Raw genomic sequence first — 72,089 nt, forward strand, 5'->3', positions numbered from 1 at the left:
AAAATAAATTGCATAAAATCACCAACATTCAGATATTCTAGCCAAATTACTCAAATATTCCAACCTTGAATAAGGAAACAATACTAATTGTTATTGAGAACATACTCTCACAAGGAATTAAACCAAATAGCCCACACTAGCCAGTACAGTACACTGTTTGAACCAAATACTCTCAAAAAACATGCAGTACAGTTCCTAACCATAAGTAGTCCATACTCTCACAAGGAATTAAACCAAATAGCCCACACTAGGCAAAATTCTTTAACACATAAGTAGCCCACTCTTCTTTAATTTCATTTAGTTGATCCTCATCATAGAAGCCAAATTGACAATCGGAGAAGTACTGCAAAATGATGGTAAAAGTAACAAAATTTAGAGTCACACTTAAAAATATGAAAAATTAAGAATTTAGTCAAAGTTTCATACCGCTTGTGGAATTGTAGATTTTTTGTGCGCAATTATCTCCTTTAGAAAGCTTAGTACATAGTACCCGCAATCTATATCATTTGTTTGAGCAGGGCACTACAAAAAACAAATATAATATATATCAGTGATTTGGTAGATCTAATTGTTTTCAGTTATGTAAATATGTATACCTTTATAGTATTCCATTTGGCTTTGGACCATGTAATCCTCTTGTCATTGCAATTAGCACGGTAGATCATCATTGCACTAACAAATTGAATGAAAAACTCATGATTAAATATTTGAATAGCATGACTAACATAGCAAGTAGATCTATATAAGCTTACTTATCAAACATCTATTTCATGACTTTGCGTTGATTCAAACTACCATGTATAGGATCCAAGTAAAATAAGGTCCCTGTAGTGGCATTAATCACAACCAACACCCAATGTGCCCTACAAGCAAGACATGTTAAATTATAATATTAATAAATCAAGTAGTGGCATTAATCACAACCAACACCCAATATTACTGCATTCCAACACCCAATATTGCTATTTTCATGTCATATTTTGAGTTCTATTTTACTAAAATTTTAAACAAATATAAGCTCAGATCGATGATCAGAACTGATTTTCTTAAGGAAATGAATTTGTATTTCTAGCAAGCAATTAAAAGCAGAAACGACAGAATGGGTGGTACAGGACACTAAATTGATTTTTTAGATTGTGGGTGCTCAAGAATCATGTTGGTCAAAAATAGAAAAGTTTATTAGACTCCCTATTAACCTTTCACAAGTTGTAATTATTCAGATCAGATCTCCAGTATGCATTTTATTGGCAACAAGAAGATTCTGCTCGACAACTTGAATTAATATCATGTTAAATAACAACTCATTCAATCATTTCAAATAACAATGTCTAAGAGGTTCAGGATTATAACTAATAAGGCCTACCAACCCTGAAAAGTGACTCCGCAACCACATATTAAATAGCACATATTTCAAATTCATACAGCGTTGAGACTCATTCAAAAAAATAAATAGAGAAAGAGAACAAAAGTCCTACGCAGAACAAGATGCCCGTAAACATGAGCTGTTATCTCTTTTGCTCACCGGAGCTTAGCTTTTATGGGTACATATGTTGTCATGAGCTCATATAAATGAGATAACCAAACACAAGGTGACACAAATTAAACAATAGACATAGAAGTAAACTACACATGATAAGCCTCCGTTGACCTGACCTCAATTAGTTCTCTATTTCTATTTGTCAACATGTACTGTACACAGTTATCTCTTTTGCTCACATGAACTTAGCTTTTATGTATACATATGCAACTTAAATTCTGAACCATATGTCAAAACTCACTTAATTGATACAAAGCAAGGAAAAACAAATCAAGCTGAAATGAAGGTAAGGCAAGGAAAAACAAAGCAAAGATGTAAAACAAAATACCTTTTTGACAAATTGATACAACAAATCAACCAAGTAACTTTGCCTATGACTATGAGCTCCAGCCGTGGCACTTGCTCCTCTGCAATTTTCCGATTCCCAAGCAGGATACACTGATTGCAATTCTAATCCTTCAAAATAAACAAGAGTAATTAAAATTAGGCAAATATACAAGCAAAAAAGAAAAGAACAAGTGGGAATTTACAATGAAAATAGCAATACAGTTACACACAAAAAATCAGCACTCAAAGAAGGTGCAGGACAACAATTCATAATAAATCATCAAGACCAGGCCAAGCAATTCAGGTCAGATAACATCATAAACTTTTCAAACATGTTCTTTTTTTATGGGTAAGCAAAATTGGATTAATATGGAGTACAAGGGGTACTCCATCCCAAAGAATACAAACCAAAAGACATCCGCTAATCATGTGAAGTGAATCAATTAGGCTAATCATCTGATTATTAAACTAACTAGAACTGACTGTATGTTACTGATTGAGTTGGTGATGCACTAGTGCGGCATCCGCTAACTAAACTAGCTGGATGACCATCTCTCTCTCTCTCACACACACACAAACCCAAAATTCCTTTGTTCCAAGATGAATCACTTACATCATCATCATTGAGTTTATATGTCTCACTGAAGTACTTTGTAAGGCCCAAGTTTTTAAACTTATGCCAAGTAAATAGAATCCTATTCACGATTAGGGTTGATGTATCGTGAAGGGAAACCTGAACTAGAGTTTACCAAATGAAATAAATTTATGAAGGAGAAAGTTCAGGAAAAGTCAAAGGATTGTATCGAAGTCGATAAAAGTTATAGCACGATCGTTACACGCTTAAACCTAGGTCAGAAACCCTAGTATATAGCTAGTTTTCACTTATAGGCACGATGGAAGTTAATTCCAAAAATCTTCAGAGAAATGTTAGAACTTCTCTTTTTCCATATATCACAATCGTTTCAAGGCGAAACTCTAGGATCTACGAACGTCCGATTCCAATCATCGGAAATTTGCCGAAACCAAAACCCTGGTATTTCAAAACCCTAGAATCACCCGACGATGAAGACTTTTTCTATTCAGAGCTTCAAATGAAGATTCTACACGCGTACACCCATTTCTCTTGATGATTTCCATCTTTCTTCAGAAGGAAGTTTTCTATTCCGACATTCGATGCAAAAAGCAACTTATCGGGTAAAATAGTTTTACACCGACTTTGCATTAGTTGCCAAAAATACAAGGAGACCTCATTTTAGTTTTGGAATTCTTTCGCCAAAACCTATCTTAGAATTCACGGAGAATGACGCCGGAAAAATCAGATTCGCGAAACTTTCATTTTCCCGCGTTTTGCCAACCTCTATATATAGCAAGAAAGGAGAAAAAATGGCAAATATCTTACCCATTTTCTCTCCAAACCCGCGAGCTCCATTGAAGAGGAAGGAAGAAGAGCTTTTGTTCAATCCTTACTTGATCGTCGATTAATCAGTTGCTACTTCAAGGTTTCGAGGTATAGTCGCTAATCCTTACCTCTGATCGCTTTTTTCATAGCTTTTCTGTAGACTTTTCTGAGCTGATAGTTTTGAGGTTTTTGCAAAACTATCCTGAATATTTCATTTTTGATTCTAAACATCTTCCTTACGTGCCCAAGATCACTTCTGTCGGATTAGTTTTTCCGTTATGTCGCCGAAATTCCGCCGGAATCAATTTATGCCTCAAATACCCATTTTTGGAGCAAAGCTTCAACCTTTGGGCTGAAAACTATCGCCTTAGCTTAGTGCTAGTAGGATTAGTTGTCATAAACGTCGTTGGTGACATCCCTGTCAAATTTGCTTTTTGGGATTTCAGTTTTGAAATTCTAAGTTAAAAATCATGACCAAAATACCCCTGCGACAGTTTTTGATCCGATAATTTTTACGAGTTTAGAATACCCTTAGTTACGGCTAATGATAGCATAGGAACCAAGTTTGATCGAAGAAAAATCGAACCCTACAATTACCAAAAGTGGCCGAGCACCCTAGGGGAGGAGGAGGAAAATTCCTTTTTCGAAAACTTGTCCTTTCGCGCTAGATTATCGTACCTCGGAGTATGTATTACTTCGGGTAACCTTAGTGAGCATTGATAGCTTAGTTTCCGATAGATTTTGATAGAATTCTGTGATTTTACTTTGAAGGTGCTTTTGAGGATTTCCCTGAGGAACAACGCTTTGACTGTGAGGAAGTGTTAGAGGACCATCCTGGAGAATCTTCAGGTGAGGGCTTCTCACTGAATCTCTAGTTAATGCTTAGGGTCGATACTTTCGACATTGTTTACTGTTTATGCACTTGTTTGTGTTTGATTGGAAAAATGTTTTCTGAGGCTTCGGCTGACAATGTAGATGATTCATCTACTGAATGTTTTTGAGAGTGAATTTCATGTCAAGTGCTAAGTGGGTAATTTAGGATGTGTGATGCATGCCTTATATGCTAAGTGCTACGTGGTTATTGCTTAATATGTTGATATATGACATGTTGATTTATTGTGCTGAGTTAATTATGCTTTTGCAATGAAATCTGAGATTCTGAGTAGTGAGAATAGCGGGCAGGTCATGCCGATTTTATTTTGAGAGTTTTGAGAAAGTTTGATAGGACGAATGAGATTCGGGCCTTGTTAAGGCGTTTCATGGATCGAGACATTCTCTGGTGTCAGTCGGGGATTAGGAGATCCCGATAACTTATAAGATTTTGCGATAAGACTAAAAGGATATTATTTTGAAAAGAAAACTCATAAGACATTAAACAACCTCTAAATCTTCAAATAATGATAACAAACTCGAAAGGAAGCTTAGGATGCAAATCTTAGTTTTTGGAAAACGAGAAGTGTCGTCGGATCCAAGTGTTGAGGAAGTTGAGAAGTATTGAGTATGTTGATGCTCTTGTGCTGTTGGAGCAGCTGTGTTGTTGGACTATCCTGGGGATAAGTCCGGGAAATTGATAGTTTCCGAGTATGTTGATACTCTTGCTCGTTGAGCAGTTGTGACCATCGGATTGAGATGAGTCGGATGATTTGGAGATCATCATGAGTTATGTGTTGTTGTGAAGAAGTGTCTTTTGTCGCAGAATCGACTGTTACCTTAGGGTAAGCTTTTAGAGACTTTAATTTAGCTAGAACACGTGGCGACGTCGAGTGAGATTCGGAGACGTTGTTTGACTAATCATCCTGCATTCATGCAACATTAATGAGGTATTAACACAGGACGTACTCTGGACCTCGTCGGTTTCCAAAATGGTCATAAGACCCGGAATGCCGTGTAAGAGCGTTTGTAGACGTCTCTTGTAGCAGACCGAAATGGCAGACCTACGGGTTTACTGCTGATCTGACTACCGTTGTTGTTGGAGTAAGAGGCACGCGGGCCGAAATGGTCCCACCGTGGCTGGTGTTAGGGCTGATCCATTTGATGTCCATCCCTTTCCGGAATGCATGTGGTTAACTGGGTTAACCGTCATTAGCATATCATGCAACATGCATACTGACTTAGTTGTTGAGTGTGGTTGATAATTGTTAATCTTACCTGATGCATGCTATTTGTTATTGTTGTTGTTTATGTTCACTGTGGAATATGCAACCCTAGGATGTTATCCCTAGTTATAAGCCTAAGTGGCTATCTCTTTGTATCTATTGGTGGTATTAATTACATAATTCTTTGGAGTTGACCCTCGCGTCTTCTGTGTGTGTTTTGGCGGACAACGCCTTTTGTCAGATGTCCATTGCGGACTGGTTCACAATGGTCCACCCTTCAAGGGGGATTAGATACGAGATGATTGACCAGGACGACCCCGGTTCGTGGGTGGTTGACCCCGCTAGCCATCGAGCGACGTACTCGGGGCGGATCATGGAGGATAGGGTAGATAGGGGAGGACTCTTGGTAGAGGGAGTGTTGAGGAGGTGCTCCGTCAGTTTCAACCTGCCGCCCGGCGTGCATTGCGGACCAGGAGCAGGAGGACCACCACCACCACCATTATCTTCAGATGAGGAGGACCCCTCAGAGGAGGAGCCGGTGGGAGTGACTTCATCAGAGTCTAGCTCACCTGCCGTTGCGACCATTGATGATCAGGGTTCGGGCCCTAGGCCCGTGAGTCCAGCACCGGAGCGCATTGCGGTTGCGAGGGGAGGACGGGTAGTGCATATAGACTTAGTCGTTCTGGATTCTGATTCAGACGACGATCATGCTGGCACATAGTTTTTAGTGCTGGCGTGAGCTCCTCGAGATAGGATTAGTGTAGGAGTAGAGTCTTAGCTCTGACAGTTATTGCTTTATTTGTTTTCTTCGGGGACATGGTAGTTTCCCGCCTATAGCTTTTTGTGTGGTTTCTTTACGGGAATCACAGAGAGTTGGTTGGACTTAGGAGGTCTTATTTTCATACCATTGGGTCAGCTTATTCTCAGTTTTGAGGGATGGTGTTGCGGACACTTCACCTTTATATTTGGTTTGTACATATTGCCTACGGGCGTTACATCTTTCTCTTTTCCGTCACTGGAGGTTACTCGTGACGAGGTTGCTACTTACAGCGGGGGCTGTAATATATATTGTGTATTAGTTCTGCTATCTCTCGCATTTGCGTTTATTTAATTCAGTCCTATCTTTATCATTATGTCGAAAAAAAAATATTCACGTTTTTCCGCATTAAGTTTCTTTTGGTTACTATAGTGACGCCACCGAAATCGGGGTGTTACATACTTGCCCATGCAAACACCACAATTGATGCAGCTCTGCTCAACCTGGTAGTAGCAAAAATGAGCACAAGAAAGAATCAGGTTCAAAAGATTCTAAATGATGCAATGATACCACAATACACACCAAGCCACAAATTGGACAAATACTTACCACAAAATCTAGTTTTTTTCTTCTCTTTTTAACTTCAAGCCAACAATTTCTCTAATCTTTATGACCTGCAAAAAGAAAAAGGTTCAGATATTGTTAAGACATACATTGTAAACCATGTTAAACTTCAATTTCTCTAAAGATCCATGTGGTGCTTGGCAAGAGATCAAGAATTGATAAAGCATATGCTGACAACAAACTATAACTATGAAAGTGTTAAGTTCAAACGTGTTACAACGTGTTTCAATCTTATTTTGATCCTAACAATTTTTATAAATACCTTTCTATACTAAAATCTAATTCCAGATGTTAATGACATTTTTCAGGAAATATATAATATAAGGTCGCATGCTTCAACGAATATGTCTAAGCCTTATAAGGAAAAAGAAGTTCACGCAAGATATGACCGCATCGTCCAGTAAACAAGGAAGACACTTATTCTGTATCGTTCTATGCCACGTCATACCTCAGAATTTCAGAAGAAGTCTTTGAGCGGGAAAGTCAAAATTGTATCTCAACTATTTGCCCCATGCTCTAGTCAGAAGGAAACTAATCTGGTCACGTGCAAACTGATTTATCTTTGAAGAGAGAAGTCTCGATGACCAATGAAGAGGAAAAAGGACAACACGTCAACATCACTTTTCCAAAATGTCTCTCTTCTGCAAAGTAGCCCAAAGCTATCACCACCTACTAGCTGACAAAGTACACCTTTTTGGCTAAAGGATAGTTTTGAACAGCAGCATGCATTTAATGAAGCTACCAACCGGAGATTTGAATCAATGGTTAGATGACACTCACAACGGCTACAAACAACGGCCAGATTTTGTGTCTCAACGGCTACACAACTAGCAAGATCATATATAAAGGACATATCTGAAGATTGAAGACAAGAAGAGAAAAATTTATTGCAAGAAAAGAAAGAACTCAGAGCAGTTAATCAAAACATTCTTCAAAGCATTAAAAGCTCACAGCAGATTTCCTAAGAGTCAAATCCGATCTCATACCTCTGCTAAATCAAGAGAGAATACCAAACCTTAAAAGAGTCAAACCTCTTCTCTTACTTCTCTCTTAGATTCTGAACTCTTGTGTATTCCAACGTCCTTTCAGAACCCAAAACACTTGAGAGTTCAAGTGCCATAAATTGTCTACACCAACTCTTTTGAGAAGAGATTTCTTGTAGAGTCAAACAATCTTGTTGATTGTAGGAGGAGTCCTGTACAATACTTGGAGAAGTCCGTGATAATACTAAGAGGAGTCCTGTACAATACTTGGAGAAGTCCGTGATAATACTTGGAGAAGTCCTGTCTAATACTTGTATTGGAGAAGTCCTTGATACTTGCTAGTGAAAATCTTGGTGGTGGCCAAGTACTGGACGTAGCCCAATCGTTTAGGGTGAACCAGTATAAATTCCTGTGTGCTGATCGTTCTGCTTTATTTATTTACTTCCGCTGCACTAAACAGTTTTTGAAAAGTCACCAGAACAATTTTCTTAAGAACTTATCTTCTTTTCATAAACTAGAGTTTTAACAAGTAATTTTTAAGAACACAATTCAAACCCCCCCTTTCTTGTGTTACTTATTTACATATCAATTGGCATCAGAGCTTAGGCTCTAGAACTAACATCTTAACAGGTGTAGAGTAAAGATCCATGGCAGAAGATCAAGCTATCGCTACGGGCTCATCCACCAACAAGCCTCCTTTCTTTGATGGAACCGAATATCCCTACTGGAAGACGCACATGCAACTTTTCATAGAATCCTCAAACTACAAGTTGTGGGATATCATTGAAAATGGCAACATCGTCTATAAAGATGACGCTGGTGAACCCATCAAGAAAGATCAGCTGACAGAAGCTCAACGCAAAGACTATCAACTCAATTCAAAGGCAAAACTATTTCTCTTATGTGCCTTAAGCAAAGCTCAGTTGGACAAAGTTGATGGACTCGCAACTGCCAAAGAAGTATGGGAAGCTCTAGGGCTTGCCTATGAAGGTACATCAAATGTTCGTCAAGCCAAAGTAAGTTTACTAGTGGCTGAATATGAAACCTTCAAAATGAAGGAAAATGAAACCATTGATGAAATGTTCGCAAGATTTCAAACCATTATCAATGGTCTTCGAAATCTCGATCGCACATACGCACACATTTATCAAATCACAAAAATACTGAGGTGCCTTCCTAAAAGATGGAGACCCAAAGTTACTGCTATCCAAGAAGCAAGAGATCTTAGCACACTAAAACTTGAAGATCTCTTGGGATCTCTGAAGGTTCATGAGATTGAACTTTCTCAAGATGAAAGCCTAAAGAAGCAGAAAAGCATCGCCTTCAAAGCTAACATCTCCAAAAACAGTCAGACGAAAGAAATGTCTGATGAAGAAGGTTCCTCAGAAGAACTGTCCGATGATGAGCAAGCACTGTTCAACAGAAAGTTCAAAAAGATGTGGATCAAACAACAAAGAGGAAAAGGCCTGAAGAAGGACAACAAAAGAGAATCAAGTCAGAAAAAGAAATCCTTTCCACGCAAAGGTGAAAGCACCTCAACTGCAGACAAAAGCAACATTACATGTTTCGAATGCAAAATGCCAGGTCACATCAAACCAGACTGTCCTAGACTAGCTAAAAAGCCTGTCAGGAAACCATTCTACAAGAAGAAGAAAGCTCTAATAACTGGCTGGGATGATTCTGAAAACAACTCTGAAGATGACGAGGAAGAAGAAGATGAAGAATCTCTATTCGCTCTCATGGCTTCAGTAGATGGATCAGATGATGATGAAGATGATGAGGTAAGATCTGAAAATCTTGAAGAAGAGTTTAATGAACTACTTGAACATTCTTACACTTTATCTGAAAAATACAAGAACCTGAAGAAACAGTTTTCCAAGTTGCAAAAAGAACATGAGAAAGTTTTAAAAGAAAAAGATTCCATTATTCATGAAAATGAGTTTTTAAAGAAACAAGACTCCACAATGGAAGTGTCTGCTTTAAAGAAAAGAATCAAAGTTTTGATTGATGATTTATCTACTTTCACAATAGGGCATGACAACTTAGTTAAACTATGTGGAAACAGTAGAGACTTATATGATAAAAGTGGTCTGGGTTTTGACAGCAGTGAACCGTCTAATGAAACTATGTCTGATATATCGTTTACTTCTTCTATTGATAGTGAATCTAAATTTGTTGTGAACTGTTCAATAGAAAGGGAAGGAAAGAAAATCTTCTATGAGAAGAAGATTCCTCCCAAGCGTGCAACTAACCCTATAGGACCCAAGAAAATCTGGGTACCTAAGAAATCAATAATTCCTGTTGCAGATTTACTTAACAGAACGAAGGAAACGCCAACAATGGTACCTGGACAGTGGATGCTCGCGTCATATGACGGGAGAAAAGTCTATGTTCCCCAAGATTCAAGTTAGATCTGATGGTGGATTTGTAACCTTTAGTGGAAATCAAAAAGGATTCATTGTTGGAGAAGATACTGTTGGTAAGGAACCTCTTCCAGTAATTAATAATGTCTTATTAGTTGAAGGGTTAAAACATAATCTACTTAGCATAAGTCAATTATGTGATAGTGGGTTCACTGTTTCCTTTAATAAAGTGACGTGTAGTGTTACTGATTCCGATGACAAAATCATCTTTGAAGCTCAGAGACAAGGGAATCTATATAAGACGAACTTGGAAAACCTAGCAAATCAAAATGTAACTTGTCTAGTATCATCAGAAGATAATACATGGCTTTGGCATAGGAAGCTAGGGCATGCATCCTTAAGGACCATTACTAAAATCATAAGTAATGACTTAGTACGTGGTTTGCCAAAACTATCTATTAAATCTGATGCTACATGTTCTGCATGTACTCAAAGCAAACAGCATCGTACCTCCTGTCGTGCTAAAAACTTTGTCAGTACTAGCAAACCTCTGGACCTTTTACATATGGATTTGTTTGGTCCCACTAGGGTAGCTAGTGTTTCTGGAAAAAGATTTTGTTTTGTCATTATCGATGACTACACAAGATTCTGTTGGGTCTACTTCCTAAGAAGCAAGGATGAAACATTCCAAGCATTCAAGATCTTCAGCAAAAGAGTTCAAAATGAAAAGGGCTACTGCATCACAGCCATTCGCAGTGACAGAGGAGGAGAGTTTGTGAATGAAGATTTTGAAAAATTCTGTGCACAAGAAGGTATCAGCCATCAGTTCTCAGCTCCAAGAACACCACAGCAAAACGGTGTAGCTGAACGGAAGAACAGATCACTTCAAGAAATGGCAAGGACAATGCTCAGTGAAACTTCCCTACCAAAGTATTTCTGGGCTGAAGCTATTGAAACTGCATGCTACATTCAGAATAGAATATCTATGCGACCCATGTTGAAAAAGACTCCATATGAACTATGGAAAGATAGAAAGCCAACTGTATCGTACTTTCATCCATTTGGATGCAAGTGTTACATTCTCAACACCAAGGACAACATCGGAAAATTTGACAATAAGTCTGATCAAGGAATTCTCCTTGGATATTCTTCTCACTCCAAAGCCTATAGAGTTTACAACTCCAGAACAAAAGTTGTTGAAGAATCTATCAATGTCAAGTTCGATGACAGTTCAATCAAGGCCGTTGACCGTTTAGAAAGAGATTTTCTCAATCTAGACCTATCAGATCATGATGAAGCAGATGACGACACAACAAGAGCTCAACCATCAGAATCAGTTCATGAAGATCAATCTCCGTCACCTATTGGTACTATTCCTGAACAGTCTGACCAAGTCATGACTTCAAGCGGAATCACACTTCCAAAGGAGTGGAAGTACAGAAGTGATCATCCACCAGAGCAAATCATTGGAAGTGTATCAGAAAGAGTAAAGACCAGATCAGCATTCAGAGAAGAATCAAACAGCGCATTCATCTCAGAGATTGAACCAAAGAACGTTGAAGAGGCTCTACAAGATGAAGGATGGATTCTGGCTATGCAAGAAGAACTAAATCAATTTGAAAGAAGTCAAGTATGGACCCTAGTTCCAAGACCAACTGGAAAATCTATCATTGGTACTAAATGGGTCTTCAGAAACAAGATGGATGAAAATGGGAAAGTCACTAGAAACAAAGCGAGACTAGTAGCACAAGGTTACAACCAACAAGAAGGAATTGACTACACTGAAACGTTCGCACCAGTTGCAAGAATAGAAGCAATAAGGATACTCCTAGCTTTTGCATGTCAACATTCCATCAAGCTATATCAAATGGATGTCAAAAGCGCCTTTCTGAACGGAGTAATTGAAGAGGAAGTCTATGTGAAGCAACCTCCAGGCTTTGAAGAACCATCCACTCCAGACTACGTGTACAGGTTGAAGAAAGCTCTGTACGGTTTAAAACAAGCCCCAAGGGCTTGGTATGATCGTCTAAGCAACTTTCTCATGAAGAATGGTTTTTCAAGAGGAAAGATTGACAACACCCTCTTCAGGAAGCAATTGAAGGACGACTACATCCTTGTACAATTGTATGTTGATGATATCATCTTCGGTGCAACTAGCGATAAACTGTGTAAAGAATTTTCTACTCTCATGCAAAGTGAATTTGAAATGAGTATGATGGGAGAACTGAAATTCTTTCTGGGACTTCAAATCAAGCAAGAGAAAGACAAGATCTTCATACATCAGTCCAAGTACATAAAGGATATGCTCAAGAAATACAACATGCACAAGTCAAATGAGATGAGTACTCCTATGTATCCCAACACTGTTCTGGACAAAAGTGATGAAAGTTCACCAGTTGACCCAACATCGTACAGAGGGATGATTGGTTCACTTCTTTATTTAACGTCCAGCAGACCAGACATAATGTTTAGCGTTTGTCTATGTGCAAGGTTTCAGGTAAACCCACAGCAATCTCATCTTAGTGCTGTTAAGCGAATCTTTAGATATTTAATTGGTACTGCTAATCTTGGTCTATTATATGAGAAAGGTGAAGATTTCAGGTTGAAAGGATTTTGTGATGCGGATTATGCTGGTGATCGAGTTGAACGGAAAAGCACTAGTGGAGGATGTCACTTTCTGGGAAACTGTTTAGTATCCTGGACAAGTAAACGTCAAAGCACTATTTCCTTATCCACTGCTGAAGCTGAATATGTGGCAGCAAGTTCTTGTTGTACACAACTCCTATGGATAAAGCATCAACTTGAGGATTACAACATTCATGAAAACAGGATACCTCTTTTATGTGATAACACAAGTGCCATCAATATTGCCAAGAATCCAATTCAGCATTCAAGAACAAAGCACATTGAGATCAAACATCATTTCATTAGAGACCTTGTGGCAAAGGGAAACATTGATATATCTCATATACACACAGAAGATCAACTTGCTGACATACTCACGAAACCTCTTTTAGAAGGCAGATTCTCAGATCTAAGAACAAGGATAAACATGCACTCTGCTCAATAAAAGGTATGGAAACAAAGGTTTCTATTTTGCAGGTTTCGTTCTTCGAAGGACATCCGCACTGTTCTGTCTCCTCACTGTTCAACCAATAGATCAAATCGTTCAACAACTCTCCGTTCAATGAAGTTGCTCTCAGGAAATCTATATCGTTTGGTTAACAGCTGGCAAAGACATTGTTTAGTTCAATGCATCATTACTCTTGCACGTGCTACAACAGTGAACTTTGAAAGGTCCCATCACATTAAATGCGAAGCAGTTATCTCTCTTACTTTTAACGCGCGTGGTCTCAACTGCTCAATTGTTTAATAGTTTCTCTCTCATGAAAAGAAAACCGCCATCTGCACACCATCCAAAACTGCCATTCCTTATTCCAAATCAAATATATCCAAAAGATTTCCTTCTCTCTCTTTCACCTCACTTCATTTGACACTTACTCTCTCTCTCTTCCAAGTAAAGAAACCCTAAACCTTCTCTGAAACTTCCTCTCATTCCCAAATGGCCGGAGTTCTTGCTACCTCTTCCAAAGCCCCTTCCAAATCTAAGGCCCAATCCAAGAAAGGTGGTAAAACACCTTACTCTGCTGAAGAAATGGAGATCATCCAGAGGAGATCAGAAAGGATCAACCGCCAACGCTCTGTTCAACTCAAGGAGGTTGGAGCCGTGAAAACTGAGAAACTGGGTGACAACTCTCTTGTGTCCCCAAGGTACTTTGATCTGAAGGTGTTTGCCTTCGTGAAGATGGCTGGGCTTGCAGACTTACTTCATCAGGACTGGGAGACCGTGTTCACCATGGCTCAGCGCGAAGTGTATGTGCCTTTGGTAAAGGAATTTTATGACTGTGCCGTTGTGATAAATCACAGACAAGTCATTAAGTCCAAAGTAAATGACAAGATCATCTTAGTGACTCTCAACGACATGGCTGAAGCACTGAATGTGAAGTTGGAAGTTGGTGAAAAATATTCCCCAAATTGGTTTGCAAAAGTTGATGACTGGAAGTGCATTTGGAAGAACCAAGAGGAACCACTGGCTGTGGAAGTGGGCAATCTCATTGATGATGTCAAGTTCAACAATGCTGTGATTAGCAAGGTTGTCTTACCAAAGGATGGTGCAAGAAATTATGTAAATGCGCATGCAAGGTACGCATTGTACAAGATCTTGAAAAGAGTGAAAATTAACCCTGCACACTTGATGTGGAACTACTTGATCAACTATCTGGAGAAAAGCCAAGGATACCTTCCTTTTGGCTCGCTGCTGACAGTTATTCTCGAAAAGAAAGGTGTTATCAAAGAGTTTCTGGAATCAGAGGATCGCTTGAATGAAGATGTGATCTTTCCTTCACCGATCAGACTGGGAGATGTGAGCAAAATGCACATTCCCTTTGATGCCTCTGAAGTTCCTGAAGAATACTTGCCCAGAACGAGGAAAAACACCAGAGGAAAAGAAAAGGTATCTGATGAACAAACTGTCCAGAAAAGGAAGAAAAATCTGACAGAACTGTCCGATGTGTCAAAGAAGGAACCGTCCAAGAGAACTGTTCCTGCATCTCTCCGCATCGCACCGTTCCCTGAGGACGAGGAAGAACAGTCTGTTCGAATCAAGATTGTGAAGAGTGGTGAACCATTGAAGTCTCAATCCAACCCCATCGCTTCAAGAACCAGATCAGGAAAAGGTTCTCCGCCTGTCAAGAAGGCTGAACCCAAAAAGCTAAAGAGATTGAGGAAGCAATTTGAAGAACCTCAAGTTACTGTTGAACCACAACCTGCATATCGGAAAAGGAAGATTCTCTCTGCTGAACCTGAGGAGCCCTTCTTTGATGAGGACTTTGTCCTTCACACAAGGTTAGCAAACTCTCTCTTACCTTATCAAGAAATTCCTTCTGAAATGTCCAACAAAGAATTTCTGGATTCACTGTTTGTTGACAATAATCAAACACCACACTCCTCTCCAACACATTCACAACACCTCACTGAACCATTGCCAAAACTCCCACCAAACACAAACCTCAATGAACCCTTGACTGAAACAACAAATGAACCACTCACATCTCAACCAAACCCTACCATGAACACTATTTTCATCACTGACCAAACTGTTGTTGCACAAGAGAATGCCTCTGCATTCCAACTTGTTCAATCTTTGCCTAAGTCATTGATTGCCGATGAGCATATGACTTCTACTCTCAAACCGTTCACGGAAGCAAGCACTAAGAAGGCAAGCAGATCCGGTACTGTTCTCTATTTTTCTCAAGCAAGAAAGAGGCGCCTTCAGACGCTAGTGTCCTCTGCTATTCAACGCAGACGCACCTTGAGGACTACCAAGGGATCGTTCAAAAGCTACCTGAACCTTCTGGCAAGAAAGATTGACAAGTCTTCAAGCAATCAGCTCTCCGCCACATGGAAACGACAAGAGGGTGACAACTACTTGTTCCAACTTCACGCTTGCAAAGTTCCTGATCCAGAGTTCTGGAAATTGAGTGTCTCTGAGGGATATGTTGGTACTCTGCCATATTCTCCCATGAATCGGACCTCCGCGCTCTCACTGAAATTTGGAACTTGGGTGTTTGTACTCCTACCCACTCACATTCCTGAAGTTGTTTCTCATTCTGAGAAAGTCATCACTGACAAAGGAAAGGGGAAGATGCTTGAAGAGGCAGATGATACAGAGTCACAACTGAACAGTTCTGCTGATGGAAAAGAAGAAGATGAATCTGAGGGACTTCAAGCTGATTTCAAGACTGAAGGTGGAAGCTCAAGTGCTCAAGTCTTGGCGACTCAATTTGTCACCAGAGAAGACTTTGAAGACCACCGTGACCACATCAACCAGCAGTTCATGACTCTTGCTCAGAAAATCGATCAGCTGCTGACACGCTTTGGCTAATGGCCAACTCTCTATCCTGAACAATTCGCTTTTACTTTTATGTTTTCAGACAATTATTCACTGGTTATGCATATTTTATCGTTCCATCATGCTTATCGTTTTATAACTAACGTTTGCCATGTTTACTATGCATATTATACCTTTCTACTAAATTCTTTTCCCTTTCTTTTTAATAATGCCAAAGGGGGAGAAAATAGGAATTAGGAATTATAGAAAAGTTTAAGATCAAGTTCAAAGTTGTTTCCTTAACCTAACACCAAAGTTTTATACAACTCAGGGGGAGTAATATGATTTGAATAAGTTTTTTTTTTTAACTTTTATTTTATCCAATTTAGGGGGAGCATAAATTCTTTTTACTCTTGATCATTATCCTTTTCAATAAAAATTGTCATTATCAAAAAGGGGGAGATTGTTAAGTTCAAACGTGTTACAACGTGTTTCAATCTTATTTTGATCCTAACAATTTTTATAAATACCTTTCTATACTAAAATCTAATTCCAGATGTTAATGACATTTTTCAGGAAATATATAATATAAGGTCGCATGCTTCAACGAATATGTCTAAGCCTTATAAGGAAAAAGAAGTTCACGCAAGATATGACCGCATCGTCCAGTAAACAAGGAAGACACTTATTCTGTATCGTTCTATGCCACGTCATACCTCAGAATTTCAGAAGAAGTCTTTGAGCGGGAAAGTCAAAATTGTATCTCAACTATTTGCCCCATGCTCTAGTCAGAAGGAAACTAATCTGGTCACGTGCAAACTGATTTATCTTTGAAGAGAGAAGTCTCGATGACCAATGAAGAGGAAAAAGGACAACACGTCAACATCACTTTTCCAAAATGTCTCTCTTCTGCAAAGTAGCCCAAAGCTATCACCACCTACTAGCTGACAAAGTACACCTTTTTGGCTAAAGGATAGTTTTGAACAGCAGCATGCATTTAATGAAGCTACCAACCGGAGATTTGAATCAATGGTTAGATGACACTCACAACGGCTACAAACAACGGCCAGATTTTGTGTCTCAACGGCTACACAACTAGCAAGATCATATATAAAGGACATATCTGAAGATTGAAGACAAGAAGAGAAAAATTTATTGCAAGAAAAGAAAGAACTCAGAGCAGTTAATCAAAACATTCTTCAAAGCATTAAAAGCTCACAGCAGATTTCCTAAGAGTCAAATCCGATCTCATACCTCTGCTAAATCAAGAGAGAATACCAAACCTTAAAAGAGTCAAACCTCTTCTCTTACTTCTCTCTTAGATTCTGAACTCTTGTGTATTCCAACGTCCTTTCAGAACCCAAAACACTTGAGAGTTCCAGTGCCATAAATTGTCTACACCAACTCTTTTGAGAAGAGATTTCTTGTAGAGTCAAACAATCTTGTTGATTGTAGGAGGAGTCCTGTACAATACTTGGAGAAGTCCGTGATAATACTAAGAGGAGTCCTGTACAATACTTGGAGAAGTCCGTGATAATACTTGGAGAAGTCCTGTCTAATACTTGTATTGGAGAAGTCCTTGATACTTGCTAGTGAAAATCTTGGTGGTGGCCAAGTACTGGACGTAGCCCAATCGTTTAGGGTGAACCAGTATAAATTCCTGTGTGCTGATCGTTCTGCTTTATTTATTTACTTCCGCTGCACTAAACAGTTTTTGAAAAGTCACCAGAACAATTTTCTTAAGAACTTATCTTCTTTTCATAAACTAGAGTTTTAACAAGTAATTTTTAAGAACACAATTCAAACCCCCCCTTTCTTGTGTTACTTATTTACATATCAGAAAGAACATAAACTACATTAGACTGGCAGATTCATGCCAAGTTGCTAATGAATCATTGTCAACCCAAAACCAATGCTGACCTGTAAATATTTCAATGTCTGCTCCAAGCTCTAACTCTGATTTTCCCTTCAGTTGCAGGTAGATGAGTCAAAAAGTAAGAACTGACAAAATAATGTTGACAAAATAACCAAACATGCAATGAATTTGACAAAAATCAAAAGTGCATTTACCATTAGGAAGCAGCTTTTGCATTATGAAACCCTTTCTTCAATTCTGCAACTCTTTTCACACAAGCAGCCTTGGATTTCCAGAATTCCTTTCAGAATCGTCGCTTCTCTTCTCCCAGATCATGTTGTCCACCCTGTGTTGCACAATGAAGGCTGCATCGCTTCCCACTGTCCAGGTTTCCACACGGGATGCTTCGTCATCTGCTTCTTCAAACCTCAACGTCCTCTTCGCTCCACTCCTTCTTCTCCTTCTCCGCCACCGCCGCCATGTCGTTCCCCTCACCTTTGTGGTGCTCGGATTTCGCGAACCTGACGGCAGTGCGGAGCAACGACGAGTTCCTCGATCTGCGGGTTCTGGATCGCCGCTGCAGGGGAGGCTTCAGGTCGTCGTCGACGGCAGGGGCATGTTCATCGGGGAAAGGGATGATGAGGACGCGGACGTCGCCGCCGGCGAGGGAGAGGTAGAGCTAGCCAAAGGGTTAGGGATTTGAAGGGTTACGATCGGAGGAAGAAGAGAGCAGCGGCGGTGGTAGATAAGGAACGGGTCGATGGAGAGTGGGAGTTCGAGTGGGAGAGAGGGTTTAGGAAAAATTCTGAAAAAATTTGAAGAGTAAAGTTCTCTATTGTCACGGTCCATAAAAAAATTAATAAAATATTGTTACCTATTACCACGGTTCCTTTTATAACCGTGGTAATTGCTCTATTATCACGGTTCCGCCTATAACCGTGACAATAGAGGCGTGACAAAATGTCATTTCTGTAGTAGTGATTTTTATATACAACACACACAATTGTGGCTTTCAAGAAAGGAATTTGTGGTGATTTAGGAACCTTGTTGTTGAGGAGAATTTGAAGGGGGGGGAAAGTTAGTCTACGCCTGTTTCTTCACAAATCGCGAAGACCCAAAAAGCGCACTTGACCCACATTGAAACTCTGTGTTCTCTACGGTATTGGACAACCAAATAAGCTTGTTGTCCTAACTTTCTCTTGGATGACTCTCTCTTGTCACTCTACTCCGCCAAATAATGCCTTAGGGTTCTTGGGTTAATCTTCCTATTCACTATTAACAGTCAAACATATTGGGGAGATAAAGGAAGCTTATGGATCTAGGAAACAATACACCCCAAGAGAATGTGACGCCCAAGGGCACCTCTTATCTCCCCAATAAGTTGCATCAGAGTCGATGGTTTGTATAGCAATGGTGACAACTCATTCTGTCGAAAGTCTTTTTGACGATGTGGTTAGGTGGCGTGCTTGGCTGACGTAGAACGACGTTCCAAAGTATAGATAGTTTTCGTGGAAGGAGAGTATGGTAATTTGGTGGTGACTCATACTTGAGGATAAGAATGTTGAGAATTATTAGATAGTAAATAAAATTGTATTGTTTACCTTTTCACATTTACTTGATTAACCACTTGGTTACTTGACTAACCACTTGGTTATGAGTCAGTTAGGTTAGTTAGAATCATGGTTAGGTTAGCTGCAACTTGGTTAAGCCATGGTTAGTTAATAGTTAGTTAGTTAGTTACTTTACTCTTACAAGCTTAGTATATAAGCTCCAACACTTGTACATTTCATCTTCACCGATTCAATTTGCATCAATAAGAATTTTCAGTTGAAGTTTCAGTTGAAGCTTCTTGGTATCATCTTCTAGCTTCGCAAATTTGTTAAGAATCAAATGTGAGTTAGAATCTCACATTGGTGAAGACTTTATTATAAGAGACATGACCATATACCCAACACCTTAAAATTTTGGATAAAAATGTGAGGTTGAATTTTCTTAGTGTCCAATTTTCTTGCCTAAAGGCGCCATGTCTCCCCAACAATTAAAATATGGCATTGGCTATATAAAAAAATAGTATTTTACACGAACTCTTAAATGACTTGAACTCATGCATTAACTTGCGCTTATTCTAACCAGTAACCACCATCCATGCTATAGTGAAGGCAAAATTGAAGTGTTCTCTAATCCATATACAAGTATATTGAAACTTAATTATAGTAGTATATACTCTATGCAATAAATCCTTGTCCATTGGTGATGCATATCGACCCAAAGCTGATGCATGCATACAGGGACAATTTTGATCATCATGCGGTACGGTGTAAAAAAATTCTTAACGAGTAACTAGTTAATTGGTTAAACCATAACAATAGAGAGTCCATGTTTGCCACCTAAGTGTCTCTGTCACGCGTTCTCAAGCACAGGTAAATTAAATCATTCCTACAAACATAAAGGGCCCTTATTGATCAATTGGAGTGCTTGAGAGGTATGGAAATGATGGAAAATTTACTATTTATTACGAAGCCATGAGAAATATATAGATAATAAAAGACAACCATATGTAATCAACTTGCTGGTTAATTTACTTAATATTTCTATACCTAGTGTCCTTAACTTGATTAAGTATTCGTACAAGATGCTAGAAAACTTGATTAACAAATAAAGGAGAGAATACATTACCTAGCTTTATCATCACCAAGCATCTCTTACGCTATGTTATTCTATTGCTTTCGAATTGAATTTGAAAGATGATGAATTTGTTTCATCAATTTATTTAATTGTATCATTAAAATGTTGGCTTAGAATTGAAGGATATGTGAAGGAAAATAGAATATCCAAATAATTGCACTACATGATCGGCTGCATAATATTTATTCTAGTTTCATTAATTTAGACTGTTTCAGAAATGAAGTCAGAAATGAAGTTCGATGACGTACGAATGTTGGTGGCCCGCGATGAAAAGAATTATCTGCTTTAGAAGGTTGAGAATATAATGAACATCCTCTTCTTTAGTTTCGTGGGTATGACATGCCCCAATATATAGCACTTCATATATACCATGTCTTTAGAATATAATGAAGACCAAAAAACGCCTTAACTTTTAATCAGCCAGGCCGAAATGATCATAAGATTTAATATTATTTTATTTTGGTCAAAAATTCACCATCAAATGAACGACGTGTTGGTCAAGCAGAACGAACAAAGAGATGAACCGATATACAATTAATGACTTCAAGGCTGCCTAAGCGTGGCAATTGTCTTGGAAGTCATTCAGTGATTTCACTAAGGTCAAGTGTGCATCATTAATAACAACTTATAATACAAGTTAAATCGTTTAATTACATATGCATTATTTATTTTCTCATTATGTTCTTCTTAGACTTTGAGATCTCATTGTAATCACAAATTGACTTAAGTGCCATACTGCCTTATGCAAATACTTGCCCCGTCATGCTTCACCATGGCTAGTTCTTTGTGGGGTGCAAAACCTAGAACTACCGCAAGGAGATCACATAGATCCAAAACTTAGTTTCTAGAAGAACATTTGGCATCATCTTAGGGATTGAAATCAATTTTCGTCACTATGATAGAAACATAAAGAAGACAATACTATGACAGATATTTAAGCATTCACTTGGAATTTCTCGATCAAAGCCTGCTTAGGATTCAGATCCCCAATAACAAATTAAAAACCGTATTCCTAGACGAATTTGTCAAGAGAGCCGATTCATAGATAAGGGACTGATCATGTGGAGAAGTCTCTGGGAGTGAACTCTCACAATGAATGAAGTAGGAAACGAGATAAATCTGAATGTAGTCTAGTAAAAACTACACCTAATTAATTTCGAGGAGGAATCAAATCAATTTTTGGGTTACTAGCTAAAATTTTGATTTTTTTTCTTTAAGGAGTAACTTTGCCTCACCAAAAAAAGTATAGCAAAATTGACAATCATGTACGCGAAGAAGACAGTATCTATAACTAACTAAAGCTAGAGGGTTTTCAGCACTGTTCATCAAAAGAAATCTGCAAGGGTCGGGTCAAGGGTCGGGTCTTGGAGCGGTTTTTCCGTGCCCTATGCAGAGATCCGATACAGCTACCAGGTACGGTCCCTCAATCTTCTGCTGCATATTGCAATCCTCTGCAATCTTCACCTCTACCTATCCTCTCTATGCAACAAATCTCCTAGGGTTGATCTGGTCATAGAATTTGTACCCTAATTACCCCTCTCATTGAGGTTGAATATCTGAAATTAGTTGATGATGGTTGCTATAAAAATTGGTTTGAGCTTCATTCACGGGCACGTTTGGATCAATCTAATTCCCTTTGCTTACAACACCATGACCAAAGAATCTCTGCTCAACCTTCTCTCCAACGCATCCAAAATTTCTCCAGATTGCATAGATGCATAGCCTTAGATTTTTCTCTCTCTACCAAATCATCTTCCCGATTCAAGCTTCAGAGAGGGAACCAGGAAGATGATTAACCAAAACCGCTTCCTGATTTTATTCCGGATCATCGTAGGCCCTCATGCTTTTGATTAACCTAGCGGCGGTGACGAGAAGAGGAACGAAGTTGAGTGGTTAAAGCACCTCAGCCGTTTTTCTTCAATGTTCTGTGGCTAATTCTCTGCCTCTTTCACAGATTACAATTAGTTCTCACAATGTTTCATTCTAATTAAGATTGTGCACACAACATGTTCGATAGTTTGCTTCAATTAAATTCAATTTGTCAACTGTGTTTTTTTTTTTTTCCTTTCAGGGATCAGATCATGTTTTCATTCACCACTCTTCACTCCAAATGAGCAGCTCAAGGGAAAACTCGCCAGATTGGTTGTGTTCTTTTCTGAAACATAAGGTATGCTGCCTTTAACTATGTTAGCTGGCTGTTTGATATCCTCAATCTATTGTTTCACAGTTGGGCTTTTGTTCATGCTACTATAATTACTCATCAAGAGTGATAATGTCGTGTTTGGGTTTTTGCTGGAAAGGTTGTGTGCATTGGCCATGCAAATTGATTTCTATCATCTACAGATGCATGCTTTACACATCATAAACTCTTAATGAGTAATTGTTTTGTATTTATTATTACTTTGGCAGTGGCTTAATCTCAAATAAATCTAATGATATTCTTACTCTTTCAAAAAAAAAGGGGGGATGGCTAGAGTGTGCTGGTTTGGAAAGCTTACTGCTTCCTATCATGTGCTTCTCTTTGCTGGTGAGTGGTGATGGTGTCAAAGTAGATGAGGAGATGTCAAAGTTACTTCCTTCTCAGAAAAATAAAATGAGACAAAAACAAAGAAAGGCAGAAGCAAGAGCTAAGAAAGTATTGTACTCATTTCTATAGCTTCTTCTGAAATTGGTGCAGGAAGGGCATTCATTCATCCTATTGTTTTATTTTGTTTTCAGGGGGCAGAGGAAAAGAATGAAGAGTTAAGTGCCAGTGAGGTATCCAAGTCTAGAAAACGGCATGTAAAACTTGTGAATCCTGATCCACATGGGGAGAAGTTATTGCAGGTTAAATTTTAGTGCCTTCAACTTCAGTAACCATTGCGATTCTCTTTAGCATGTGTTTTATATTTTATAATTTAATGGATAAAATAGAAGTTTTCTCCTTGATTCTTACTACCGGTTACCATTATGGTCATTTTCACCAATCACCATGCATATTGACATTTTAGATCTTGGTAGAAAACACTAAATATTTAAGATAATCAAAGGGTGTTATATTTGACTTAGAGATAGAGAATATGGGTCTTAAAAAGTGATAAGATTTAGAAATGCACAAAAGAAAATCACTGCTCATTATTATAAAGGATGGTGTTGCAAGGGCATATGCATTTGCATATCTTTTGTTGCATATGGGAAGATAGGATTTAGATTCATTAGGTGAATGTGAATATTTTTATTTCAAATAAAACTACTATATGGAATTGAGTCACTGACTAATTAAAGTTGATGAAAAAGAAACATACTTTCATTATTTGTGTACTTGACACATTTATCAAACTATTAAAACGTTTGTAAGTTGTCATGTTTATCAAAAACTGATATAATTCCAAAATATTTTTTTACTGTAGTCATTATGATTGTTAGGACTGATATAGTCCGGTTATGCGTGTGATTTTCCCTTCTTAGGTTGATGCTCCACTGTCGGAAGCTACTAAATACTTGAAGTTGCTGCAGAAGAATTCACCTGATTCATTAGAGACACTCTTGCTCTTTTTTGAATTATATACAAGGAAGCAGAAAGTTTTGCTTACCTTTCAGGTAAGTGGAGACCAAACTTTATCTACCAATATATTTTTCTTAAATTTAAGTAATGTTGTCAAGCTATTACTTCTTCCCTTCTCTTTTAAGCACATTAGAAATCTATAGTGTTTGGGAGAGCTCTATTTTGTGACGACTAAACAGTTAATGTCAGTTATAGTATTTTAGCAATTTTATTAGCAGTGGACAAGTCTTTATTTCTGAGAGTTACACTGATACCCAATGACCAGTTCCCACCAAACCACTAACTCCCCCAAAACTAACTAACAGACCTCGCTAACCAAGTCACATGCATGACTACTTCTAAACATCTGTTTTTTCGACTTATGACCAATAGGTTTGTAGTTTCTATTTCTCTGTCAAACCTGTCCCTTTTTAACTGTCACTTAATGTTCTACCAAATCCTTTATAATTATCACTATTACATATTAGGGTCCATAATTTAGGTGTGAAGAACACTGAATTTCTGCTTGACTGATATGGTGTGCACTTATTGGTATTAATTATGAAGACAATTTTTCGATGGATGACCAAGTTGTCTTTAGTTTTTATTTCTATGTCAAACCTTTCAATTCTCGAAATTAAAGCAATGATCTCGCTAATCCTTCAAATTTACCCATTATTACATATCAGATTACATAATGTAGTTGTGAAGAAACTTGAATTTTTGATTGACCGATAGTGTGTGAACGTATTGTACTTATTTTTTTGTATATCCATTATTTAGAGGTCTTCTTAGACTGTACGTTGGCTATGATATACATTTCGTAAGCTTTTTCTGCTGTGATGTGGAACCAAATTTTTTTTGGATAGAATGTTGGTTTATCCCACTTTTTTATGTCACCATATGGTCACATGCTCATCAGTATAGTTAAATTTACTATACTGAGTATTGGATTAGAAGTGGATTAGAGTTCTACATTTTACTGTAATGTAAACAATATTCAACTAAATCAATTGAAGCAAGACATATTGACAAACTCAGAAAACTGACTTTGACATGATAACTGTGGAAGCACTCAACCTCAATAAAAATGAGTAAGCTCCCTCACACACACATGAATGATGGTATAAGCATTTAAAGCTGAGGAAGAATATGCACCAGTACTCCCTAAGGATTCTACTGACTATTCTGTTCCATAAGAAGCCAAGTCATTCAGAGCTATATTCATTTTTGGTCTTTCACAAGTCACAACAATCTCATCATCATGCCTGAACTCTCTAAAGTGTGCCATTTTTCCCAATTCTTCAACTTCAGCTATATTTATTTTCGACAATCACATAATGCTCTCCCAAATCCTTTAACATATCAATTATTACTTAATTTCAACCTTTCTCTTTGGAGGTACATGGATTCACAATTTCTGGTCTTCTATTATTTTAATATATATTTGGTATTCAAAATGATGTTTTTAAAAGTTTACACTATCAGTTGTGACGAGGAATCAGTGTGAAGAACCGTGAATTTCTGCTTAACTGATAGGGTTCCCACTTATTGAACCTATTTTTTCATTTTCTTTTATTTTGATGTCATTTGTATCTTAACGTTTGGGTTTGAACTGCATTTCCTCTTCTGTTTCTACTGTGATATGGAACTAATTATCCCTTTGCTAGACATTTGGTTTATATACACTGATCTCTATTTCTGCAGGTATGATAGATACTATCTCTTTGTTTAAATTCACCAATTGCTTTCATGTACCTCAATATTGACATTTTCATTGGGTTGTTCTTGAAATTGTCTGTGTATGTATTATGAGCATGTTCTAATAGATCTAAGGAGGGTTCTTAACCAATCAGTGTAACTCTTATAGTTTTACTGTCATTCAATCCCAGGGGTGTTATTTGTTGATTTGTTTATATAATAGATAATTTAAGTTACTTTCTCATATATAAATAGCACTAAATCATTGAATCTATTTGTTGTGATGTGGTTTGATCTATTATATAGCTTACAACATGTCATTTTCGTTAATCTACAGGGCCAGCGGATTAAGGCAACAATCAGGAAATCATCAATCTACTGCAATAATTTTCATATATGGATGGTGGAAAGAATGAAAAAAAAAAAAGCATTTTTGAGTGGAATTTGGCACCAAGCGAAAGTTGTTTATGTGTTGATTGATGTAAGGTACGATCAGTGGAACTGGGTTTGTGATTGAAGACCCTTTGTGATCCACTCAATAGGTTATAAAGATAGGTTAGAACTAATGTATGTGTCCTTCAATAGTAGACATGTATTGTCTATGCTTTAAGTAACACCTGAAGTCCTGAATCAAAACCCCACCACTTTTATATCACATTAGGCATCTACTGTATGGTCTTAATTAAATTTACCCTGTTTGAGTGTGTATGTCTGTGTCAGATATACTTTCACATATAATACAACTCTTTAAAAAATTCATCCTAATTAGTAAATAACACCTTAATACTTTTCTAAAAAAAATATAGGTGTGTCCATTTTATCTATTGCAACTAATGTTTACCCTAATCCCACATCGCTCACCAATTGATTACCTCCATTGCTTAATGCTTTTAGTAGAATTATTCTATGCTTTGGTATACATGTAATGTAATGTAATTTAAAATGGATGATATCAGTATAGAATACTTGATCTTTTTGCACAGTGCAACGTCATGCTTTAGAAAGCTTATGGTATTAATAGAAAGATTTCCGGTCGGTCTTCATCTTGGCATGATCAGAAAGCAAATTTCCACTACTTGGTCAGTTTTTTTGCCTTCTTCAAATCCCTCATTAACGATCAAACTTTACTTTGTTATAATTTTGATACACTCCTTTAATGCTCTCACCAATTTCACTATTTTCTCCTAAATTACTTAATTGTAACCGATTTTCCCTAAAATATCTGCACCCTTAATTTTCGGCCACCCCTTTTCTCCAATATTTACAAGTTTAATTGCAACTGAATAACAAACACTAATCCAATTACAGATTTTTCGCTAATTGATTGATTTTCTCTTTATTTAGTTGTCGACAAGAGTTGGTTATGTAGCATCAAATAAATACGGATGGAGTTGGAGGATGATTTTTTTATGTAGATCAATGCTCACTAATATTCACTAGAATCACCTAATAGTATGCAAAAAGAATATTATATTAACATATTTTAATATAGGGTTAATTTGTTTGATGAGTTGGGGGTGGAGTGTAGATTTTAAGTAAGAATAGATTAAGTGTTATTATCAAAAACCTTGAGGGAGGGGAGTGTATTTTAGTATGTTCTTAGCATACAAATGTATTTTACTTTTGAAATTGGTTTTAAATATTAATTGAATCTAATTTTAAATTTTTTTTTGACAGAATTATATTCTTATAAATATTAATAATACTAATTTTCAGTTGGAGTATTGATTTAATATTAAATTTTAAATTTAAAAAAAATAATATAAATATACGTGGTATGGTGATATATGAGTAATAGTAAAATAAGGAAGCATGATTGGATTTAATTAATCTTAATTATATTTTGTGATATATTAAATATAATTTTTTAATAAAATCAATGACTTAGTCTTCGTGCATCGCACTGTGTGATACATTCTATTATATATGTTTTATTTCCTGTGTGTACTTAGTTTTGACCATCGAAATCTGGTTTTGCTTCTCTTTTGTATCTTTTTGTCCGGATTTAAATATTAACTAAATCTATATCTAAATCCTATTGTTACAAATATTAATTAAATAAATTGTAGTTGGATCATTGTTTTAATTTTAAATTTAAAAAATAAATAATATAAATATATGAGGTATGTTGGGATCTGAGAAATAATAATAATAAAATAATTAATCATTGTTGGATTAAATTAATCGTAATTTTTTCAATGAAATCAATGATTTAGATCCCGTGCATCGCACGGGTATAATCACTAGTATAACTGCAAGGTTGATGATGTTTAATATGTAGGCTGTTAATAATTTCTCCAAAAAAATGATTCATGGAAACATAAACGAAAGAAGAATCTCATGATTGATGATGATTCCATGGTCTTAAAATGAACGGATGTCAAGCTCTTGTCAGATGCCAGTTGAGTCCTTTTATCCGTACAAGTTTTAGGTTCCTAGTTTTTTTGCCCTTTAGACCTTGACCAGACAATTTGTTTATTAAAAAAGAATAATAAACAGAAGAAGAAAAGAGAATAAAGCATTAACAATCATTAGCAAGTGCGTGAAAGAAGCTTAGGTACCACACTTTTTCTCAGGAATAATGTTACTCACACACCTCTCTTTTGAGGTGTGTGAGGTGGAATGATGGGAGAGATAGGAAGAAAAGAAAAAGTAAGGGAGAGAAAGTATGAGATGTGATAGATGGTAAGAGGAGAGAGATAGAAACAAAAACAGGTGGAAATGAAGTGTTTTAAAAATGAGGTGTGTATATATCATTACTCTTTTTCTCAGTGCTTTTATTGAATCTTATTTCCAAGAGTTAGTACCATCCGCTTCTCTAATGCATTGGTCAAAATCCCAATCATATCACCTTAATCATTATCCCCTCAAACCATATTCTCAGGTTTTCCTTTTTTGTTATTGTGGATTTGAGTTCATTATGCATATTATAGGTTCTATTTGGCAAAGTTTTTCAGCTAAATCAGAACTTGACAGGTTTAAAAATTATTTGAACATATAGTTTTTTAATAAACTTGAGGTAGTTTATATCTTATAGTTTATTAAAATATTTATTCTCATTTTAATAAAATTCTACAAAAAAAAATATTTTTAAAATTATTAAACGTTCAATTTTTTTTATTAAGTCCTGAATACGGTATTTTTTTTCCTATCATGCATGTTTTTTTATGGGGAGAATGAATTTTTTTCTTAAAGGATCATAAAAAAATGGGTCCAAACCTCTTGCGGAATAATTTGGAAGAGGAAAAAATTGTGGTATTTACTAGCAACAACATAATGACAGGATCTGCCTCCTAAGTTTATACTATTAAATTAAAGTATAAATTTGTTTATATTATCTTATTTAATTTAATAAAAATATGAAAAATGACAACAAATTAAAAAAAATATTATACTTTTTAAGATGAAAAATAATTTGAAATTAATTAAAACAATTAAAGTGATAATTATTTTTTATTTTTTTTTGAACTGAAAGTGATAATTATTTTAAAATGAATATGATATAGATATGGATATTAAATGAAGTAATTAATGTTAAATATAAAAATAATCATACAAGTATGATGATTTATGTCATTTTACCGTTTCAGTTTGTTCAATATATTAGTTTTAACAGGCATTTTTTTTTCAAACAACTAGATTTTCAGCTTTGAGCGTACAATGTAGATATGTGGGTTGACACTTCTAGAAAATGGTAAGTTTAGGGAAAATAAAAATTTATAAAACGAGAACGTAGCAGTTTGAACCCATCACAAATTTCACGTACAAAATCATATGCGGAATTTGTGGCAGTTTTAATTAAAGCAAAGAAATTAGCGTCGTCGGACTTCCGAGAAGTGAATCCTATCGTGCGTACAGTCCAGGGTTCCGAAATGAAACACTGGTCGAAGGAAAAATAAAGAGAACTTCTTATTTTTCCAAGGATTTGAAATTTCTCTTAAACATTGCTTTAAGAGCGGAATTAGCCTGTTCTGGACACTCTCGCCATAAGGCGGGTGTGCAGACGACTCGCACTAACTCCTAAAACGACTATGGTACTATCCTCAAGCAATTCCTGAACTTTCTTCTTCATTAAACTTTCTCAAACTGTAAACTTCTGTCACGCTTACACTGATTCTACGCGTGAGTCGGAAATTAAACTTTAAATCCAGTTCTGCAAATCCGGGTCTTACAACTCTGGAGAAGAGCTTCTTGAGAATCAAGTCTTCGTTCAATGAGATCAAGTCTTGGGTCTGACTGAGCTTGAGCAGACGGAACAGCTTGATCAGAGTGAGGAGCTTGAGCAGAGGTGGAGGCAATATTAGTAAATGGAATGATTCCAAGTGCTTGATTTCTAAGAGCCTCAGCTTCAGCTTGTAGTCTAGCTGCTTGTTCCAGAGCTTGCAACCTTGCAGCTTCACGTTGTTCTACTTCAAACCTTGCTGCTTCTTCTTCTTGTTCTTTCTTCTTCCTTGCTTCTTCAATATCAGCATAAAGTTGATCTCTCAACTTTTGTTCATTCAGTGCTTCTTTTCTTCTGAAACGCTGACTAGCAGCTTCAACTCTTTGATCCCTTTCAGCAATAAGGAAACCCATCATCACTGCCACTTGGTCAAGCATCCAAGTGCAAAGACGATCCCAGTCTTCAGCAATTAGGTCTGGTTTCTCACTGAGGTCAGTGCGACCATGCACATTGCGAACCCTTAAAGATGCTTCATGATTAAATAAGTTGATGCAATCAAGCAGGGTGTTTGGTCCAAGGTGGGTATAGGGAACAATGGAAAGATTAGTTTCAGGTGAAGACGGATGATTGCTACTTGTAGCTTTAGAAACAACATGAGGAGAACCAATTTGCAAAGTTTGAGATTCAGAGGTATTGGTCTCAGGGTTTGGATGAGAAACATCAGTCTCAGGATTTGGAGATTGGTCAGAGACAGATTTTTCATTTTGAGGTTGAGGAAAAAGAGGAAGAGGCGGTGGTACTGAAGTCAAAGGGACCGCTTGGATTGGAAAATCAGGAGCAACCAGAGGTTCTGGTCTTGGTCCAGAATAGCGGTTTGGACTTGAAACATTTATGAAATGTTCAGGAATTTCTGAAATTCTTTCTCTGGCAATTTGAAAGAATTGGCGAGTGGCTTCAGATTCATTTGATGGAGAGGAAAATTGAACATTGGTATGAAAAGAGACAGAGGGAGTAGGAGAGATAAATTCTCTCTCAGAGTGTTCCTGATTTGAGTGATCAAAGGGTTTAGGCTCAGAGTTAGACTTTTCAGTGGTTGGTGTCTCTAGAGCTTGTATCTCAGAAACTTGTGGTTCAGAGGCTTGTGGAGTGTATGGAAGTATAATGGGTGAGGTTGGTTTAGTGGACTTAGGGGTTTGGAGCATTTTCCAGAGGGGTTCTTCCTAAATTGAGGGTTGAAAGAATGAAGCCCTAGGTGGTGAAATGTGTGAAGTTGATTGATCAACTGGTGTAGGTTCAGGGTTGGATTCAACAGGAATTGCATCTATCAAATTTAAATCATCTTCATCAGAAAGAACAACAAACTTACTTGAAGCTCTGACTGCAGATCTTGTGACTCTGGTAGATATTGCAGCTCTAGTAGGCTCCTGTGTTGGTTCCAGATGAGTGACTTGGGTTGCAATTCTGAACTTATTTGCCTTCTTCTGAGGTGGTGGTTCATCATCATCATTATCATCACCATCAGAGGGATCCTTTGCCTCAGAGGGTTCCTCTTGCTTTCTCTTGGTCTTCTTCTTCCTAGGAGACTCAAAGTCCGGAGGTTCTGGAAGATTTCTGAAGAATTCATCCACATCAATCTCAAAGCCTTGCTGCTTCAGATCATCAAGATAGAACCTGATAGCCTCTGGATCATCAACCTTTGACCAGAGAGGGTAGTCCTTCAGAGGGATTCTTCTTCTTGACTTTGCAGTAGCAGGTAGCAGGGTTAACTTCAACTTTTGTTTCTATCAAGCCCATCCTCTTCAATGATGTAGGAGTGAAGACATCCCCAACAATAGTTGTTAGGTCTTCAGTGCATCCAGCTTTGGTCAGAGCATATATCAATTTGCTCTCAATGAAGAAGTCAGATAGTAATCTGCCAAAAGGTATGTATTTGATTGCAGACTTTGGTGAAGCAGTAGTTCTTGACTTTCTGATGCATTCCTTCAGATAGGAGAATAGAAAGTAAGGCCGACAGACTTTGGTGTGCTCCTTGATGAAGAAAAGCAACACCTTCTGAGTGAAATTGATATAATCTGGAAAACTTCCCTTTGGTCTTTGATTGATGCAGTTCAGTAGGATCTTATGTCAAATTCTCAGATCAGGATGAAGATCCTTTGTCTTGCAATCAGTTTTACCCGGTTTCCATGTAGAGTATAGAGCCTTGTTGACCTTTTCCTTGGTACTTGTCTTGACTTTTGATTCCAGTAACTAAAATCTGTAGCCAATACTTGTATCTGCACCCAGAAGCCTTACAAAAGATTTCTCTGAGATGATGATCCTTTTGCCCAGAACAAAAGACACAACTTGATACTCATTGCAATCAGCATGCTTCCAGAATTCCTTCACCAGCTTGTCATAGATTGGACCATGTAGTCTGTTGAAATACCCTTCCCAGCCTTGAACCTGTACTTCAGGACGAAGATCGACCCCATTAGCAGCAATGTTGTCGAGGTCGAAACGCGATTCAGCAAGAACTTGAAGTTCTTCTGGAGGGAAAACACATGTAACTGCACAACTCCTTTGAGATAAATGAACAACATCCTCACCATCTTGATTTTGTGCTTGAGCAGCCTCGGTCGATCTTGGACGAAGAACTGGACCTACTTGACCCATTGGAAGACCCACTGCCATCCTTGGGAACACTCTTCCATCGCCGGAATCAGCTCTTTCACCGGAATCTGCTTTTTCAGATCTCACCATAGTTGAAGGTTGGAGGCTTGGGTAGAAGAGGGATGAACGAGAGAGAGAGAGAATTGAAGAAGATAAGAGTTTTTGCAAATAGGAGAGTGAAGCGAAAAACAAGAGTGATGGAGAACGTGTGTGCGTAGTGGTTTTTAGAAAGTAACCGTTGTTGATTGTAAAACAAAAGTAAAATCAACGGCTAAAAATTAAAGACATCATTATGAACAGTTAATACACAAAACACACGGTGGAGAATAAGCACATCTACACTCATTACCACAGGTTTTAAAATGCTTCTCGAAGTACGTAAAGGGAAGGGTGGAGGCTGCTGGCCTATTGCCTCTGATGACATGCAACTTTCCCTCGGTGGGCAGGGACATGCTGTCGGCGTTCGTGGAGAGATGACAGTCGGAGACTTCGTCTTTCCATTTGCCATTTGGAGAGATGACATCACACTGGATGATGTTAGTTCTTTGCTACACATTCCTGTGAAGGGAAAGTTCTTCACTTTCCCAACTCTGACTCGAGGAAGTAGCCACTGTACTGGTTAAGCAGCTTGGTGTTACGCAAGCAGAGGCTGAAGCAGAGATCAAAAGGTCCTTAGGACCTTATGCTCGGTATCCATGGCTCTTGAAGGTGGCTGAGCAGATGGCCAAGGACGGGAAGACCAAGAAAGCTGCTAGAGCCTTCTTGCTGCGTTTGGTGGGGATGACGCTTTTATGTGCCAAGACAAACAACAAGGTGGAGGTTTCATGGGGCGTCATGGCATTGGGTTACCTTTATGACCAGCTTAAGGAAGCCACGGAGCTGAGCACTACTAGCTTTGGAGGCTACTTGAATCTGTTTCAGGTATGATTCTAGCCCTCTTTTTCTGAATCCAATTGTATGTCCTAAGTATAACATTTGAGGTTGAATTTGATTGCAGACATGGATATTTGAGCATTTTCCCTCCGGCTTGTTTGGTAGAAATGTCAACAAAAAATATAAAGAGGGAGATGCGAGAGCTTGCAAATGGGTGACAAAGAGGGGGAATATGGACCTACATCAGAAGAGACTTATCCTGGACGACCTTACAGAGAGCAGTATTATATGCACACCTTATGACGGGCACAAAGTTCACTAGCCTTTTCAGTAGGTGTGTCTTTTTAGTGGCTGGATTCGCCATTCAGGCATTATCCGACCATACTTGCCAGAGCGTGTAATGAGGCAGTTCCAGATGCTACAGGATCAACCCAATTTACCACCAAAGGACATGCCCCCTGTTGAAGAGATTGATGCCATATTTCTTAATTTCACTCCTCATTGCGGGGCTGCTCACCATACTCCAACTCTAATGACAACGCCTCGGTAATTCGAATGGTACAAGACAATCGCACCCCGCTTTGTGGTCCCTCCCGAAACAAGAGGTCCGGTCGCAGTAACTCTTGTGGTAAGGAACACTAATTTCCCCCCAACTAGAATTTTTTTACAATTTATGCATGAATGTTTATTTTGTTTAAATGTGTTACTTTCCAGGGTGTCCTTGAGCAATTAAAGGAGCTGAGTGCTATAACAGTTGACCCCACCGAGACACCAGAACGGATCCTTGATGCAAACCAGCGTATGCAGGCTATCATACTACAGAATTTGGATAAGGAGGCTGATGATGATGACAATGGCAGTGGACATGCAATGCATGGTGGTGGTGGACCTGACAATAACAAGAAAGGGAAAGTAACCGAGGCCTCATCCTCGAAGAATACTTAGGACTAGGGACATAGGATTGATTAATGGATGAATGTAATATAAGTACAACTACTTGTGATGTGTTTATGTTAATTAGGATATTATGCAATACAATGTGTTTCTTTTCTTCTGTCATGGTTTCTGTTTTAATTCTGCAATACAATGTGTTTCATTTCTTCTGTCATTGTTTCTGTTTTCATTACCAAGTTACTGTTATAGATCTTGTAATTTAATGCACCAAGAAGTTGCGTCCGAGACGCACGTTGGCTGTGCGTCTCAAACGCACGTTGAACGTGCGACGTCACACTGTGTGACTTAAACAGAATTCCAGTCATCAGTATCAGATACAGAAACAGAAGCAAATGCAAAATTAGTTATCATTTGTTTTTTTAATGACAAGATTATACATTACAAAATTTCAGTTTTTGAATGCTAGTATTTGTCCCCTGTGTTTCCATTTGTTTTTTTTTCTTCTGTTTTATTTTCAGTTTGTGCCTCTACGACGCACATTGAGCATGCGTTGTCGACTCACATTGAGCGTGTGCCGTGGATGCACGTTGAGCAAGCGCGGGAGGCACTCCCATAGGGTGCGCGTTGTGTCAGGATGACACAAGCATAAATACAAGCAGAAACAGTAACAGAAACATAAACAACCAAAAGAAAAGAAATTGTGAATACAACATGAAATTGGGAAGAAAGTTCATCTTGTTTATTAAGAAAGTATAATGATACATGATACATGAAAATTTCAATAAAACATACAAGTACAATGACCCCTAGACCCTAAGCCCTAAACTTAGTACTTGAAAAATACAAGTGCAATGACCCCTATGGGATACAATCAGGAGGAATACAATCTTCATCTTTTTCTGGTCCTCTTCCTTGTCTTCACCCCCTTCTATTTCTTCCGGTCCAACTCCTCTTCTACCCTGTTGGAAAATCCAGCAGTGCCGCAACCTGAGCCTAGATGTTTCCATCATCACCAATGGTCTCCAGAGGGGCCCTTTCTACAGGAGCGTGGACCATTACATTTAGCAAGTTTGGGTACTTTGAATAACCAAGGATGATCACCCCTACATTAGCAAATTTGACACTTTGAATTTGAAATATCACTCTCAAAGTACTCAAACTTGCTAATGTTGGGGATAATATCCGCAAGACCCCAACCATTGACAACTCTGAACTATGAAAAAGAAAGAGGGTAAGAGGAAGAAGGGAGAGAATTGTGTGAAAATGAAGAAGGAAGAGACCCTATTTATAGGGCTCCAACCAACATAGATAGTAACGAAAAACATAGGAAATAACGGATGCATTTAATGACTTTTACCGGTTGTTGAGTTATGGTCAATGGCCGGTGCGTTTTAATCGCACGCTCGAGGTGCGTCAACGACGCACGCTCAAGAAGCGTCGTTGTCGCACTGACAATATGCGGCTAAAATAGCGACAGAGACGTTGTTTGAGGGTGCGTTCGAAAGGGATAATTTCGGATTTCAGAAATTTCCTTCAGTCTGAATGGATGTGGGGGGGGGGTGTGAATAACAATTCTCATATCTTAAAGAGAAGAGTCAAGTACCTGAAACGTGGCAGAGGAGAAAATATTCACCAGTCGGGACGCAAGACAAGGAAAGAGCGTCCTCTGCTTTGATCCAATGACCCCTCATGTCCTACGTCGAGCCTATTTAAAAATGTTACTGCTATATGAAGATGACAAACAAGCAATATAATACTATAAATATTGCTTGACATTATTCCTCATGTACCCGTAATTTACCCTAACCTCTCACTGCTAAAATTATTCCTAACTTGGGCATAGGAGTGCCTTTACATGTATTCCCCACGCTCCCCCAACTCGACGACGAGGACCACAAACTCAAAGACAGATAGGAAGCAAGAGGACCACCAACTCAATGACGGAGGACCATCAACTCAAATACAAAAAGGACGACGGAGGACCATGGCCTTAAATACGGAGAGAATGGCAGAGGACCCATTAACTTAACAATGACATACCACCAACCCAACGACGGCATACCACTCAACTCTATGGAAGAGCTGAGCCACGATGACCCCAACCCAACTCATTGTCATTGTTAGGGCTAGTATCTTTGTGACTGCTCAAAACCCACGTTAAGATTTCAAGTGAAAATATAGTGGAGGGGCTGCCACTTGCTGCTTATTGCGGCCCTGTGATATACACTGGTTCTCCCCTCCTTGCTGAGATAGTTTACTTTCGTTGAGCTTTGGACTTTGGTTACTACTTTGGAGTTAGGTTTCTACAGTGTCATTTTTTAGACAGATTTCCAAGCTCTCTTCTTCGCTTGGAATAAATTTGGTAATGAGATGCCTTGTGTTGATTCTATTATTTGTGATTGTCGTTTTTTTATTGCACTTTGAGTCTTTGAGTTTTTCCTTTGTGAAAAGAACCGAGAATAGGGCAGCTGCATCATAGCTAATTTAGCTTTTACCTCCCCTAAAGTTATATGGGTGGAAAATGTTCCCCCCAGCCTTGTTTCTTTGCTTCATGCTGATGTATTGGGTGCTACCCTGATTCTTACTTTGAATAAAATTTGTCGTTGGACGTAAAAAAAGTTGATTTATTTCCTATTATGTATTCACATTTTCAGAAAATTAAATTGCATATCCTTGCAAATATTGAAATATTACTGAGTAAGAAGAAGAAGAAAATATGAGGGTCTACAAACACGTATTTATAGATTACCGACAGTTAAAAATCCTCAAAAATTTACTGATGACTTTTTTCAAGACATTTATAAGTTACTGATAATAGCCCATAAAAAATTTCAAAAGCCTTCCAAGTTATCAGACGATGGAAATTTCAATTTTTGAAATTACTAACGACCAAAGTCGTTGGCAACTTATTTCCAATTTTTTTTTGAAGCCCACCAAGTGATCGATCATTGACAATTTCAAAATCATGAGTAAAGCTGTCGGTAATTTGGGGTAATTAATCTTGTCAAAAAAATTATATATTGCCAAATTACCAACGACCCAGACCGTTAGAGGAACAACATTATTGAGCAATGGGTGCGGAGGAGGATGGTGGCAGATCTCGACGGAGGTGGGGGTGAGAAGGTGGCAGAGATAGGGATATCGAGAAGTTGTAGCTAGATGGGAATGAGATGATCGAGGGATATGAGGTGGCGACAGGGAAGGTGGATGATAAATACATCACTTTGTGTTGAAACACCAAATCTACGCTATGTTGTTGCTGAAGACGCAACTTCCGATGACGTCGATGGCAACGACAACCACCGTAGAGAAAAATGTAGTTGTGGGTATGATAAGAGCCTTGCAGTGGTGCAATCATGGAGCATGTGGCTCTATCTTTGTTCTTGTTGTTAGTGCTATTGTGAGTGGGGAATCTTGGGATCTGATGAGGTAAAAGGCATGCAATAGGAAGGAGAAGATGAAGGAGGAGTTAGGGTCACCTAACTACGCCAGTAGGTACAATCGCAATGGTGGCGATAACTTTGGTGGAGGGAGAGCTAGGTGGTAGTGGTTATGGAGGCGTGCGATAGATAGCAAGAGGAGATGATTGAGGTGATGATGCGACGATGTTCTAGGGGATTACCCCGAGTACCCATGGTAATCAATAACAACGCTCACCCCCACGGCGGTTTGTACCTATCGCCATCGGATGCACTTATGTTAGAGTTAGGGACTACTGTTTTGGGGGTTGAAAACATTAGGAAACCAAAATTCTAACCATAAACGGTCCCGATACTCCAGCATACCTAGCATTCGGATGCCGAGAGGACACTTGCCCGATGGGCATGGAGTCATCCATACCTAGTGACGCCCAAAAGTTGTCGGAACGTCTCCTTGACACGTCTCATCCACATGTCCCATCAAAGTTAATGGCATCATGCGATAACTGTAAACTCAACGCTCGATGGTGGTGAGCTCATACGCAATCAAGTGTGGAACTGTCCGATGAAACAGGGTTTAAATACATCCAACGACCCTCCACAACCCAAGAAGCCCTTAATCCCCCAATTAAAACAAGTACCTCATCGTCTAGGAAGTCATTGAATCCTTCAGTATATAAAGAGGTTCAAACCACAGACAAATGTTACATTTTTACTCACTATTCCCTCGTTAGTTATGCACATTCTAACATAAGCTTCAAAGTGCTAACATGTAAGCACTACCCGGCGCCCAACCACAACTAGGAGTTGAATCCTAGCTGACCCATCCTCTCCTTCGACAGAAGTCTCGGTTCTCTGCCTATCTCCCCCACCTACTGTCTCCCATCCACTCAACACTTGCTTCAAGTAATTTGATTGGATTTTGTCTGATTAGATGGAAAACGTTGTAACCTATTTTTTTTATAAATATGATCGAATGATGAACAAGATGCTTAAAAAACTCAACTATCTACCAACTGTGATATATATTGTTAGTTTTTTTTATTATAATTAATAATTTCTTTTAGTGTATAAGAAAAAAGATATTTACATGCGTAAGCTGACTTCAGTTAATTATGTGAGACAATACAAGGTGCATCCATAATAATATTCTTATGCAATCTTCATTATCTACCTCCAACTCATAATTCACTTTCCAATGAAATCTTGCGAAGACCAACATGCTTCTAAGGTGTCTCATTCTCCAAAAACCCACGAGCACTCGTCTTAACATAATTGTACGGGATGTTCCATAACAAAGCATAATTTACATTGTTCCATTGATAATGGTACCCCACTCTCCAACTAGCGGATGAGGAGTGGAGAAAAGAGATCATATTAAGATTCACATAAATAATATAATTAACACACTAGCTAATACCCTCGGGGGAAGGGTAGCTCACTTGGTGAGTTAAGGGAATGAAGGGATTTGCAGGGTAAAGGGTCAGGGTTCGAATCCTAGCAAATGAACTAATTTACTAACAACTAACATTAGCCTATAAAAAAAAAACTTTCTAATACCCTACTAGACTAAATTTGACAAGAGAATAAAGTGACACAAAATACATGTGGTATCTTTAAAACTAAATATTTTGTGGCCATTAATTAGTGGATCAAACCTTCACCGAAAAGGTCTAATATAACTGATAGATAATTGAGTTTTTTAAACCTCTAATCTAGACTTGACTTCTCAGCAATGTACACGGAGGGAGTTAGGGAGAGACCCGCCCACTTACTTTATATATATATGATCTTAAAATTGATTAGTCTTTTTATTGCCGATAGGAATACCGGTTCAATTGGAAATTTTGAACGTATTTGTTATGATATACACATAGTAACGGGACCCATCAGTAGCAATACTGCACAATCACGAAGGTGATACACAGTTCTTCTAAATCGTTTTTTCTACCAACATCTGTCATTGATGGGGTAGTAAGGCCTACTCAATCATGGCATGGGATATTTTTATTTGTTTATATCGTCATCATAGCCCTGGATAACACACAATTACAATGATACTTCTGGTTTGGATTACACTAAAATTTGGAATCAAATAAATATTCAAAAGAACCAACATGTGTAAAGGGCGTGGGGAAGCATCATTTCCTTTTTAAGTCCCAAAAATTCGAAGATAATGGAATAATTTACTTAATTAGTATAAAGATTAAAGAATATATCCGGCTTCAAAAGATGTGTGTGTGTCATGTTGAGAAGATTACGAAAGACACAGGTAAGAGCAACCTCATCATTTCAGTTATCTTAGTTGTTGTGGGAAAATCAGCAGAAATATTTAACTAGAGAAAAACAAGAGTGCTAGTTTTAAATTTTTTACAGAATACAGAGGATTGAGGAATAAGAGTGGTAAATTCAATAGCTTGAAATTGAGAAAAGAAGCAAGCAAGCAAATTGGATAACTCAAACTCAATCAAAAGGGTGACCTGTATTTGGATGAAAAAATTTGGAAACTGTAAAACCAAAAACCTGTAAAACCCTCCATGAGTCATGAAATTGAAAGCCTTCTTCCTGTTTATCTTTATAATTAATTCATGGAAGTAATTTGAATGAGATTGGAGAGAATTCTTTCTTTAATTGCATGTTTGGAAAAAAAAATTACAATTCATTTTGAAAACAAAAATTAATTGTGGAAAAATGTTCAAGTAGTATTTTTTCTTTCATGAATAAAAATTCGGGATAGAGTTCGATTCTCATAAGTGAGAGTATATCTCCGGGATCATATATATGTAGCTTACAGAGGTACTTATAGATTTTCTAATAAGACAACTCTCACATTAGCCATAAGAATCAAATACAAAACATTCTAAGAGGAATTAATCCGTCCTTACCGACATGTGTTACTTTCGTTGAGTAGCTTTTGAATATCAAAATTGATTGTGACAAAAACATGTGATCCAAACATGGTGTAAACATGGACAGAACCACAAAAAACAAAGGAAAGACCAATATGCAGCTAAAGATGACCCCCCCAACTCATAATTATCTTTCAAAATCTTCCCATTTTTCAGAATTTCCAATCTCTTCAGATTTTAATTTCTTTGCTTCTCTTCCTTTGAGCCCAATTTAAACAATGAAAATGGCATATTACCAATCATCCTTTCCCCTCAGTAGGAAACACCCATCATTGCCCCCAACAATCCTTCCCATCCTTAGAAACCTGAGCTTCCAAGATATTCCCTCTTTTTTCCACTTTCCCCCCTCTTAAATTCCATGCTCCCATTCTTCCTCTCAATTTAAATATCTCCCTCCCCTCACTCCCTCATTCCCTTCCTCCCTCCCCTTCATTTCCCAATTCTCTATAACCAATCCTCATACACAAAACCATAACACCACAACATAACAACACATCACATCACTTCACTCTCATCACATAATGGACCCTTGTCCTTCTTCCACCAACACAAACTCAGTGAGTGGCTTCTACACGTTTCTCACCAGAGGAATTGAGGACTTAGACAGAGCCTTTGTTTCTTCCACCAACAACTTCACCATGTCAATCCAATTCCTCCAAAGAGCACTTTCCATCCTCCGATCCTTCCACACTCACCTCACCCTTCTAGTCCAAAAGCTCCACCTCCCCGTCGGCGACAAGTGGCTCGACGAGTACATGGATGAGACCTCCAAGCTCTGGGAAACTTGCCATGTTCTCAAGTCTGGCGTTTCTGGCATAGAAGGTTACTACTCTGCAGGACTCAACATCACTTCCTCTTTTGACTCTCACCCTCACCTCACTCCTCAACTCTGGCGCCAGGTACTGCTCAAACTCACAACAACAATCACAAACAAACAAGCTTTTCAATTGCATAACCATAATTCTCCAACATCAAAGTTTCAGTGGTATGTTAGACGTCAGGGTTGATCTACCCTTTATACGCTATAAACAATATTCAGGTAATCGGGTCATATTTCTAGTCAACCTGATACTTCTAAACATATATGTTCTAACTTATATGTTCTTCGTGGAGGAGTGTTAGTAACACACTCTTTTAGCGACACACTCCAACACTTATTGTGATTGATTTACGTTTTGAAAAGTGATCCCTGCCCCAATTGCAATGTAAAACCTTCATATCAATCACAATTTCTCAAATCACAAAATTCCCTGTTTTTCAATCACAAATCATTATAATCCCTGCAATAGTACTATATACTACATTATCCATAGTTTTTTCAAGTTATCAAGAATCATGGCATTCCACAACCATAACGGCATAACCTTAACCTCACTCCTAAAACATTGATCACAAATGACACAAAACACAAACTACAATGTTTCATTTTTATATTTCACAATCAAAATCCATTTCAAAATGGTTTAAAGCAGAAGTTCATTTTTTTTTTCAGGTTCTGAGGGCAATATCAGCATGTCGCAGGGAAGCTGTGGGGTTGGAAGAGGAGAATCGTTCATTGATGGAAACAAGAATCCACACACTTCCTCTGCATTTCGACGAGAGGGTATCCATGGAATCCAAGCTGAATGGATTCAACGGCTTTAGGGGTGTTCTGTATGCAATGAGGAACATTAGTTCAATGCTGCTCACTATCTTGTTACAAGGGCTGGTGTACCGGTGCCCGGATACCCCAGACATGGTTCTGGGAGGCTACGAGGGTGGCCGTTTGTTTCTGGGGTCGGGGCTAATGGTATCGGCCGCGAGGCTGCAGCAGAAAGTGGCGGCGGAGATTGGTGGTGCGCAGCCGGGGATGCTACTGTATGAGTTCAGGAGGTCGAGGGTGGCGGTGGAGGAGCTGAGAGGGGAATTGGAGAGGTGGGGGTCACAGCATGTTGAGTGGGAAATGGAGGTTGGTTTGAGGGAGAGAGTGGAGAATCTCAGAATGTGTTTTGGGGTGCTGAAATCTGGTGCAGAGAGTGTTGTTTGCCAGCTAGATGATTTCTTTGATGAGATTGTGGAGGGTAGGAAGAAGCTTTTGGATTTTTGTAGTCATAGGTGAATTGAGATGAATTGTATATGGCCACAATTTGAAGGTGTTGTTGGAGTTATGTGAAATGAGAATCATATTGCAATGTTGCTGGTTGTGGATAATCTTAACATCAAGAATCATGAAGTAATTGTAATTGTGACTGCATAGTTTAGGCCTTAGGGGAAGTAAAATGGGTCATGAGTGAAGGGGGTGACAATTGACAAAGAAAAGGGAAAAAGAGAGTAACCCAAACCATGTAGAGTTAATCAAAATCTATAATAGCATGTTTAGATTAGTTTTTCTTTCCGAATCAATTCAGAAATTATGAAGCTACTTGCAGAAGTTTACATCTATAATTATTCTTATTCCACAATCAGTTGTAGAAGGATTTCCAAACATGGGCTGACTCATTTCTATTGTTGTATCTTTAACCCTTTTTACTTTCAAGTTTGCAATTTGCCAAATTAGTGTGTGTTTGTATTTACGTTCAAGTTTCTCATAAGCACATTCACTCCAATGATACGAAAACTGGAATTCGCTGAAAACGCATGCAAACTGTCTTATAATGTGCACCGACAGAAATACAAACACATAGTTAAAGGAACTAAAACCCAAACAAAAAAGCTGGTTAACCTTGTGAAAACTTTGGTGATACCCCAGAAGGCAATGCTGAATATTCTTCAATTTACTGTGGGTTCTGGGTTTGAAAACATAAGGTTACAGTATATTAGTAGTCTTGTGCTTGAGCCAAATTTTATGCCCAACTATGCTTCCTTCTTTGACTACAGCCAGGGGATAAAAACAAATGCAGATGAAAATAACAAAGAACCCCATAGGAAATGAAGGTAAAAACAGATAACAGAGAAAGTAAGGGTGTCAGAACAATTTGAAATTCCTTTTCTTTGGCACTGATTGATTTTGCTCCTTGGCATTGAATTGGAAGGAGTGCTATCATGAGTTGTTTTAGTAAATGACTAATCATTCTACTACTGAAATAACAGAAAGAAAAGCTTACGGCTGTAAGGAGCAAGCAATCTTGAGATTCCTGATATGAACTACTTTTAATGTCAAAAGCAAACTTTTTTTACTCCTAGGAAGCTTTTGTCTGATTCGTTTCACCTTGAAAGCAATGTTAATGATGATGGTGATGGAAAACAACACCATGGCATGGAGAGTGTTTCCCTCTAAGAATATTTTGTTTTTCTCTCTTTGTTTGTCTCCAAGCTCTTCAACTAGCCTTTTTTTGGGGATGTTTAATTATGTAGTTTTCAGAGGTCACTTTCTCATTTATAACCGTATCTCATGCTTTTTGCCCTTAGCCGGAAATTCATGCCTTGCCTCCTTAAAAGGGTTCATTTGAGTGCTACTTTAAAAGGAAACGGTAAAAAAAAAAAAAAATCTGAAGAAGCAAACCTGCAGACAAAAGAGATGAGTAATATATTGGCAAAAGTTCAGCATGCTGCTGGATGCCAGACAAGCACAACACAAATGGTGTTATGGGGAGTCAGGCTTCTTATAGCATGTTTAAATCAGCTTTTCTTCCATTAGAATCAATTTTGACACCTAAAGCTACTTTCAGAATTGATTTTAGCATCAGAACTATGTGTTGGAGACATACAGGTAAAATCACATATTCTCACTCGCGTCAAATTGAAGCAAAAAATAGTTGGTTTTAGAAGGATAGAATCAATTGTAGTAGTATCAAACTTGACAAAAAAAAATATTGTAGTTGTAGAATGATTTCCAAACACGCACTTAGGGTAGTGGCGCCGTAAGGTGAAAAACCATTGTCCCACAAACATATCATGGTCAATGTACAAACACATTTTGAATAGTGTTCTGAAGTTTTAATTCATCTCATACCGCAAGCAATTAGGAAACACTAACAGCAATAAGCAGAGAACAATATATCCCTATCTACATCACTATGAAATAATCTCATGCACTTAATTTAATTTATAATAAAAAAATTTCATGCACACAACAAATGACACATCAAGATGAGAAATGAAAGGTAATCACTCTTTAATTCCTGTTCTAGCAGTGTTAAGTAATTACTGAAGTTCCTTATAAACAAAGCCACAAAAACTGTGGCTGGAAATAAGGGTAATCTTTGTACAATATCAAAGTATAGCCATGGAAATATGATCTCACTTCTATTTGCATCTAAAATTTACAAGAGCTAACTTAGCTAAGAACAAAACCGAACGGGTTTAGCAAATGTCTCAACTTGATTTCTGAGCTCAATAACATTTTCATTATTCTGAGCATTCCTAAGAAAATCTTTACATGATTTCCCATGTCCATTCGAGCTATCCTAAAATGAAAATCAGCAATTGTCTCGAAATCATCTTCTAACCAGCCTCTCGAAGTCATAACAGGGGTACCTGAATACAGATGAAATAAAAAAGGGATTGGATAAAAATAGGGTTCTCAGAAGACCCAATAGCAATTATCAAACTTTAAATACAGAAATTAGCTTAGAGTACACAAATGAATGTGATAATACATGAATTATCTATGATTTGATGCACAGAAATTTTTCCTGTAAGCAGTGCATAAGACAGTAATGCATCTGATTGTTGATATATTTTAAGCAGTGCCTAACTAAAAATGTCTCCCAGTGCAGAAAATGGGTAGATAAGATAATCATAGATCCTTTGGTATGCATAATTAACATTTAACAAACAAAAGATATTTGAAGGACCATTTATGTGGAAGTTGATGCCAAGAGAAATTGACAGAATTTGGAGAGTTTTTAAATATAGCATCAATAAATTGATAGATCAAGTTTAGAGATTGAAATAAAACCACAACAAATAAATAATCTTAAGTTCATAAATTCTTAATCAAAACCACATAAATTGATGTATACCAGAATCTCAGAAATATCAGCATACTAGTCACAATTCTCGCTCCTCCAGGAGAGATGGAACCATAAATGGCACATTTGTTGAGAGTGATGCAACAAACCTTCTAGACATTCTCGTAGTTTCTTTCTGCATATAATAATGAAATGATTTAGAGAGCCTGCCCATATCAACTAGAACATGAACAACAAAGACTTAAATTACATAATTTACTGGAGAAAGGAAAAGGAGCACTACCAAGCATAACTGCAATATGCACAAATAAACCTTAGGAAAACCATACCCAAAAAGTTAGCCATTGTAGTTACCCAAAAGAGAGCTCAAGGCCTTATAAACACCACATTAGAATCTCACGCTTCCAATGTGGGACTCTAGTCTCATACCTTGCAATTAAATCCAAACATCCCAGTTCCCACCATGCTCTGCAGTCGAAAAACGGCCATGCAGGCTGGTCTGTTTGACTAGTCCCGAGCGAACATTGCAATGTTGGCGCCACCACCCGCGCCGCTCGTTTGCAGTTGAGAGACATGGTGGGAGACTCTTATAGCAGTTGATGAGAACCTTGGGGAACCTTACAAAATCTAGGCATATTAGTTTGAGAGCCAAGGCCTTATAAAGTTCACAATAGAATCTCATACTTCCAATGTGGCACTCAAGTCTCATGCCTTGCAATTGGATCCTAACAACTAAAAAAATTCTAAAATTGTACCATTGTAGAAACATATTAAGATTATTATTAATGTTATGAGTTTGAATTAGATTATTCAGAGTATTTGGGTTTGTCCCATATGTACTTCATACTTTGTATTGCATTGTATTTCACTCTTAACCTATATATATATATATATATAACAGAGGAGACTCCCCCTAGTAGATAAACACATAAAATTTACGTTGGGTTCTTTTTACTATTTGGGTAGCTTTGTTACTAAGCAATGTCAATGTCAACAGACAACATTGACATTAAAGTAAGGCAGCACCAAAGTATTAGGCTATTAGCCACTTTGATTATCATTGTTTCCTCTAAATTAATTGCTATCAAGCTTGATGGGAACTGTAAAACTATGTGGAGTGGAAATATTTGGTTAATTTTAGCCAGGTAGGTATGGGTAAAGACAGACATAGGATCCAAAGGCAGACACAGTATGGAAAGGATAAATGTATTTAGGCTTTACTTGTGAATTTTGTTGATAAGGGAGCACAAACAGTTATCCCCCATTGCAAAAAGTGAAAGAATAGTGGGATTTTCTAAAATTGATTCATGGAAAGTATGATAATTCCAATAGTATTTATGCTTTATTGCAGGAGATATTTTACCCAAAGCAAAATAAGAGGAAGTTAGTGACTACTTCCTAGAGTTTAAGAATGTCAGGGAGGGATAATGAATGAATCGGAAATTAAAGATGTTCCTCTGACTGAAGACTTAGGAGTCCTACAATGCTTCTTGGACATTGAAGTTATGTATTCAAAGAATAGGATCTTCCTATCACAAAGAAAATATGTTCTGAACTTGTTAGCCGAGACTGATCTTATGGGATCCATGCCAAGTAAGACCCGTATGGAGCCAGAAATGAAAGTTAAGACAGATGGAGTTTCTTCTCTAACCCACAGACGTTTAAAAGGATAGTAGGTAAGTTGAATTATCTAATTGTCACAAGGACAATTATTGCTTTCCCAATAAACGTTGTTAGTCAAATTTATGTCTTCCCCTTACTTATGTTGGAAACCACTAACCTGCATTGTTAAGTAATTGAGGAAAGCTCTGGAAAAAGGTAATGAATACAGGGATCAATGGAACATGCAAGCAGAGGCTTTTTCATATGCAATTTGTGCAGGATCACCTATTGACTGAAAATCTATAGCCGTCTATCGTGTCTTTTAAGAAGGTAGATTGATATCATGGAAAACCAAGAAACAAAATGAGGAAACAAGATCAAGTGCAGAAGCAAAATACTGAGCTATGGCTCAAACTACTTGTGAATTCATGAGGTTAAGATAGTACATCTGCTATGAGACTGTGGTGAGCTTACAATGCTATCAGTAACATACACATCTCACCATCAAATCTAGTTTTTCATAAAAGAAATAATCATATCGAGGTGGATTGTCGCTTCATCCGATAAAAGATTAAAAAAAAACCTTATATCTACCTCCTATCCTAGGACATGAGACAAATTTGTTTACAAAAGGCCTTGCTAGAGTACATACTACATAGTGATTTCATTTGTAACAAGTTGGGTATGATTAATATTTATAGTCTAGCTTGAGAGTGTTAAGAGTTATTATTGATGTCATGATTTTCAGTTTGACTATTGAGACTATATGAATTTGGCCTATCACAAGTCATTTACTTCAATCAACAATATGGACAATATCAGAAACACAAAACATAATCATTCAAAGCATACTTTTTAATCCACATCAACAACAATTTGGCTTCCACTGAACAAACATAAACAGAAAACTTCACCAACCTTAGTTTCATTCAAATGGGAGGGTGTTGGCAAAGGTGGGGGGTTATGGGTAGGAGTAGAAACAGCAGAAGCAGCGGCAGCAGCGTCTGAAACAGGAGCAGCGGAAAGAGCGAAAGGTGGGACGTTGAGGGACACTGTTACTGTTGGATGTTTCCATGAAGCTTTTGGTTGGGGGTGGAATTGAGGAAAGAACAAAGGAACAAGATAGAGATAAAAGATTGAGGTAGAGTCGGTGAGAGTGACGAAGTAATAAAGGGAAATAAATGAAACGTGTCTCTAGGCAAATACCCAACACCTCATTCTTGGTCACACTTAATCACAAAATTACAACTCATTAAAATAAATAACACACTCAAATCCAAAAAAATAAAAGCCTGAGCATGCTCAATTTCTTGTTGGGGAGATATATAGGAGGAACCCTTGACCAAGAAATAGGGATGGCAACGGGTCGGGTCGGGCTCGGGTTTTGCCCAAACCCAAACTCACTCTCATATAAATACAAACTCAAATCCGTCGGGTTTCAGGTTTACTCCAACCCGTTGTAGCCCTTAAATTCATGTTATAACCTAACTTGATGTATAAATTTTTTTGCAAAACAAAATGCAACTTGTATTATTTTATTGTGAAAAAACCATTTATATCTTTTTTGCCAAAAAAATATGATACCTTAATGTTCAAATATGATCAAATTGTTAACAAATTAAGTTGTTAACATGATATCTAAGAGTAGTTTTGCAATTTCATATATAATGTTCGGGTTCGGGTGCGGGTTTCACCAATATCAAGCACAAACCCAATCATATCGGGTTTTACCCGTAAAATCGGGTTCAGGCGGGCCCCGCGGGTTTGGGTTTCGTTGCCATCCCTACCAAGAAAGCAAGACACCAAAAAAATTTGACGTTACATCTATACCAAAAACCTTACGTCTTTGGGTACATAAGTCACATTTTTTATAAAATCAACGTCTCTCATATTTAACTAATGTGGGGTATCATCTCATGCTTAGTTTAAGTGGTAAGAGCTACGAAACATAAGGGTTAGGTTGGATGAAGATTCAGGGTTCAAGGTTCGAACTTTGAGGATTGACTAATTTACTAACAACTAAAATTTGCTTATGAAAAACGCTTGAAGTCTCAAGAATAAAGAGCATAGAATATGACTGCATTCTTGGACTAGTTCTCATTTCTCTGTTCACCTTCTTGATTCAGCTGACTCATTTCACCTGTTTCACCCCTTTCAGCCATTTCACCCCTTCATCACCATTGAACAATTGCTTCTTAAAATAACTGCCAACAAATATTTTCCTTTTGAACCTCTTTCACACAAGGGTTCTTGCAATACTTTCATCAAAGTGTCTTACACCTCTCTTTCTCACTATCATTAAAAGATAAACCTCTCCTAATCTCATCATTGTCACAGTCATCACCTACATCAATTACAACCTCTTCCTCAACACTCTCTTTCTCTGTTGCATGTATCTACTCTTCTAGAACATGACCTTGCACTGCATCATGTATGTTCTAAGCCACCTCCGCAACTTCAAGCTTAATATGAATATCAGCATCTCCTCCATTATCTAAAGCCTAAGATGATGCTTTTGGAGTATGAAAATCCATAGGAATCTTCCTCAACCCTGCTCAAACCCAACCTCCCTAGGTTTCCACTACAACTTCAAGTTCCCATGATATTGAAAGGTATCTCTGACAATATCTTTGGCCTCAAGGAAAGACCATGTATCCTCATGAAGATCATTCACATAATTTGGAGATATACTATCTGTTCTTATCAGAATTTGGACTGTGTCTATTGTTGTGCTTGGTGACAGAGCTATGTTGTGGCTTGACGCTCATGTTAGTGAATGAGCATGAGCAAAGAGGGAATTTATGAGCCTAAGAAGAACTCATAAATGCTAAAAATGAATAAATGTAAATGAACGATATTATATGTACTTATAGGCTTGATATGTATGTTCAGTGTGAGGGAAATCCTTTAATTGGAGCATCCGAGCGCAAGGTTGGTTTGTTACCGTCGTGTTATTAAAAATCCATAGGAATCTTGTGTCTCTTCCTATGGATTTGGATTGTGTCTCTTGTTGTGCTTGGTGACAGAGCTATGTCGAGGCTTGACCTGAGAGAGCGGTGGTATTGGTCTCAAGTATAGGGGAGTACTTTGACGCTCAAGTTAGTGAATGAACATAGAGAGAATTTATGAGTCTAAGAAGAACTCATAAATGCTAAGAATGAATAACATATTATGTAAATGAACGATATTGTATGTATTTATAGGCTTGATATGTATGTTCGATGTAAGGGAAGTCCTTTAATTAGAGCATGTGAGCGCAAGGTTGGTTTGTTGTCGTCATGTTTAAGTATATATCTCGGCCTTTTGCCAGCCCGGTCGAACACTATGTCAGTTGAGTCAGGGTAGTCCGTTCCTGAACCAAGTTTCACTAGCCGACCATATGAAGTATGCTTAAGAGCATATCCGTGAGCCTCGACCTCAAGCCCTCAACTTCGTCGGGTCGTGTGACTTTTAGAGCTAACCAAAATACTCTCCATGCCTAAGAGTACCCATTGAGACTTTGACATTGGTTTTTTTTTCTTTTCTGAAAGTGTTTGACATTGCTGAAAAAAAATATGAATAATGTGAAAAAAAAAATTATTTACCAAAAAAGGGTTAAAAAAATCATATTTACAAAATTGATGTGTTTTTGAGAAAAAGCAACGAACGCAAGGCCACAGTCAAAAAACCGTGGCCTAAAGTCATGAAAGGCCACGGTTCCTACCACGGTTATGGAACCGTAGCCTATACCTTCTTCACATTCACACTAAAATCCACTTTCTTCAAAAAATTCGTATAAATTATTTCCACTAATGAAAAATGAATTTTTATATGTGTTTATAATTTCATATGAGTTTATTATATTTTTTTATAGATATTTATTTTAAAGAACAAAAGTAAATATGAGCTTTTCATATATTAAATGTTTAAAAAATAAATATCATGAATTTAATATATATTTTTAAAATTTCATGAATTTAATATATTAATTTTTTTATTTATAAATATTTAAATAAAGACTCATATTTAAATAAAGAGCCAATATTTAAATCTCGTGAGTTTATTATATTTTAAACATTTAAATAAATAAAAAGCTCATATTTATTTTTGTTCTTTAAAATAAATATCTATAAAAACATAAATAAATATAATATACCCATATGAAATTATAAAAACATATAAAAATTTATTTATTATAAGTGAAAATTATTGATACAAATATTTTTTGGAGAAAGTGAAATTTTTGGTAATGTGAAGAAGTTATTGGCTACGGTTCTTAAACCGTGGCTAGAACCGATGTTTAGGCCACATGTTCAGAACTGTTGCGTTTACCAACTTTAGGCCACGGTTTATAATAGTGGCCATGCTTCCGTGGATTTTTTCTCAAAAACACACCAGTTTGGTAAATATGATTTTTTTTACCCTTTTTTGGTAAATAAATTTTTTTTTCACATTATTCATATTTTTTTTTCGACATTGCTAGTTAGAAACCAAAAACATATTAAAAAAAACTATGGGCTATTTATTTTTTTATAAGTAAAAAAAATTCCAATTTAATCCCATATCATTATTCACTTGGATTAGGGTATTTAGAAGGCGATGGTGTTGTTTGTTATTTACGGACAAAGTGGTTGGTGCGGGAAGCAGTAGCAGATGATGGAGTCGTCGTTGTCGTTTTGGGAATACACCGTGTTCCTCTTTCTCCGCCCTCTCCTCGCCATAAGCTTCGTTCTCACCTTAATTTCTCTAGGTAACTATTTCCCTTCTTCATCATCGTGTTTGGTGGAAAATCTCTCACAAGAGCGATTTGATTTTTGTGGTGTTAAGGTTGGTTGTTGGCATGGAAACTGGTGTTGGTACACGTTCCTCTGGTGCAAGAGATTTTTGGCCTTAAAAAGAAACCTGTACGATCCAAGCCTCCTACTGGTCGCCTCTCCAAAATTTACAGCACCATGAGTGCCCCTAATTCACCTTCCACTTGGTAACTTGTCTTTCTCTGCTTCTTTTTTTCATATGCCATAGTGAATTGAATTGAATGGAATGGAATGAAATGAAATAAATAAACGAGTTTACTGTCCCGTTAATTGGATTGGTCATGATAAAATAAAGGAATGTATGAAATAACCCCTAAATTAGTCACCCCAATATATACCAATGACTTCAAGTTAGGTTAATAATATTAGAAAAATACCATTTTGGGTCCTCGAACTAATTAGATATGCATCGTATTAGCCTCTTTGATGTTGTTCATTATTGTTTCTATGGGTACTTATATGATCAATATTTTGAATAGTTCGAGTACTTAAAATTTATTTACTTAGTGCATGTTTGGAAACCCTTCTATAATTGATTCTAAAGACAATCAATTTTAAGGAGAAGCTTCCTTTGAGTAGAGGAAGGAAGAGTCAAAACAAAGAGACAAAACACTCCAATCTCTAACAACCATGCCTAAATAAGAGGCACTCATCCAAAGCTCAAAGAGCTGTAAATAATCTGTCCCAAAACAAACATTACGAAAACAAATATATAAAGCCATAGACGATACCCACCAAAACGATAGAGCTTCGGCCACCACCTGGGAGATGACATCGATCAGAGCAACAGACGCATCAGCCAAAACTGAGTCTTCATGGTCGCCGACCACAAAGCCAAAACCAGCCAGCCCCACACCCACCACCAAAGATTCAAAATTATCCATGACCACTAAGAGAGGGCCTTGCCCATGACTCATAGACTGAGGAAGAGTAAGTGGAGGTCCCTTCGGAATCTAATTATTCTCCCACACTCGAACTTTTGAATCATCACCAATTCTCCGTAGGCCCCCTTTCTTAAAATCCACCTAGAGTGGAGGATACTAGATCATGCATAGCTAGGGCCCTTCCTGGCCTCAAATAAATCACCACAGGGGAAATAAACAGCCTTGAAAACTCTACTAAGCAAAGATTAAGGAACATAATAAATCTTCCACCAGTTTTTCTCAATAAGAACTGTATTAAAAGATTAAAATCCCGGGATCAAGACCACCACATACCTTAGGCTTCTTCCACCAGAAAGCGAATTAGTGACGTATGAGGAACTGATGTAGAAGATTGTGAATGATCATGGAGGGGTCTTTGAGGATGATGAGGATATTGCTAGGGTGTGGTAATAGGGTACTTTCAGGGGCTCTTGTCTTCTTCTAGGCCGATGGTATTGAGTTTATATTTTGGTGGCTAATAGGATCTCTGCAGATCATTCCCAACTCATGTCGGCTCCTTTTTCTAAGCTTGAGGTTGAGGAGACATTGTTTCATATGCACCCGACTATGGCTCTCGGTTCTGATGGCTTACCTGCTCTATTACCTAGATTTTCGAGGATTATTTGTGATGACATGACTCACTTTTGCTTCCAGGTTCTAAATGATCACACCTCTCTGGGTACTATTAACCAAAAGCTACTTGTTTTAATACCTAAAATTAAAAAACTTTCAGTCGGCCGTCAGTTTCAACCTATTAGTCTTTGTAATGTTGTGTTCAAGTTATCATAAAGACTATTAACAATAGACCAAAGTTAGTTCTACCTGATATTATTTGTGACACCACATCTTGCCATTGAGAGACTTATTAGTGATAATGCTCTTATAGCTTTTGAGTGTTTCCATTACATGAAAAATAAGTTTACGGGTAGGAAGGGGAAGAGGATGATGACCCTTAAGTTGGATATGTCTAAAGCTTATGATATGGTTGAATAACCTTTTTTGAAAATTGTCCTTGGGTTTTCCTGACAGTTTGGTTTCTTTGATTATGCTTTGTGTGTCATCTATTAATTTTTATATAATGTTGAATGAGAATTCACATTTTCCTCCCTAGAGTTCTCTATTAAGGTGATCTTTTGTCACCTTATTTTCTTTATTTATTTTGTGTGAGAAGTGCTCTCTTCTTTATTTCATAAAGCTATTGCTTCTTCTGCCTTGCATGTGGAGAAGCAATAGCCTTATAAATCAAAGTAGAAAACACTTTTTCAGACAAAATAAATAAAAAAGGTGACAAAGAATCCGTTAACAGAGACCCATATGTGGAGAAAAAGCATGTTATCGATTTCCATTCAACATCATAGAAAAACTGTTAGATGACACACACAACCCACAATCAAAGAAACCAAATTGTCAGAAAAAAAAAACCCATCTAGAAAAAAGCACTTTTCAGAGAATGTCATTCAACCTTGTCATATGCTTTTGACATATCCAACTTAGGGTCATCCTACTTGTGATCTTCTTTTTCATGTAATGAAAACATTCAAAAGCAATTAGAGCATTATCAGTAATAAGCCTCCTAAGGATAAAGTTACTCCGAGTGTCACAAATAATATAAAGCAAGACTAACTTTAGTCTATTAGCAATAGTCTTAGTGATAATCAACACAACATTGCAAAGACTAATCGCAACAAGTAGCTTTTGGTTAATAGTACCTGACGTAGCCATTTAGGATCGGAGGCAAAAGTGAGTCACGTCATCGCCAATAATCCTCCAAAATCTCTAGTAGAATATTGCAGGTAAGCCATCAGCACCAAGTGCATCTAAAACAATGCCTGAAGGTCTCCTGGCCTTCATCCTTAGAAAAAGGAGCTGACAACAACTGGAAATGATCCGTCGACCCTGAAAGTACCCTGCTAGTAGCAATATCCTCAAAGACCCCTCCATGGTCATTCTCAATCAGATCATCGGCAGTCGCTGATTCTCTTTGTGGTGGAGGAACCCTGTGTTCTTATCCCCATATCTAGCCAATTAGCCCTGAACCTTTGGCACCACAAACTCTTCATTTTTAGCCTCCTGAATATCCAACACAGCCTGGTCAGTTTGAATCCTCCCCTCCAGGAATTTGAAGAGATGTTTTAACCTTGGCAATCATCTTGAGCAGATCCCCATATTTGAGCCACCCCCATTCACCCAAAGTAGCCAGCTTTGAATCGAAGCTCACAGCCTAGGTACTAACTTAAGTCATCCGTAAATGTTAAGAGAATTTAGTGGTTTACTAACTTAAGTTTTTATGTGAACGGAATGATAAATAGATTAGTTAGTTTTACTTTTATCCTTATCAAACTCTTAGTTTTGTCCTTAACTTTAGCACTTATTTTCATTAGGCCCTCGGCTAAAGAAACAAAAAAGTTCTCAATCTATTTTCTGTTGTTCAAATTAGTATCAACCTATTTTTGTTAGTCCTTTGCTAGAGACTAATGTGACCTATGAAAGTATAGGTCGGGACTAATATGAAAAATCATACTAAGGTTGTGGATATAAACTGGATATAGTCGTTTTATTCCATACTCCCCAGATCAGTAAACACAATAATAGGGACATTAGATTTAATGAAATGGATCTAATCTATCTTGTTTCATTCCATTACATTTTATTTCAAATAATAATATAAGGCACCTTTAGAATAACATTATGTAATGAGTTTTCTGTTGTGAAGTTTTGATGAGAATAATGGATATAGACTTCTATTGGAGAGAATAGAGTATGCTTGAGATAAAAGATGGGAAAGATATTTGTACAGATTTGTCCACTAAGGAGGGACTGGTCTCTCACTAAAAAATTCACCTTGCTTCCTATCAACTTCCAATAGGTGTTAAAAATATTTCTCTTACAAGTTTTGGGAATAATGAGTTATTAGTGTTGGAATCTGATTTTCTATAGGGGTGCTCTGTCTTTGTATAGCATGGAGTCTGTTGTGAGTTTGTTAACCATCTGTTATGTGTTAGTTATACTGTGAACCTCTCATCTAGCTAGCACCAGCCTGGGAAGCACGGACACTTCAAAACAGAGGTGTGTCCGCGTGTCGGCACGCGGACGACACGAACACGCCACCGACACGTGACCGACACGTGTCGGACACGTCTGAGGCGTGTCTGAATAAAAAAACATTATTTCTTGGCTCGGACACGGCTTGGACACGGCGTGGACACGGCTTGTATATTGAGCCGACACACCTTTGTGGCTGGACACACATATGGGACACTTTGTACTATTTTTTTATTATTTTCTGACTTAAAAAAAAGATAAATTAAAAATAAACAACCTTATCTAATTAAACATCAAACAAACGTAATAAAAAACAATGATTCAGTGGGCTCATAACGCACAAACACGACGCTTCTCCTCTCCTCTTCTCTTGCGTGTTTCATCTCCTTCCTCCGCCAGCGGCGGCGCTCCTCCTTCTCCACCAGCGGTGACGTTTCCTCCTTCCTCTTGGTCTTCTCTCTTGCTTCCCTTCTCTGTTACTTGAAATAGGTAAGACCTTTATTTTGTTTTCACTCTGATTTTGCAGTTTTTACTTGATAGAGAGAGTGAGCATGGTTAGATTATTTGTGTTTATGAGTATTGGATATTGATATTCTGGTTTTTGCTTCCTTCTTTGATGTACTGTGAAGGCTTTCTTCCCTTGCTTTTATTGGTTCTTTGTTTTCCCTGTTTGTAATAGGGTTTGCACCCCTTAAGTGCAATTCATTTATTCAATCTCATTTTACTGCACATCATTGTACTTCAGAATTGTAAGATCAATCTGATTAGGTATCAATAGTGTTAATTACAAATATACAGATACTATCCTAAATTAGTTTCTTAAGGTTTCTCCTAATCGATTATATTATATGTACATATACACTACCATAAATATGTAAGACTTTCTGAAATTTTTTATTACCATACAGTCAGACTAATGGTTGAATGATGTTTTAGTTCAAACTCTCCTAATCTTTGGTAAAATGTAGCCTGATATTGATAAATAGTACAATTTTCAAGCTTCTTTTGCTTCTATTGAGAAGCATTGTTACTGACTTAATTGTGTGTGTTATTGTATTGAATTGATCAACATATTATAGTACAATGTTCTCTTAATTTTGTGAACATATATATATATATATATATATATATATATATATATATATATATATATATATATATATATAAGCCGTGTCCCCGTATCCTATTTTTTAGAGTTTAGCCGTGTCGGCGTTCCCGCCCGTGTCCGTGTCCGAGTCCGTGCTTCATAGGCACCAGCTAAGTGTGACGCACCAGCTGTTGTATAAATATCATCTCTCATATGATCAGAAAAGGTATATTCAGAAAATTCAGTTTTGCTTTCTTTATTCTCTCTCCTCCTTCTTTTCTTACACACTGATATATTTATGGTATGAAGAGCCTCACGATCCAATTATGGTGGGATCTCCTTCATCCACCATTCCTTCAAATTTAAAAACTTCATCCGAGTTCATTGCACGAACGTTTTTTGTCTACTCCATTGCCTCTGAAGCTTGAGGAGAATTACTTCCTCACATGGAAGAAGCATCAAATATTGTCTTACATTCGAGGGCACAATTCGGAAAAGTATGCTTCCACTAATTCTAGAGAATACAAACAGGTTCCAACAGATTCATTCTCTTTCACTTCAAAATAGAAAGGTGGAACTTGATCCTAATGCATGTTAGGTTTTTAAGCAACCAGAATGTTGGCTTGATAGTTTCTCTAGTCTCTTTGTGTTTTGTAGTTGATCTCATTAGTGTTTTATACAGTTAAGTTTTTAACATAATGTAGCTAATTATGTATCACTCTTGATTAGAGATATAGATAAGATCGTCTCTATATTCATGGTTGCTTTCTTGACGTTGCAGATAAGATCAATAAATTGCAAAGAGATGTTGGAGTTGATGAACAGGGGAACTTGAATAGAGTAGTAGAACATGCAGTGACTCATTGATTGAAATAAACGAAGAAACTCCAAGTAACAACACGCCTCAAAACCTCTGGAGATTGATCCATACATTATACACGTTGTACATAATATCAATTAACTACTGAAAACTAAGCTGTGAATGAATGGTCTTCTCCATATAGTGCGTGTGGAACTTGTAATTTGTAGGTTGTTTGGTATTTAGAGATAAAAGAGAAAGAATGAGGCGTAAAAATACTTGTGTTAAAAGACATCTATCATCATCTTCTCCCTTGCTCTCCTTACAACCAAAACACTGAGTCGCCAGATTCGCATTTGAAATCTCAAGACATAATAATCTACTTTATTTTTTATTTTTTTCTTACTCATTTTTTCTTTCTCTCCTTAACCAAACATAGTCTTAATGAGGGAAGGAAAAGTCCAACCTCCAAATGATACATGGAAGCATGTAAGAGCCAACCTCTTTGGAAACACATAAATTATCATTTTATTGTTTAATGAAAAGACACGTCCAGGGAGGAACTCAATTGACCGTTAACTTGTTTTATTTTCATATAAATATCGACAAATACCACGTACCTAACAATAAGAAAAAGACATGGACAAATCATTAGTCGTTTCTTTGTAATTGTAGTTGTACAAACGGGAAGATATAGAAAAGTCTGCAAGTAAAAAGTTTTTATTGAAATTTTTTTCAAATAATCAATATTTAATTTCTCACTTCTAATAAAAAATTCACCTTCTTTTTACTTGTAATTTTAAACGCTGTTGTTTAGTTTTTTAAAAAATAAAAATCTAAATTGTGATAATAATGAAAATATGAGAATGAGATACACACAAGGGCACACCCACGAGCAGAAGTGCAGAAAGCATATGAACTGAAGGCGTGATTACCGAGACAAAAGACACCATTTCTTTCGAGACACAAAGTCGCACGTTATGTTCTCTTGCCTAACAACCTTTGAAATAGGAAACGGGTCATTAGCTTTGTGTGATCATATGTAGTGAGATATTTTTGTATGGTCAATATGAATGATTTTGAAAGAATTTTCAGTGCAAATTAGAAATTACTCCTTCTTTTCATATTTTTTTCTTTTGAAAGATCCCTGTTTTCATATTAATAAGTCATTACTCATAAGTTAATTAATACATTTTCTAGAATTATAAAGGTTAAAAAAATGCTAGTAATAATTTTATAAATTATTTTATAATTAATTACTTTATAAATATGATAAAATAACTTATATTTAGGAAATGAAGCTCATAAAGTTTACAAATAAATAGAAAAGGAGGAAGTACGATTTAAAATAATGCTAAAAATTGTTATTTAATTTATTAAGAATTTTTAGTTTAGAAGAAATTATTTGATTTGAGTAATCTTTTTACATCAGAAAGTAAGACAAAAGATTACAAGGCTAATAAATCTCTAGCCAAAATGAGATTAAGTTGATGAGGAGGGGGACCTCTAAATGAAGAGAAGCACATTGACGAGCCGCTCCTAACCGAGCAAGACAATACGTTGTGTCATTCACACTTTTAGATGTTTGCACAAGGTGTATATTCCATTCTCGTTGCAGCAAACTCCGGATCACACAGACCTTAGAAGCAAGCTCATGGAAGTGAAACATATTATCCTGTAAAGCTTCCACAATCTCCAGGCAACCCACCTCGCAAATGGCACTACGAATATCAGAATCCCAAAGAATATTTAGATCAATCTTCAAAGTCGAAACTTCAGCGTGAGAGGGTCCCCTTCACTGCTACCAGCCATGAAACTTGCAACCCAATCACTAGAAGCAACTCGAATTAGGCCTCCCATGCCCATCCTTTGAAGGCTAGGACTAAAGGCTCCATCCGTGTTCAATTTACACATGCTAGATGGTTGGGCTTTCCAACGAGCTGGTCCGTTCCCATCACTACCCCTCTCCAAATTCGTAAGCAGCAAACCATAATCTTTATTCTCCTGATGTATCCATCTGGTGGCAACATCAATTCCTCAGTCATTATCCCCTAAGACCATGATATTCCTCCACCTCCATAGGCACCAAAGAGTAGAAACGAACAAGGAAGCATGCTGGCCTAAGATTTTATAATTCTTGATTGAGAAATCAATTTTATAAATTGAAAAACTAAAATAAATTATATTTATCACATAATAAACTTTTAATTATTTTTTTGCCTACATGCCAATTAGTTGTTTTTTCCCAATGTATATGGTCAGCAACCATGAGATTATCCCTCGAGGATCTAGAATTTGATTTTTTTCGAAAACCACCCAATGCTAAAATTTCTTGATTATTTACCAACAATTTACAAATAGAGTTCATTTGTGATTGCCTGGATTGCAAAGCTGGATAGTACCCCTTACTATATTCTCTCATCCAGATTGTTTGTGCTTGTCGTCTAGCTTTTCTAATGTGATTTTGTTCATGTTAAAAGACAATGCAAAGTTCTCACTATTTTTTAGTTAGGAAGTCTTTTATCTCTAGATAATATATATATTTGAGTGGAGAATTATCCTGTTTTTTATTACGTTTAATGCAAGCTATTTTAAACCGTAAAAAAACACACACAGCACAGTTAAATTGATTTAAGTATACACACCTAATAAGTTCTCTCTTATTAAATCATCAATTAGTCAAACAACATGTAAATAATGTTTTTGAGTTTTAGTCTTGTGTATAGAAAAGTTTTATTGAATATGTTAGTCTAGAAAAAATAACCTGTTCCAGTTTTAATATTTTTCATTTTTCATTAAATATGTTTATATTACTATTCGTGAAGAAAAAGATCTCAAAATTTATTATTTCTTCATTTTCATATATTCAATGTATCAAACTTGGGAAAGTAATTAAAAACTTGAAGAGAAGACAGAATAGACTCAATGTATAAAGACATGTCTACATTCCATTCCTACCACCTCAGTTAGACTCAGAGTCAGTGAAGACCAACATGAAGACTCGTAGTAGCTCTGCCAAAATCTCTGCAAAATGGCTTCCCATTTTCTCCATTTTTTCCTTCATTCTTGGAATGCTCATCACAACAAGGTCCCTCTCTAATTCTCTTCTTCTTCATTGATTCTTTTCAGCTCTGTTCCTTTCCATTTTGTTCCAATGAAACCAAATTTTGAAACTTTGGGTCTCTCTCTCTTTTTGTGTATGTTGGCATTTTGCTTTTTATGGTTTGGTTTTGAAGAAACCTGGTTGTGGTGATCAGCTGATGTATGAAGAACACCCTTGTGCTACTTTGCAGGATGTGGGAACCACCTGAATCCAATGGCATGTTTCTTTCAAAACGCAGGAATGAACAAGAATTGCAAGTTGTCTCAGGGGATTGTGCTTCAAAAAAGGTATGATTTACCTGAGAGGGATTTCCCACCCCACTAGTTAGATTTCACACCCCCAATTTTAGGATTTTTATATTCCGAATTATTTCGGAGTTTAATATTCCGAAATTTACATACTTAGTAGTGCAAAATACAACGTAACATCTCACTTTTAAGTGAGAAAATACTTCGGAAATTAAGTTTCCGAAATATTTCGGAAATTAAGTTTCCGAAATATTTCGGAAATTAATTTTCCGAAATGTGTTTTAAGTGGGGTGGTATTTCTAATGGGTGGGGTGTCAAATCCTCCTCTCATGATTTACTCATCTTGAATTCCTAATTCCATTTCTACATGTGTTTTTGAATTGTGTTTGTGTGAGTTTTGGAATATAATAGAAGCAGTTTGTGCAGGACAAGGATGTAATGGATGAAGTGTACAAAACCCATGAAGCTATTAAGTGAGTGATAAAGATTAAAGGGTTTATGTTTCAATTTTGGCTAGATTTGCTTGCTATTTAAGTTTCTATTGAATAATTGGTGATTTTGTTTCCTTTTGAGGCATGTCAGATCTCTAGACAAGCAAGTTTCAATGCTTCAGATGGAGCTGGCAGCATCCAGGAGTGCGCGAAAACTAGGGATCTCAGATAATTCTTCGGCTATGTCTAATAACACTCTGGGCTCGGGGCTCTCCAATGAAGGATCTTCCAGGAAGAAAGTGTTTATAGTGATTGGCATAAACACAGCTTTCAGTAGCAGGAAGCGTCGTGATTCGGTCAGAGATACGTGGATGCTTCAAGGTATCTGATATTGCTAATCAAAACTTTTGTAATCTAATCTAAATGGTGATGGATTATTTCTAACTAGTTTGTTTCTGGCTCCCCTTTTTCATCAGGTGAACAACTTCTTCAATTGGAACGCGAGAAGGGAATTGTTATTAGATTCATGATTGGTCACAGGTAATGTCATGTATGTTCCTGACCATATTGATGACATGAAATTAATGTCAAAACAAAATATAGTGCAAATCAGGAGAGAATTACAATTTTACAATTATACCTTGAGAGACTATGGTCAGTGAATGAATATATGATTATGCACACAATTTGTAGCTATACAAAGTTTTTCGTTAAGTGAAAAACATGTTTTTATATTATATTAATATGGTAAGAAAAAAGATTATTTTATATTTTGTATAATAAACTTATCACTGTTACACTTAAATCTTGCTGCTAGATCCACAAAATTGTCACAAAACTGGCCATAAAGAATTTTGAATCCCTTCTTCTAGGAACCGTTACTGGACGTGAAACTTGCATTGGATAACTCCTACTATTTACAGCAGGATCCCTCTGCAGTCCTTTGTTTTTTCTATTTAAGTCAGTCCTTTCATGCTGAGATTGAAGATGCTGTACTTGTTTCCAGTTATTCAAATGATCAAACTAATCAAAGATTGTTGACAGTATATCTCTATGAATATGTCACTGTCAACAATCATTTGAAAATCTATGAAGTTTGAAAGCATATTGCTATTGCTTACTTTCTCTTAATATTAATTCTTATTAAGGAACATGATTTCAAAATCTTGTGTTAAGCGGAAATCTTTTTAAAAATGTAAGCTAGAATTGAGTCCTTATATCAGTACAATTTAAAATATGTAAGCTAGAATTGAGTCCCTAATCTCTATGAGTTCACCCTGCTGACTTTAGAGCATGTGGAAATGCTTTTTTTTTTTGTTTAAAATAGGTTCAAGGCATGATGGTCTTATTCTCGGTCTTTGTACAATAATACATTCTCTAAGTAACCAAAATCCATATCTCCATTTGTACTCATCATCTTAGTAACTTGGGTCTGTATCACATGCTTCATCAATTTTATACTTGGAATGTAATATCAAGAGTTTGGGGTCAGAAATCATAGAAGTTAAAACATCATCATGACATAACACATGATTATTGTCTGTCTGTGCTATTGTTGGGTTTTTGAGATATCAATTGTGAAGAGGTACATAAGGAGACAAATTTGTTCAGTCTAGAGAGCTCTAAAGGCATAATAGTAGTATTTGAAAATAGATAGTTCTGAAGTTACCATAGGCATGCTTCCGTTCGGTTACTTTAATGAATTCTTAAGAACACAATATAAAATGGTCTTATTATTACTCTATCTGAAAATGGATATATGCTTACATGGGTTGCATATTTATACTTAATGGAACTGATATGAATGAAATTGTCATGGTCTTCCCAGTGCGACTTCCAATAGCATTCTAGATCGAGCTATTGATTCAGAAGAAGCCCAGCACAATGACTTCCTTCGCCTGGTAACACGCATCATTAGAGTTGGTTACACAAGAAAAATCTTGAGAGTCTAGCTGGTTGACAGTGTAGTTTATTTATCATTTTTCAGGAACATGTTGAAGGGTATCATGAACTGTCTGCAAAGACAAAAACTTTCTTTTCCACTGCAGTTGCAAAGTGGGATGCTGATTTCTATGTGAAAGTGGATGATGATGTCCATGTTAATTTAGGTATGTGCTGTCTCAGGATTCTTGACATCTTTCTTGTGTTTCAAAGCCATTGTTTCATTCACTGCTTTCATCCATCCTGTTTCCCATCATAATCAAGGTTTATTCTAACAACTTAGGTGTACTGGCAACAACCCTTGCTCGTCATCGTTCAAAATCCAGGGTCTACATCGGATGTATGAAGTCTGGACCTGTTCTTTCTCGAAAGTAATTCCACTGGACTTATATATTAGAAAAAAGGCTATTCCCCTTCTATGCTCCTCCTTGTGTCTTTGAAGTTGTCTGATTTCTTTTCTGTATATGTAGGGATGTTAAGTACCACGAACCCGAGTTCTGGAAGTTTGGAGAGGAAGGGAATAAATACTTCAGACACGCAACTGGGCAGATATATGCAATCTCTAAGGATCTGGCCACTTACATTTCCATCAACCAGTAAGGATATTGCCTTTCATGCAGTACTTAATTAACTCTTCTGATCTCTGGCCAACAAAGTGTGTGGGTCTGAAAAACATTTTTGAATGTGAAATTAATCATGGAACCAGAATTTCTTAGTGCAGAATGATGGGGCTGTCATTTATTTAAAGAGAAAATACTATTTTCTTAAATTAAAATCAAAAACATTTTTTCAAAGTAAGTTAAAGCGTTTACACATACATAGCTTATGGATCAGTCAAAATCTTTCTTGCAAGCAAATTTCACGGAATTCTTAATTCCGACTGCAGGCCGATATTGCACAAATATGCTAATGAAGACGTCTCACTTGGTTCATGGTTCATTGGTCTGGAAGTTGAGCATATTGATGATCGCAGTATGTGCTGTGGGACTCCTCCAGGTATGGCATCTGAAAATAAATAACAAGAAAACATTTTCTACCTATCTCTTTGAGAGACAGACTATCACAAATAGAGTATGTGTCTTTGATTCAAGTACCACTACAAGATATGGTGTTTGTCATGTGGTCTTTGGATCACTTCCCAACAAACTTTTCTTGAATGGCTCTCCACATTTCTTCATGTTTTCCTTGATAAAAATTTGTTGGAAGCAGGATTCAATCAGAAAGCTCAGTGAAATTTGCATACACTTAGCATTCATTCACAATTTTGATTTATATATTCAACTACCTGCTTGATGACTGTTTTGTAAAACAGTTTTCCAGTTTTTGAAAACAGAGAAAGAAATAAGTTTGTTTGATGTAAATGTTTTTTTATGGGTTCAACCGTTCAAGTCTTGGAAACAACCTCTTGTGTAAAAGATAAGGTGAGGCTGCGTACAATAGACCAAATGGTCGGACCCAACACATACAGGAGCTTTGTGCACCGAGCTGCCCTTTTTTCTATATAATCAGTTTATAAAAACAGTTATTAAAAAAAAATTATCTTCAGTTTTTAAAACTAAAATCTCAAAACATTTAAGATATGTTTTCTATTTTTATTTTTAGTTTTAAAGTCACAGGTCTTTCAACTCTGCAAAACATCTAGTTCAAAATGTTTTTTTTTTCTTCTTTTGAAAAACATGTTTTAAAAGTTGTTTCTGAAAGCAATTTTTAAATTCAGAAAACAAAGAAGGGAATCAAACAACTCCAAGTCTCTCAACTCCCTCACCATTTTTTTCCTTTTCTCTTTGGATTTGGTTCTCATTTGGAGTTATGCTTGTGTAGACTGTGAGTGGAAGGCACAAGCGGGTAACATATGTGTTGCATCCTTTGACTGGAGCTGCAGTGGAATCTGCAAGTCAGTGGAGAAGATTAAATTTGTTCACTCAAAGTGTGGTGAAGGGGATGGAGCTGTTTGGAGTGCTTTAGTTTAGGTTTGTACAATGGTGGAAAAGCAGCTGAGTATTTATTGCAATTGAAACAAAGGCAGTTTTGGAAATGGATGATCGTTTTGGTGGAAGCTGCTGTTTTCAGTCAAGAATTGTATCAAAGTGGATTTAGGATATAGATTTGTTAGCATCTATGAAGCAACACAACACTGACATGAACATGCCTACACAATGTAGGATACTGGGACATGAAATATATCACTTCCCATGTAGTCAGCTAATGTTAAGGGGAAGGAATGACATTTCAAATGAAGTAACATTTTCAATACATTTTTTTATATTTTCTAGTTGAGTTTTCAAATGGCATTTCAAACGAAGTAACATTTTCAAAGGCAGATCTTGGAAGTTTTTCCTTATGTGTTTTTGTAGTTATGCCAATTGTGTGGGCGTAAATTTATAAGTTATTTCTTTCAAGTACTATAAATAGAAGTTGTAATTCGAAAATAAGGTTGAATATCTTAACTACTGAAAGCACTGAACGCCTCAAGTCTACACAAAAATGGTTATCAAGAGTATCAAGTAAGCAAATCTTCCTTTAATCTTTTACATTTCAGTTGTTTAATCTAGTTTTTTCTTTCAATTTACTTCAAGCACCTGCAATTTACTTTTAGTTCTTTGCTTGTTCTTGCATTTGAATCACTACTTATGGGAGTATTGATCTATCAAGTGGCACTGAACAAATGGTTCTTGTTCTTGTTCTTATTCTCACGCTTGAATCAGTGCTCACCTGAGTGTCGATCTTTCAAGTTGTCACCGGGAAACTTGTTCTTGGTTCTTCAACTTGGATTTCATGAACATTGTTTACCCTATTCTAACATAAAAAGGAAAAGAAGAATACCTAAGAAGTCTGAAACTACTCATAACACTAGAAGACAAATGACTCAATATCGAATATGTTTGGTTTCATGTGTGCGCACACTAGAATCGCTTCTACCTCAAGTGGTCACAGAACAACTGGTTCTTGTTCCTGTTCTTATTCTCACGCTTGAGTTCTTGTTCCTGTTCTTATTCTCACGCTTGAATCAATGCTCACCTGAGTGTTGATCTTTCAAGTTGTCACCGGGAAACTTGTTCTATGTTCTTCAACTTGGATTTCATGAACATTGTTGACCTTATTCTAACATGAAAAGAAAAAGAAGAATACCTAAGAAGTCTGAAACTACTCATAACACTAGAAGACAAACGACTCAATATCGAATATGTTTGGTTTCATGTGTGCGCATACTAGAATCGCTTCTACCTCAAGTGGTCACAGAACAACTGGTTCTTGTTCCTGTTCTTATTCTCACGCTTGAGTTCTTGTTCATGTTCTTATTCTCACGCTTGAATCAGTGCTCACCTGAGTGTTGATCTTTCAAGTTGCCACCGGGAAACTTGTTCTTGGTTCTTCAACTTGGATTTCATGAACATTGTTTACCTTATTCTAACATGAAATGAAAAAGAAGAATACCTAAGAAGTCTGAAACTCATAACACTAGAAGACAAACGACTCAATATCGAATATGTTTGGTTTCATGTGTGCGCATACTAGAATCGCTTCTACCTCAAGTGGTCACAGAACAACTGGTTCTTGTTCCTGTTCTTATTGTCACGCTTGAGTTCTTGTTCCTGTTCTTATTCTCACGCTTGAATCAGTGCTCACCTGAGTGTTGATCTTTCAAGTTGTCACCGGGAAACTTGTTCTTTGATTTCATGAACATTGTTTACCCTATTCTAACATGAAAAGAAAAAGAAGAATACCTAAGAAGTCTGAAACTACTCATAACACTAGACGACAAACAACTCAATATCGAATATGTTTGGTTTCATGTGTGCGCATACTAAAATGGCTTCTACCTCAAGTGGTCATAGAACAACTAGTTCTTGTTCATGTTCTTATTCTCACGCTTGAGTTCGTGCTCACCTGAATGTAGATCTTTCAAGTTGTCATGTGGGATAACTTGTTCATGATTCTTCAACTTGGATCATATTTCATGAACATTGTTTATCCTATTCTAACATGAAAAGAAAAAGAAGAATACCTAAGGATTCTGAAATTACTCATAACACTAGAAGACAAACGACTCAATTTCGAATACATTTGGTTTCATGTTTGGGCACATTAGAATCGCTTCTACCCTAATATCATCACACCAAATCATGTTTGGGTGATATTTTAAACTCGATTACATGGAGTAGAATTGCGTGTATCCTGACGCGTCATTCACTTGCTTCTGCGCGAAGATGATCCGTGTCTGTGCCCTAAGAGTTATTGTCGGTCCATCTTACCCTTCCCACTCCCTATTACCATATACTGACTGATGATCTTATCTTATAATATAATATCAATAACCATTTTATAATATTTGCCTCAAACATTAAAAAAACTATAAATATAGACACTAAGAGGGAAACAACGCCCATAAGAGGAGCATGCATAGAAAGGATTGTGTGACTTTCCATCAACTCGCGAATTCGCATGTTTGGCGGTTTAGCTAGGGTGGTAAGATAGCGGGGAGCACAAGTGGCTTTGAACTGGGCTTGAGTGGTTTAATGACGAGGTTGGCTGGCGCGAAGGCGATGACGTGCATGCGAAGAGTTTTTAAGGTTTGATATTGGAGGACAAAGAAGAAGAGTGGAGCCTCCTTGTTGAAGGGAGGTATAACATTGACCCAAATTAAGTGAAGAAGTTAGAAGTTCATTTGCAAATGCTTAGTTATGTTGGACTGTTGGTGTCCAGGCCTACACTATATTGCACAACTAATTTCAATATTTCTTGTAGTGTTACAACTTTCACAAATGGATTAGAATTATGTGGCATGATAATGTCAAATCAAACATTGTATCTATATCTATATTTTTTTATGTGTTTTGAACCAAATCTAGATCTAGAGCTCTCAATGAGGGGGTTCTAATGCAGTATCAAAGATGAACATGAGTATTACAAGTGGTTTTTCCTCCTTATATAGAGGAGCTTAAAGCCTGTACCTTTTGGTTCATGATTTTGTTTGGCAGATTTGGACCCAGCAAAGGAGCGTTGTTTTTGGCTTCTGGTAGCAATTTGTTGGTCATTTTGGACTTGGAGTTTATTGGTAGGCTTTAGGAATTTGTACTCTTTCCTTCCACTGGGGGCTTACTCTTCAAGGAGGTGGGGTTTACTTGGCTGGTTGTAACTAACTTGTCTTTAGTGTTAGCTTTTATTCTTTTATTTTCTTGATATCTTCTCTTGTATTGGGTTGAAGTACCCTTGAAGTACCATGTACTTCATTTCAATATAATGTTCAATGACTTATCTAAAAATAAATAAATTTGAACCTAGGTACAAAATAGCCATATAAACATAACCTGCCCTTTGGGCGGGGTCGCCGAAGCCTATAAAACATATAAATCTTCAACATAACGTAAAGAATAAATGAATTGCAAACATGACATGAGGAATACATAAATAATTGGTGTGAGAACGCCCACACATGGAAGAGATCGCTAACGTCATGAAGCATTCGTAACTAATGACTCGCCATATGAGAAATGACTCGCTAAATAAGGACTCACTCGTTAGGTAGCGGGGTCACTCGACAAGTAGGGGACTCGCTCGCTAGGTAGTTGAGTCACTCGCCAGGTAGTGGAGCCGCTTGTCAGGGAACACCAGAGTCGCCTAAGAGTTGTCAGATAACTCTGACCAGTCCAACTTTTATAAATATTAAGAGTATTCTACCTATTTAATACTTGTGAAGAAAGTATGAATTATTTCAACTTATAAATATCCTGTGAAATTTTCAATCTCAATATTGTTTGGTGTATACTTTTTTGATATAAACACTTAGAGTGGATAAGGAAAGAGAATAGATAAATATTAAATATGATATATGATATAATTTGATGCGAAATATAATATATAGGGAAAAATAAGGTGTAAAGAAAGTATGGTTAGTGCTATATATGTGGTTCATGAATTATTAATTCTAGTGCATGCTGATCCACCACAAAGATATCTAGCACTTGAGAAATCTTAGGTAGGCACTGTTTTTGTTTTGGTGAACAATCAATTGGGTACCTAGAATAGATTGCTGTTCACTCACAGACAAGCGTGTCCTCCGGTTCGATGACAATGGTTGGCCATCCATAGCTATATTTACTAGTAGGTTCACTTTCTCCAGATCCAGCCCTGATTTGCATTACACTAAAATTGTGCTTTTACCATTAATAAATGTCAATTATTTACAACACTTTTTGTTCCAAAAGACTTTCATTCTTTTTTTTTATCATTTTCTTTGCAATTTTGTATAAACTAACTATACTTTTAATCTCATTACATTTCCATCACACCTTTGCTCCTTACAAGAATCTTTTACACTTTCTTTCATAAAAGCAACTACAACAGCAATGATATAATATTATCAATAATGACATCTGAGCTATTAAAAAAAAAAGTAAATTATGTGATACCTTGGATTTTATTGGGCGTGGTACCCATTTTAAGTAATATAATAGATTATTATCATATTATTTGAGGTAAATATTACACCTTTAGATTTTAATTCACATGTCAATTAACTTTATCTAATAAAATTCTCTTTTTAATGAAAAATGAACGAGTGGTAGAAACGAATAATGGTGATGAAGATGCGCCTAAAATAATCATAGTTGATGAATGAACAAAGCTTAAAATACATAACTCGGATATCTCATGTCCCTAAGAGTGAAACACTGCATTACTATTATAGAATAAAATCAAAATTTTAATTAATACTTGAGTCTTTATTATTGAATCAACTCATTTTGGGTACCACACCTTAATCTGGCTTAAGGTACCATAGCAAACACCATAAAAAATGTCATTGCACATTTATATTACATTTCTTAATACATTATTGCTTTTGATAAGCAATTAACTGAAATTAATAGGGTCTCTCTTTTCATAAGTATATGTACTCCCTCCGTTCCAGAAAGTTTGTTGTTTTGCACCATTTTTCAATATCCCAAAATGTTTGTTGTTTTAGAAAACCAATGCATTTTTTGCTAATTTTTTCCACCTATACTCTCATTTAATACATTTTCTCTTCCTTATCACCTTTTATATTAACCAACCACAAGTCTTCTCTATTAATTATTCTTCTCTATCTAAGTATAATTTAATAGTTGCAAATCATACTAGTAAAATTAAATAAGGGCAATCTAGTCAAATTATACTATCAATAATTATTCTCTTACTCTTTGTGTCACAACCTTAAACTACAAACTTTCTGGAACAGAGGGAGTAGTAAATATTTTTTAGATTGATACTATTGTGTTCTTTCAGGGGTTCCCCTTGATGTAATTTTCTCTAGGTTTAATCCTCTTTCCCGTGGTCCTTCTGTTGAGAAGGAGCCCGTTAAGGGCATAGGTTCTTATGTTGGGAGAAAAAGAGGTCGTCCTAAGAAAATCACTAAGAGGGGTGGGAAAAAACGAGGTTCTCAGGTTGTTGGTTTTGATGCTTTGGAGGCATCAGATGTGCCTGACACTGCGTCTGGTAGGATGAGTCCTACGGGTATGTTGTCTTCTCAGCTCCAGGATTGTGTTTATGAGCGAGCACGGGAGATGTGGACGGTTGGTAAAGAACTAGGTCTTGTTTGGGATGGTTCCGATGAGGAGGTCATTGAGGGGTGTGTGCAGCATCTCAAACGTGCTCATCCTGATAAGTATGGGTCCCCTTGAGGCACTAGGTTCTTTGTGGTTTAGGTTATTTGTCTTCTCGGTTGTTTCGTTTTGGTGTTGCATTTAGGGTTGTTTTTAGTTGACTTATTTTGATTAGATTTGGGTTGTTCATGTTTTATTGTATTGGTTACTCTTTTGCTTAGAGTATCTCAAAGACTCTTCTAGGGGATGTTGTACTCTTTTTCCTTCATTAGGTTTTTATCCCAAAGAGTTTTTTCTATGAAGGTTTTAACGAGGCACATTCTCTATGTGTGGTCTTTGAGGTGGTTTTGTTGGATAGAGTTTTTTGATCTATCATGTTTATGAGAGGGTTGTTCTCATGGATTTTACTTATTCAATAATATATATCTTTTGTTGTCGAAAACAAAGTAATTCAAATAATTTAAGATTGTTTTGCAGTGTTACTACTACATGGAAATAATGTGTTTCAGGTTTTATTAGAAAAATATACCCCTGTAAAGATTTAATTATTTATAGGGCAAAATGCATGATACAATTTTACATGTGCCAAAAAGTGAGATTTTTGATAATGAAACAAATTTTACACAATTATTCAATTAGATTCCGTTACGTAAAAAAAATTATTTTAATTTTAAGTAAAATTTAAAATGAAAGTTATTATTCCTCTTACATGTCATGTTGTGAGTGAAAATCAATTACTCTAAAGTTTAAGATGGTTTCATGATATTATATTGTTATCTCTTTTAGTTTTTTTTAAGTATCAATTATCATAAACCATACAGTCAAGGTTGTCAAACTCGAGAGTTTAGGTTGACTCGTTTTGAGGAAGTAAACTCGTTTTAAGGAATTAAAAATTTTTCGCAGAGTTAACACATATTACAACCATCAAGGAGACATTAACCACATAAATTCAACACCCAACTTCATAATAAAGCATAGTTCAATATTATTTTTGAAATGAAA

General features: G+C 37.0%; 3 protein-coding genes and 1 long non-coding RNA gene across 8 annotated transcripts; 3 read left to right on the top strand and 1 right to left on the bottom strand.

The window, feature by feature from the left end:
- Positions 1 to 21,796: 21,796 nt before the first annotated feature.
- On the top strand, positions 21,797 to 26,446 carry LOC130734280 (uncharacterized). 2 transcript variants are annotated; one of them, XM_057586630.1, is made up of 6 exons: positions 21,797 to 21,929; positions 22,588 to 22,683; positions 22,978 to 23,151; positions 23,235 to 23,342; positions 23,964 to 24,095; positions 26,078 to 26,446. In XM_057586630.1, the coding sequence occupies exons 2-6, from the start codon at positions 22,627 to 22,629 to the stop codon at positions 26,255 to 26,257; spliced, it is 651 nt and encodes a 216-aa protein (XP_057442613.1). In that variant the 5' UTR covers positions 21,797 to 21,929; positions 22,588 to 22,626; the 3' UTR covers positions 26,258 to 26,446. The 2 variants fall into 2 exon arrangements, with proteins under 2 accessions (XP_057442613.1, XP_057442614.1); XM_057586631.1 differs by lacking the exon at positions 21,797 to 21,929 and adding an exon at positions 21,974 to 22,438.
- A 14,452-nt stretch (positions 26,447 to 40,898) lies between these two features.
- Positions 40,899 to 43,087, top strand: LOC130734281 (uncharacterized). The gene is made up of 2 exons (XM_057586632.1): positions 40,899 to 41,545; positions 42,139 to 43,087. Exons 1-2 carry the CDS (start codon positions 41,168 to 41,170, stop codon positions 42,742 to 42,744), a joined length of 984 nt encoding a protein of 327 aa, XP_057442615.1. The 5' UTR covers positions 40,899 to 41,167; the 3' UTR covers positions 42,745 to 43,087.
- A 1,628-nt stretch (positions 43,088 to 44,715) lies between these two features.
- Positions 44,716 to 48,320, bottom strand: LOC130734282 (uncharacterized). The gene is made up of 3 exons (XR_009017865.1): positions 48,059 to 48,320; positions 45,590 to 45,713; positions 44,716 to 45,101 (listed from the first exon to the last, which is right to left on the bottom strand). It is a non-coding gene; the product is annotated as an uncharacterized LOC130734282 (long non-coding RNA).
- Positions 48,321 to 60,725: 12,405 nt separating this feature from the next.
- Positions 60,726 to 68,730, top strand: LOC130734283 (beta-1,3-galactosyltransferase 7-like). Of its 4 annotated transcripts, none has more exons than XM_057586633.1 (11): positions 60,726 to 60,872; positions 61,078 to 61,174; positions 61,553 to 61,608; positions 61,718 to 61,947; positions 62,043 to 62,106; positions 63,395 to 63,467; positions 63,554 to 63,674; positions 63,791 to 63,878; positions 63,978 to 64,103; positions 64,394 to 64,503; positions 68,487 to 68,729. In XM_057586633.1, exons 1-11 carry the CDS (start codon positions 60,778 to 60,780, stop codon positions 68,642 to 68,644), a joined length of 1,218 nt encoding a protein of 405 aa, XP_057442616.1. In that variant the 5' UTR covers positions 60,726 to 60,777; the 3' UTR covers positions 68,645 to 68,729. The 4 variants fall into 4 exon arrangements, with proteins under 4 accessions (XP_057442616.1, XP_057442618.1, XP_057442617.1 ...); XM_057586635.1 differs by having other exon boundaries at positions 61,562 to 61,608; positions 68,487 to 68,727; XM_057586634.1 differs by lacking the exon at positions 68,487 to 68,729 and adding an exon at positions 65,329 to 65,760 and having other exon boundaries at positions 60,727 to 60,872.
- The last annotated feature ends 3,359 nt before the right edge of the window (positions 68,731 to 72,089 follow it).

Source organism: Lotus japonicus, chromosome 1, assembly GCF_012489685.1.
Source record: "Lotus japonicus ecotype B-129 chromosome 1, LjGifu_v1.2".
In the NCBI taxonomy this organism is placed as follows: Eukaryota; Viridiplantae; Streptophyta; class Magnoliopsida; order Fabales; family Fabaceae; genus Lotus; species Lotus japonicus.

Coding starts and splice junctions, on each gene's coding strand:
- LOC130734280 (XM_057586630.1), top strand. CDS start 22,627: ATGAGCAGCTCAAGGGAAAACTCGCCAGATTGGTTGTGTTCTTTTCTG. Junction 22,684..22,977: donor GTTCTTTTCTGAAACATAAG/GTATGCTGCCTT, acceptor TCAAAAAAAAAG/GGGGGATGGCTAGAGTGTGC. Junction 23,152..23,234: donor CAGAAGCAAGAGCTAAGAAA/GTATTGTACTCA, acceptor TTTTGTTTTCAG/GGGGCAGAGGAAAAGAATGA.
- LOC130734281 (XM_057586632.1), top strand. CDS start 41,168: ATGGACCCTTGTCCTTCTTCCACCAACACAAACTCAGTGAGTGGCTTC. Junction 41,546..42,138: donor CTCCTCAACTCTGGCGCCAG/GTACTGCTCAAA, acceptor TTTTTTTTTCAG/GTTCTGAGGGCAATATCAGC.
- LOC130734283 (XM_057586633.1), top strand. CDS start 60,778: ATGAAGACTCGTAGTAGCTCTGCCAAAATCTCTGCAAAATGGCTTCCC. Junction 61,609..61,717: donor AAAACCCATGAAGCTATTAA/GTGAGTGATAAA, acceptor GAGGCATGTCAG/ATCTCTAGACAAGCAAGTTT. Junction 64,104..64,393: donor ACTTACATTTCCATCAACCA/GTAAGGATATTG, acceptor TTCCGACTGCAG/GCCGATATTGCACAAATATG.